The sequence below is a fragment of the Homo sapiens genome, chromosome 7 (genome assembly GCF_000001405.40).
Source record: "Homo sapiens chromosome 7, GRCh38.p14 Primary Assembly".
In the NCBI taxonomy this organism is placed as follows: domain Eukaryota; kingdom Metazoa; phylum Chordata; class Mammalia; order Primates; family Hominidae; genus Homo; species Homo sapiens.
In genome coordinates this window covers 153,493,324-153,565,412 of record NC_000007.14, presented here as the reverse complement: position 1 = coordinate 153,565,412, position 72,089 = coordinate 153,493,324, and the positions used below count along the sequence as shown (strand labels likewise).

General features: G+C 42.2%; 2 long non-coding RNA genes across 2 annotated transcripts; one reads left to right on the top strand and one right to left on the bottom strand.

Annotated features, from left to right (window-relative positions):
- The first annotated feature begins 41,181 nt into the window (after positions 1–41,181).
- On the top strand, positions 41,182–42,176 carry LOC107986750 (uncharacterized). Its single transcript, XR_001745034.2, has 2 exons — positions 41,182–41,404; positions 41,588–42,176. It is a non-coding gene; the product is annotated as an uncharacterized LOC107986750 (long non-coding RNA).
- A 14,899-nt stretch (positions 42,177–57,075) lies between these two features.
- Positions 57,076–58,355, bottom strand: LOC105375579 (uncharacterized). Its single transcript, XR_928189.2, has 2 exons — positions 58,280–58,355; positions 57,076–57,731 (listed from the first exon to the last, which is right to left on the bottom strand). It is a non-coding gene; the product is annotated as an uncharacterized LOC105375579 (long non-coding RNA).
- Between the last annotated feature and the right edge of the window lie 13,734 nt (positions 58,356–72,089).

The window sequence follows — 72,089 nt, the reverse complement described above, 5'->3', positions numbered from 1 at the left end:
TACACAGCAGTGGAATTGCTGGATTATGTGTCAGTTCTACTTATAATTTTTTGAGGAACCACTATACTATTCTCCAGAGTGGCTATACTAAGTATTCATTTTGCTTTTAATTTTGAATTCCTTTTTTAATGGTAGGTTTTATAGTGATTTATATACCTACTATTAAAAGGATAACTGATATAATTTTTAAAAAGCAGTATATTCAAATGCAAATTAAAATATGTTGCTGCTACAGTTCTCACAAAGGAAAAATGTTTCAGAGAATTCAAAAATTAATTTCCTATTTTGCAAATGTTTGGCCAAGGCTGCTCTGAGCCCCGCTGGCTGGCCGACCACCCAGATAGACAGAAGAAGGCTTTCCACTGTATGAGCCTCCTTGAGATTCAAGAGAAATTCCTCTCCACTCAGAAAAATATGTAAAAGAGGAAATCACCACTTTGCCTCTTCTCTCTTTCCCCAACAGACTCTTCCAAGTCCCCGGGCTCTCCTTTTTGCTTAGACTAATGCACTTGCTCTGATTTCAGCAAAAACAAACAATCAAAAAGCAAAGGATGGGCTCCCTTTATTCTATAGACAAATGGCTCACAATCAAACTGCAAGTGAAAGAATGAGGGCAATATTAAAAAACGATTTATTGTGTGTGTCTGCGCACCAAGCATCTTAGGTATTAGCAAATACAATACACCCCTACTCTCCCAAAGCTTATATTCTAGTGAGGAAAGAGACAGTATGAAAACATGAACAAACAGCTACGTTTTATAATGTCAGATAGCGATGATGCTATTCAGAACAAACACAGCAGAAAAGGAGAGTGAGGGTGCTAGACACGGTTGAAATGTGCTGTGCAGGGCTCTGCTGCTCATGTAGCATTGCTAGTAGGCCTGCCTGGAGACAGAAACAGAAGCCGTCTCTCCCCAAGCTCTCTATAGTGAGGTTTTAAAGGGACCTCTCTCTACACAGAGACAAATGGACATCAGAGGAGTGGTGGGAAAGAAAGAAACCTTATTGTAATGTAGCTATTCCCTCCAAGGGGCTGTGTCTCCACTTAGAATCCTGGATCATGTCCATTTCCTTCACGGGAAAACTGGGTCAAAGGGTGGACAAGATGTCCCAGTGCATGATGTGGGTTCCTGGTAGAAGAGCTCCTGTGGTTAGTCTTCTTCCCAAGCTCTTCACAGTTGTGATTATTAACATCCTTAAATGACATCTTGTTCATGCTTTTGTGTAGGACAAGAAAAGATGAAAAAGCTCAAGCATCTTACCCTTGGTGTCAGTGACTTTTGTTAACATTTTGGAACTTCACTGGGTTGCTCTAAAGTTTAATTAATGAGCCAGTGACTCATAGGTTATAATCTCTTGCAAAAGTGACTAACAAAAACAAAACCTTCTGTGATTTGTGTGCACACCTCAGAGAGCACACCCAAAATCAAAGGACTCACATCTCCATTCCTGAAACACAAGTTTCTGGTCCTAAAGGCTTCCTTGCAAAGAGCTTCTGAGTGGTCTTATATCTTAGTCATGTGTCTCACTTAAGCATGTTTGCTTGTCTTAGCCTGTAGACAGATCCTGTGAAAAGGAATGCAGTAAACATCTGGTTAAATCTATCTGCCACCTTAAAATGTATACATAAAATTTTAAAAATGTCAACTTGAAGGTAACAAATTACTTCATGTGTAACCATTCATTTTATTATTCATGTGTAACCATTGCTAATTTTAAACAATTTCAAACTTACAGAATTTGAAACTTAGGAGTTTCCAGAGGGGATAGTCTCTCTATCAAGTTGTGTTTTTACTGCATCTCACATAATGACCCATGCTGTTGGGAGCTTTTGTGCCATTGAAATATTTATCCCTCTTTCCTCCTTAATAATAATGGAAAGTTATTGAGCACCTAATCTCGTTGAGATGCTTCCTAGTCCTTTCGTGAGAAATCTCACGTAACCCTGTGACTTCGTCTTGTTAGTTGTAAGATGGGAACGGAGAAGTGAGGTAACTTGCAAGGTCCCACTACTTGTAAGTGGCAGAGCTGGCCATGCCATTTGGCAGCCCCTTTCTGGAACCCATGATCTCAAAGGTCCTTCACAGTTCTCCAAAGCTAAGCCAGTGGATTAAGTTATGCTTAAGAACATCCCAAAACCCCTCCAAGAGACTGGGGCAATGATAGGGTCATGGCCACAGATACAGAAAGCTTTAGGCACAAACAAACAAAAAGAGAGCTTGTTTTAATAATGTCACCTAAAATTTAATTTGAGCAATGCTCCTTGGACTAAAAGCAACAACAACAAAACAGTGTGGAGTTTGAAATGGCTAAAGACTTGCATTTTCTCTAATGATCCTTGCTTATGCCACCGTCTATGGTGACTACATGCAATTTTAAGTTGTATTAAATTTATCAGTTGAATCGTTACAATTTATGTCCCTGAAAATAAACCACAATAATTATGTCAATGGAAAATGCCATTTTTTCTGTATTGCGCTGTCCTGTGAGACATGATAATTTCTAGTTAGCAATGAGGCTTTACTGGAGATGTTAGACTTCTACTGTTCAAAACCAAAGGCATCTGTGGTATATAGAAATGGGGGCCTGAGTAGGTTGACCTTCTGGTTAAGTGAACATTTTGATTGATCTAGTCTTTAGACAAATATTTTTGTTGACAGTGCTTGAATCTTCTCTTCTGTGTTGGGACATCAAAGCCAAAATCCAGTGACCCTTTGGGATGCTGGCATCACAGCCCTAAACATGGTGGTAGCTGTCACCGGTGGGAATTAGGCTGAATAAATGAAAGGAGGCTAAGCCCCAGGACGTGTCCTGGAACTTAACAGTGCCAGTTTATTCGCTTTATGTAAATGCCTGCTGCTATTCCTTGCCTTATGAAGGCAAGAATTCATCTTTGGGGAAAATAGCCTTTGGCTCAATGGCTGTGTCTGCCAAGTCTTTGCACATGGACTTCATTTCTATTTGTTTTGTGTGTGTGTTTGTTTTGGGCGGTTTTTGTTGTTTATTTGTTTGCTCATCTCTCCCTTCATTGTTCCTGGCCTGGAGCTGACCCACACACTAGGATCAAGAAACAGATTTGGAAGTCGTGTTTGAATTTCATTGCACTCATACCCGCAGAAGCCCACGTCCCTGTTGCATCTTGTACATTAGATCATAAACCAGGTGCCGGGAGCTGATTTCCTCAGCAGCAGATGCCCTCGGTAAGCAGGGGCTGCAGGAGGAAGCCTGAGGGGTACCTGAGAGGGACCCTGCAAATCTCAAAAGAGCCATCCTCCTAGTGGTGGGGTGCTTCAGCTTAAAAGGAGTGTATTTTCCACCTTAACGGAAAATAATGGCTTAAATGATAGAAATTTGGAAGCAGAAATAAGAGAGAAATGTTTAGTTGTGGTGGCCATGCACTATGTGAAGAGGCTGCCCTATCTCTCACAGGAGAGGTTGGTTCCCAGCCAACAGAAACAACCAGGTCCTATCACCAGAGGCTCACACATCTCAGTGTTAACCTCCACTTTAGCCTTCATCTGGCACCCCACACAGTAGGTGCTTGGTTAATGCCTTGTGTTGAATGGGGCTGAAGTCACACTAGGGTTTTCCCACGGTCATTATCTTTTCTTGGTTCAAATCCTTTATCTTAAGAAAAAGTCCTGAAAGAAATGCCAAATATTATTGCCCTTTAATAAACCTGTTAACAAAAGAAATACTGTTCCTTAGATAGAAAGGGGGAAGGTTATTAAGGAAATTATTTCACTTGCTAAGTTTTGCAGGAATATTATCATCCATGACACAATTTAAGAGAAACAAGAAAACAAAAACTACATACTTCTTGGGAATGCTGAGATTACATATGATTTTTCAGAGGATTCTGGTTAATACTAAACAGAGCACTAAACAGGGGGTAGCGTTGGAAAGTGATTTCCTGGCTCTTGTGTTTAACAAGCAAAGGTGGCCACTCTGCTATGAGGGTGCTCTTCCCTGAAAGGAAAATGGATCCAAAGAGAAAATGTGCAGAAGCCGATTTTGAAAATGATCTTCTCTCATGTGGCTCTGAGCAGCCTACTGAGTAGTCTGGTTGTCTTGCCTTTTCTTTTCTTCTTCTTTTTGGGGGGGTTTTATTTTATTAAATATTTGGAAGCACAACAAGGGGTCTGATATGGTTTGACTCTGTGTCCCCACCCAAATCTCATCTTCAATTGTACACCCATAATTTTCATGTGTTGTGGGAGGGATGCGGTGGGAGGTAATTGAATCATGGGAGCCATTTCCCCCATACTGTCCTTGTGATAGTGAATAAGTCTCATGAGAGCTGACGGTTTCATCAGGGATTTCTACCTTTGCATCTTCCTCATTTTTCTCTTGCCACCACCATGTAAGAAGTGTCTTTCACCTCCTGCCATGATTCTGAGGCCTCACCAGCCATGTGAACTGTAAGTCCAATTAAACCTCTTTTTCTTCCCAGTCTCGGGTATGTCATTATCAGCAGTGTGAAAATGAACTAATATAGTAAATTGGTACCAGTAGAGTGGGGTGCTGCTGAAAAGATACCCAAAAATGTGGAAGCAACTTTGGAACTGGGTAACAGGCAGAGATTGGAACAGTTTGGAGGGCTCAGAAGAAGACAGGAACATGTGGGAAAGTCTGGAACTCCCTAGAGACTTGTCGAATGGCTTTGGCCAAAATGCTGATAATGATATGGATGATGAAATCCAGGCTGCGGTGGTCTCAGATGGAGATAAGGAACTTGTTGGGAACTGGAGCAAAGGTGACTCTTGTTATGTTTTAGCAAAGAGACTGGCAGCATTTTGCCCCTGCCCTAGAGATTTGTGGAACTTTGAACTTGAGAGAGATGATTTAGGGCATCCGGTGGAAGAAACTTCTAAGAAGCAAAGCATTCAAGAGGTGGCTTGGGTGCTGTTAAAAGTATTCAGTTTTAAAAGGGAAACAGAGCATAAAAGTTCAGAAATTTTGCAGGCTGACAATGCAGTAGAAAAGAAAAACACATTTTTTGAGGAGAAATTCAAGCTGGCTGCAGAAATTTGCATAAGAAACAAGGAGCCAAGTGTTAATTCCCAAGAAAATGGGAAAAAAGTCTCAAGGGCACGACAGAGGTCTTCACAGCAACCCCTCCCACCACAGACTTGGAAGCCTAGGAGGAAAAAATGGTTTTGTGGGCTGAGCCCAGGGTCCCATGCTGTGTGCAGCCTAGGGACTGGATGCCCTGCATCCCAGCTGCTCCAGCTATTGCTAAAATGGGGCAAGGTACGGTTTGGTCCATGGTTTCAGAGGGTGCAAGGCCTAACACCTTGGCAGCTGTCATGTGGTATTGAGCCTGCAGGTGCACAGAAGTCAAGAATTGAGGTCTGGGAACCTCCACCTAGATTTCAAAAGATGTATGGAAACGTCTGGATGCCCAAGCAAAAGTTTGCTGCTGGGGTGGGGCCCTCATGGAGAACTTCTGCTGGGGCAGTGTGGAAGGGAAATGTGGAGTTGGAGGCTCCACACAGAGTCCCTACTGGGGCACCGCCTAGTGAAGCTGTGAGAATAGGGCCACTGTCCTCCAGACCCCAGAGTAGTAGATCCACCAACAGCTTTCACTGTGCATCTGGAAAAGCCACAGACACTCAATGCCAGCCTGTGAAAGCAACTGGGAGGGGGCTATACCCTGCAAAGCCACAAGGGTAGAGCTTCCCAAGACTATAGGAACCTACCTCTTGCATCAGCGTAACCTGGATGTGAGACATGGAGTCAAAGGAGATCATTTTGGAGCCTTAAAATTTGACTACCCTACTGGATTTCAGACTTGCATGGGCCCTGTAATCCCTTTGTTTTGGCCAATTTCTCCCATTTGGAACAGCCATTTTTACCCAATACCTGTACCCGCATTGTATGTAGAAAGTAACTAGCTTGCTTTCGATTTTACAAGCTCACAGGCAAAAGGTACTCAGATGAGACTTTGGACTGTGGAGTTTTGGGCTAATGCTGAAATGAGTTAAGACTTTGGGGGACTGCTGGGAAGGCATGATTGGTTTTGAAATATGAGGACATGAGATTTGGAGGGGCCAGGGGCAGAATGATATGGTTCTGTGTCCCCACCCAAATCTCATCTTGAATTTTACTCCCATAATTCCCACATGTTGTGGGAGGGACCCTGTGGGAGATAATTTGAATCATGGGGGCAGTTTCCCCCATACTGTTCTTGTGGTAATAAGTCTCATGAGATTGAATGGTTTTATCAGGGCTTTCTACTTTCACATCTTCCTCATTTTTCTCTTGTTGCCGCCATGTAAGAAGTGCCTTTCACCTCCCGCCCTGATTCTGAGGCCTCCCCAGCCATGTGAACTGTAAGTCCAATTAAACTCTTTTTCTTCCCAGTCTTGGATATGTCTTTATCAGCAGTGTGAACACAGACTAATACATCGTCTCATTATGAACTACAGGAGACATCACATGGGCAGTTGTCTTCATTAGCCGTAGGAGAACAGGTTCCATTTGAGCCTCTACTTAGTGATAGTGACTCCGAGGTGTGAGCCGAAGGCTTTCCCTGTGCCTCCCACAGGCCAATGTCAACATCAGCACCTTTTCATATGTTCATCGCAGTACTATTCATAATAGCAAAGACATGAAATCAACACAGATGCCCATCAATAGTGGATTGGATAAAGAAAATATGGTATATATACGCCATGAAATACTATACAGCCATTAAAAAAACATAATCATGTCTTTTGCAGCAACATGAATGTAGCTGGAGGCTGTTATCCTAAGCAAATTAATTCAGAAGCAGAAAATCAGATACTGCATATTCTTACTTATAAGTGGGACCTAAACACTGGGTACACATGAACATAAAGATGGGAGCGATAGACACTGTGGACCACAAAGGTAAGAGAGAGGGAGCAAGGGGGGAAGAGCTGAAAAACTGCCTACTGTATGTTACTATTCACAACCTGGATGACAGAATCATTTGTACCACAAACCTCAGTATCATGCAATATACTCATATAACAAAGCTGCCCATGTCCTCCCTGAATGCAAAGTAAAAGCTGAAATTAAAAAAAAAAACAGTTAAAAGCAAAAATAATCTTGTCTGTGCCTTAATGAATTGTGGGAATGAGCTGTAATACAGTGAAAATGTTTCCAACAGGGTTATAGGTGGCCTGTGACCACCAGCACCTCAGTTTACCCATACACAGAATAGTGACAGTCATGTCTGCATTCCATACTCCTCCATGTGACAATAAGCTGCAAATGAGGTAGACAGTGTTAAAGGGTTTCCACTGCCACACATCTCACCAATATTATGTTACTCTCACAAATAGGCCATGTTGACCCTGGGAGGGTAACACAGAGAGTTGCTTAGGCCTCACTCTGAAGTGGTTACATCAGATATTCTCCTTGTTGACTACTGGATTACAGAAGCAGAAGGTGCTGGTGTCTGGGGTTGGAGGGATATGGGACATGCAGGGAAGCCCATTGGAAAGAGCTTCAAGGAGCTTTGCCCTTCTGGTCAGCTTTGCTCACTTCCCCTGTGACGTGGGCCAGTAACACACCAGGGGCCCACAAAATCAACAAACTACTTAATGTGGAGACTCTACTAGGAAGACACTAGAAAAGGAAACGGGAAAACCAACCTTTGCCCATAGCTCTGTTCTCCTCCCTTCTGGCCTCACCCCCACCTTACTCCTCTGGTTCCCAAATGCCCTAAGAGTTTCCCTTCTTTTCAAGCCATGATTCCTTGACCGGCTGAAGAACACATCCGAGCTCACAACAGAGGGATGGTAGGATGGTGAGCTGGAGGCCTGCCTGCAATTGCACTTGCGTTCATGACTGCAAAGGCTTAGGTGCACAGCAGGTGGAAGAGCTCTTTCCCAGAAGGAATGCAGTGAATTTGTGCCAATGGCTTCCTCATCATTGTCCCCATGGTAGGACAGATATGATGAGGTTTTAAGTGCTTTGTCTTAACGCAGTGACAAGTCTGGTTTTTTGGTGTTTTTTTTTTTTTTGACTGAAGACAGTTTCCCCTGATGTTCAGTCAAAATCAAGAACCCACATTTCATAAGAAAGCACCTCGCCTACTACCTACGATGCATTTTCCATAAATGTTGTTTTAACGTCTTGTTAATAGGGAACAGTTTCATCAGCCACAAAGCCCAGCTCCGACAGACAGAGATGGAGCCACCCACCACCCTCTGATCTGCCATAGCAGAGTCCCCGCAATGGCCACAGCATGTGCTGTCACTCTGTCAAGCAGTTGCAATGTGCACTGAGTTTTCTTGGAGACCCTTCTGACTCTCCAACGTCGTGTGAATTTCCTGAGAGCAGGAGCCATGCGTCTGCTGAAGTCTCTGTTCCTAACTCCCAGCACAGCAGCTGGAGCATCGTGGGGACCAAGGACATATTTTCTGACTTAAAATCAATTGACTAGAATAGTGACTGTTAAAGAATATTTCCAAAATGCTTGAAAGTATATGCTAAAAACCTGTACTTGAAATAAATTATGTAAAACATAAATAACCGATCTAAGGGACCAAGTGCCCTAAGGATGTGCAATTTACCCAACTTGTGAGAATATCTCATGTGGTTTGAAATTATTCTTCCTTTGATATTTCATAGATGTGCCCATTTTAGGTGCCAAGCCCTGGATGGATAGAAATCTCACAAACAGATAACAAATCACTTTGAAATTCCCAAAACAGATACTGAAACAGATATGCTGTAAGGGGGAGTAATGCTCTTGGGAAAAGCATCATTTCTACCAATCTTTTTGAAGTCAGGCATAAGTGCCCCTTTCGCTGCATTTTCAGTGGTCTGAATAAAATGCACAATAAAGAGTCTTGTAAAACATCAGGTCAAGGTTTTGCTAAGTGCTTGCTATCAATCCATGGGCCAGTCACTCAGTCCACATTAATTAAGTGCCTAATGTGGATAAAGCATCAGGTGGCGGGCACAAGTAGGTCACTGTGGTATGAGGCATCGTTTACCACTATTTGCATGTAACAACTATAAATAATTGAAGTCAGAATATAATTAGGTGCTAAATTCTACAACATAGATTAAAGAGATGTAGAGAATTTGAAGGGAGGAAGGGTCAAGGAGGGGCTTCATCTTCTACATAGAGCTAGAGCTGAGTCTTGAAGAAGGAGTCAGGTTTGAAGAGGAAGAAGGGGAGATGAACAAGCACCCTGGGCCAGTGAGGGCAAGGTAGGGGAGGGGAAGACAGTGCGGGGTGGGGGAGGATGCTGGCCAGAGTGCTGGGCCACAGGGAGGAGGAACTTGAGAGAGTTAAGAAGAAGAATCCATGTTCAATGTTTCTCAGAAAGAATCATGATGGGCATATTGATGAATTTAAAAATCGGCATATTGATAAACTAGAAATAAAGTTGGAGATTATATATATATGAAATAAAGTTTCATATATATATATAATAAAGTTTCATATATATATATATATATATATATATATATATATATATATATATATATATATATAAAAAATAAGATTACAGGCTGGGCAAGGTGGCTCACGCCTATAATCCCAGCACTTTGGGAGGCTGAGGCGGGTGGATCACCTGAGGTCAGAAGTTTAAGACCAGCCTGGCCAACATGGAGAAATCCTGTCTGTACTAAAAATAGAAAAATTAGCTGGGCGTGGTGGCAGGTGCCTGTAATCCCAGCTACTGAGGAGGCTGAGGCAGGAGAATCGCTTGAACCCAGGAGATGGAGGTTGCAGTAAGCCGAAATTACACCACCACACTCCAGCCTGGGCGACAAGAGCAAAACTCCATACCCTCTCTACAGGACTTTATGGAGAGAAATTACCTAAGGAAAGTGGTGCCAAAAGAAACCTAAATGTGGAAGCAGAGGTCACAACACAGGAAGCAGAATATTAGCCCTGTTTACATCTGTTTTTAGAGTGAGTTCTCATAGTTTAAACTGCAGTAAGCCACCTCCATCCTTCCCTGGGAGTGTCCTCACTGGAGCTGGCAGATGCTTCTCTGCTTTTTTGTGGACGTCAGCCCTAACAGGTCCACTCAGACCCCCTGCTTGGAAGAGAATGAGTGCCAATCATTCCAGGAGGGCTTGCTATCCCATGCATTGGTGGTGGTACTGCAACGCTTGCCACTAAGCCTGTGTTTGGAGGGTACACTCAGGGAAGTCATCTGGATATGACCATGACCTAGGAGGTGATGAACTTGTGCTACCTGAATAACACTTTGCTGGTCAGAATTCCCAGGAACCATAGAGGAAAACAGCAAAACAAGACTATGCAACTTACTTGTCCTAAAAATTATATATCTACATAGACTGAGTGCAGTTATGTTAATCAAAACCATGCACTCCATTGCGACAAGCTCCAAGCAGTGTGTTTGGAGAGAAATTATGAGAAAGAGAAAGTTATGACTCTGCCCATGACCCCTCTGTCACTCAGTCATTTGCTCTCAGTATCCTTGGCCTGAAGGACAAGGCCAGTCTAACTCGCTTAACAACTGGAGCACCTACTGTGTGCCAACCCTGCACTGGCCAAAATGTAGAGGCATGGGGAGAAAAGTGACAATAACCAGTGCTCCTAAGTGGCAGGCACTGCACTGGAGATCTTCTGGTTGGGTTTTTATTTTTTAATTAATTATTATTATTATTATTGTTATTATTTTATTTTTTAAGATGGAGTTTTGCTCTTTTTCTCCAGGCTGGAGTGCAATGGCATGATCTTGGCTCACTGCAACCTCTGCCTCCTGAGTTCGAGCGATTCTCTTGCCTCAGTCTCCCAAGTAGCTGGGATTATAGGCACATGCCATAATGTCCGACTAATTTTTGTACTTTTAGTAGAGACGGGATTTCACCATATGGGCCAGGCTGGTCTCAAACTCCTGACCTCAAGTGATCTGCCCACCTCGGCCTCCCAAAGTGTTGGGATTACAGGTGTGAGCCACCGTTCCTGGCCTCTGGTTGGGTTTTTAATATTCATCTTTACTCATTTAATCCTGATTTCTTCTTAAAGAAATAGTAAATAGCAAGTATGTTAGCCTTCCTGTGATAAGAGCCCATGAGAATTTTGACTACCTGAGTAATCAGACACCCCAGAGGTGAGTGATCAAGAATCATTATTTTTCTCTGCTCACATGGGGAAAGAAGGCCGCAATTCCTCTCCCTTCCTGGAATGGTCTCCTTGAAAATGTAGTCCTTATTCCAACCCTTTGGTATGTAAAGACACCTTTCCAAGGCCTGAGGATCCCCGGGGTGCTGTGCTTCTTACCTTCTGAAATGTGAATACCTAGGGAGATAGCTCAGTGTCCTGGCACCTGGGAGGTTAACTTGGGGACTGAGTTAAGGCTTTAACCATTTGGTTCTCCTGGGCCATAAAAACAAAACAAAACAAAAGCAGAGGAATGAAATGGCTACAGCCCTCATTCACATGGGAACTAGGGGAATTTTTCTTGTGCAGAGACTCTCAAAAATGTCCAGAGGCCAGGGAGAAACGTATGGAAGTTTTGTTTGCCCACCTGTGTATAAATGATTTCGCTATTCCTAGCATCTCTGTCAGGAAGGTCTTACTTTGCCCCAGCACTGGTGTTGCCTCCTCTGAAGAATATTCCCTGGGTTCCCTAATAGGAACCCAGAAGTGTGAAATACACTCTTAGTCATCACAGTCCAGCTCCAAAAGATCAGAGAGGAAGAGACCAAGAGCCTGTGACTCTCCCGAAATGGCACAGCTAAAGAATGACAGAGCTGGGACCAGACTCCAAACCTGCTGACTTTACACTTAGAGCCATCTCCTTAACACTACACATCTCCAGTGCCCCTGTGGGTGTGTGTAAACAACTGTCACGCAAACGGTTCGGACAGCTGGTTTTTGTGTGTGTGTGTGGAGGTAGGGCGGTGTGGTATTTAACTCTTTTAAAGCTCAATGTGTTTCTCAGCAATTACTGATATGAAAACAACTGAGAAAACACAAGTTATAATTCAAATGGCTTAGTCTTCACAATGGAATTATATCTGACCTTTCTCCACTTCCTTTCTCTGCTCACAGATTTGGACAGAGGCCACTTACAAAACCAATTTTGGCCCCACACGCAAACTGGTCTTGCCCAGGAAAATATTAGATGCTAATTGGTAAGCTTCTCTAATGCACAAAAGACTTAAAAAGCAATGTGTGCAAATATTGTAAACGTCTCCTAAGATGTAAGTACCATGTGAAGATAATTTGCGAACACGATTACTATTTGTGTATTGGAGAAAACGCTCAGCCTACTACCTCAATTCGTTATACTGTGTCCTCTATATACATAAGAACTATCTTAAAGATGGTAGAGTGGAAGTGATTTGTTTGTATCAGGATTTAAAGCATTCCCTACCCAATCAATTAACACACTAGTATTTTAATGAAATAATGACTTAGCCAAAAGCTATGAGTAATTGGTTTACTCTATGGACATAACTGAAGCAGCTGCTATGAGCTGGTGATATAGTTTGGATGCTGTTCCTGCCCAAATCTCACATCAACATATGATCCCCAATGTTGGAGGTGAAGCCTGGTAGGAGGTGATTGAATCATGGCAGGGAATTTGCCATGTGGTGCTGTCCTTACCACAGTAAGTGACTTCTGGCAAGGTCTGGTCATTTAAAAGTGTGTGGCACCTCCCCACCACTTCTCTCTCTTGCTCCCGCTCCTGCCATGTGACGTGCCTGCTCCCCCTGTGCCTTCTGCCGTGATTGGAATCTTCCTGAGGTCTCCGCAGAAGCAGGTGTCACTACGCTTCCTGTACAGCCTGCATAACCATGAGCTAATTAAACCTATTTTCTTTATAAATTACCCAGTTTCAGGTTTTTCTTATAGCAATACAAGAGTGGATTAATATGCCTAAGTACTGACCTACCCATGAGCCAAGTACTAAAGACACAGCTATGAATAAAACTCAAAGCCTGCCCGCAACAGACTTAACCACACAATTGGGGAGATTGGCTAATAAAGCGCTTATTTATTCAACAGTGCGGCAGGTGCTACAAGAAGATAAGCACAAGCTGATCCCTGGAGATGATGGCTGAGGGATAGGAATGATAAGACCTGGGGGTTAACTACTGGATTTGGGAAATGAGAAAAGGAGACACAGAAACATTGTTTGCATTGGGGAGCTGGGTGGTTGGTGCTATTTTACACTAAAAGGAAGTTGTCTTTCTGTGTCTCTATTCCATGTAACTGGTGGTAGGAGAAGTGGGACAAGGTGGGTTTCTGGGAACTGTTTACATCATACTACGAAGGCAGCTTTCACTCTGCCTGTCCTTACACCTGGCCCTAAAGCAAGCCCACATAACTGCCTGCCCTGCCAGTGTCAGCTGATCAAGGCCCCAAATAACCCAGAAGCTAGCAGGGTCTCCCTCTTTTCTACCAAAAAGGTGGGATCATGTCTGATTCTATAGAACGTTCTTAGCAAATAACTAATGGTTCCAGCAATGGACATTTAGACACTGTCACATTATAGCTATCAGTGCTGGGAAGACGCTGGCTCAGGACAGCCTGTAGACTTGCCTGGATGATCACAATGACCTGAGCACACAACGTAAACTAGCGCTGAGCTACAGAAGATCCTTGACCTCTCTCTTCCCTCAAATGATAAATGAAGGGACAATAGACTTGCCACCTATCTCTAAAGAAAATAAAATGTTCAACCTTAACAATAGCAACAAAAGGAGACAATGTAAGTAGACAAAGAATGGGAATGAAAATTTATCAGATGCCTAATATGTGCCAGTGGCTGTGTTCATGGTGTAGATTTCATCTTCCAAATAAGCCTGGTGTTATTCCCACATTTTACTTATAGGAAAACGAAGTCTCAGAGAAATAAATTAGTTATCCATGCATCATACAATTAACTATTCAAGGATTCAAATCTCATTTTGTCTCTCTACAGTCTTTAATTTTCCCCCACAGTATCACAGGTCTTTAAGAATAAATACAGTAAGCAAAGCTTGCAGGCTTGGAATTGGTTTGGGCAAGTTTCTACCTGCATAGAGGAAGTCGTTGGTCCTTTGTTTCATAGATTCCTGGCTGTGCCAGGCTTATAAGGTCAGTATTTAGGGCTGATGTAGAACTGTCCAAATCCCAGCCTTCCTAGTACTGGAAAAATAATCCTTCTGAAAGTAAGATGGAGTCATTCTTATGACTTCTTTGCTTGAAAATGCAGAAGGAGCAGGGAAAAGTCAGGCTATCATCACATGCAACCCTAGAGCACCTATATTGTTTTCACGTTTCATATCCACACTTCTGACACAAAGTAGTCACTAGAATGGCTTTGCTTAGATTATTTCAGTTATGTATAATGTGTGTGTGTCATAATTCATGGAAAAAAATATATTTGCAACATGTGGTAGATTGAAAAGTGGCAGCAATTATTCCTCTTTCTGTACCCACGCCCTGTGCAGTGTGACTTTCTAAGGATTTCATCAGAAGGTGGCATTGATTTTCCAATCCACTGAGTCTGAGATGCCCTTGTGACTTATTTTGCCAATTAGAATGTGACAGAAGAGAGGACGGTGTGACAGTGCCTAGCCAAGGCCTCAGGAACCTTGCATATTTCCACTTTCTTCCCAGTCCCTGGAGAGACAACCTCCTGGCAGAACGGAGCTGATCACAGACACATGAGGAAGCCCAGTTGAGACCAGGAGAGCTGCTCAGCTGAGCTCAGCCCCCAGATTGCCAGCCCATTGGATTGGGAGCTAAATAAATTGCTGGTTTTTGAAGTAGGTGTTTGGGTGGGTTTCTAGGTGGCAAAAGCTGACCAATACGTACATCAAACTAATTATCATCTTTTGTGCTCTTCACAGTTAAACTTGTTGCTTAGGGATATTTGAATAAGGATAGAAGGAGGTAAAAAGCAAAACTGAGCCTTTCCTGAAGTAGATAACATCTAGTTAAAAATAACAATTTACACTCCCAATAAATAATGAATTAAGCAAGACAGTAGATAATTATGAGATAAACTGTGTGTCCTGACAAGCCCAGAGAAGGCAGAGATAAGTAGACAGGATGAGTCAGCTGCCTTTCTTACCTACAAGTTATTCCATTTCTGCCAACTTGGACCATCCCAGCTGCTAACTTTCCCTTTGGGGAAAACTTGGCCAATAAATTACATTACTTGTCATGACCAACTCAGTGATATCCAGTGAGTGATATCCAATGCCCTGTGATAGCTGTTCGGTTTCATTTGCTTAGGTCTGGCAAAAATAGATATACTCAAATTACCTAGGTTAATAAATATTAATATGGAGAAATTTTAACCCATTATTTATTTCTCATCATCTGCATAATATCCTCTCAGGAAATGCTAATAAAAGCTTTATGAGATTTGAAATTCAGCAACATCTCCAAACAGAAATGCAGTGAAAACAGGATGGAGTCTGACTGGAGGAGAAACACTGATTTTTTTTTTTAAGAAAAACTTCAAAAAATGTTTCATGAGGTGTGACTTAGGCATCTGAGTCTCAGAAATCCATCCACTTCCATAATGTGGAAATCCTGAGACATGAGCATGCCATCTTCTGTGAGGTGTCCCTTCTTTCTTACTGCCCGAAAGCAGAGTTGTGGTAAAGGTGTGTTGCTGCCCCCACCCATACCCCCAAACTGATAGAACATTCCAGGAGCACACAACTAGGAATGTAATATAAGACAACAAGCTAGGAACCATTAACTCAGAATGCATTTATCATCTATGGGCCCCAGCAGACCTGTGGCGGTTTTGTTCTAGAGTAAACTTACAGAGAAGGCCAGGGAGCTTGTCTGAGACACCGATGCGTCCATAGTTCCTGAAACAGTACCAGGCACATACTGGGCACCCAGTGAACAAGTGTTCAATAACTGAGCACCAGGAAGGCCACCACACTCTCTGCAGCCACTGGGTGGCTACTTATTTCTCCCTGTGAGCTGGTAGGAGTCCAGAATATTCAGAAGTGGAATCCCAAATGCCTAACTAGATGATACATTATTTTAACAATTGTTTCCATCAAAATTCACCTATAAAAATCTCCTGACACATATTTCTGTTTGGCCCTAGTATGTAAGGGTATTTAGTGTATGGAAAAGTTAGTTTTTTAAGGAATGGGTTAAAAAAAGATGGGTTATTAATAAATACTCTTATAAACTAGCTGGCATTGTCAAAGAAAAACAGAACTCTACCTCTACCGCATTTCTTACATAAAAATAAAGTATTAAAAGATCAAATATCAAAATGTAAAATAAGTGCAGAATACAAAAATCGATGATTTATTTATAAACTTGGTTATTTAATTAAATCTGAACTATGTGATCCAGTTTTTTTCTCATAACAAAAAGTCAGAAAACATTTTCAAGAAGAATTATAAATTTTAACATGAAAAAACTGTAAATGTCTTCACAGAAAACTACAACAAATAAAATTCAAATGCAAAAACCAATCTGTGAGAAAATTTATATTTTACATTTTCTAACATATTGTCTATTGTAATATGTTTTTATATATCAATTACAAAATAAAAGACGAGGCCAGGTGCAGTGGCTCATGTCTGTGATCCCAGCACTTTGGAAGGTCAAGGCAGGAGGATCAGCTGAAGCCAAGAGTTCCAGACCACCCTGGGCAACATAGCTAGACCCTGTCTCTACAAAAATAAAAAATAAAAAATAAATTAGCTGGGCATGGTGGCGTGCACTTGGAGTCCCAGCTATGCAGGAGGCTGAGGCAGGAAGATCAATTGAGTCCAGGAGTTCGAAGTTGCAGTGAGCCACGATCATACCACTGCCCTCCAGCCAGGGTGACAGAGTGAGACCCTGTCTAAATAAATAGAAGATGAAGTTGCAAAGCGCAAAGTGGGTAAAGGGCCAATTTATCATAGAATTACCAATGATTAATAGACACATTTCATTTAGTATTGTCAAGGCTGAAAATTACAGTTACAAAACTCTGTCTATCAGGTTGGCAAACATTTTAAGAACTAACAAAATTTAGAACTGGCGAAGATGTAGGGATGAACACACACCTACACCGGTTTGGGGGGCATTACAAATAATCTTTCTAAGTTATTCAATGGCTAAGAACATTTTATAGCCATACAGTGGTTCATACAAACACATATACCACCCACCTCCCGCACACACACACCTGCATACATATTTCAAACCTCTCAAAGGCAAGCATTAATTATCAGAGATCCATAAAGAGGAAAAAGAAATATCTAAGTGCCTCGCAATTTGCCTAGAGCCCATCGCTCAAAGCCATGTGGCTATTTCACATCTTGCAAAAAGAGTTGGCTTTTTTCCTTCATCCCCTTTTTACAGGTTGTGACCTAAGATCTAGAAGGAATAAGCAAGTAGCCCATTGGTGTTGCACTAATGTGTCCCCTCTCCCCTTAACTACACAAAATTCCAGCCTGAGTTTTGAAATGACCATTTGTAAAGACTCAGTGAATTTTTGACCTTTATTGCATTTCATGTAAGCCAATGGGATGTTCTATTTTTCCCAGTGACCTCTCACTTATACCTTTACATAGATGTTAACAAAGGCACTTAGGCCTAGAGGGATATCTGGGAGGATGCTGACCAAAATGCTAACAAGAGTTTCTTTTTTGTGGTAGAATTTTGGCAATTTTAAATTTATTCTTTATATAATTTCTATTTTATTTTTATTTTATTCGAGATGGAGTCTTGCTTTTTACCTCCTTCTACCCTTGTTCAAATATCCTGAAGCAACAAGTTTAACTCTGAGGGGGACAGAAGAGAGGATGGTGTGACAATGCCTACCTAGCCAAGTCCTCAGGAACTTTGCATATTTCTACTTCCTTCCAAGTTCCTGGAACAACAACCTCCCGGCAGAACGGAGCTGACCACAGACACATGAGGAAGCCTGGCTGAGACCAGGAGAGCTGCTCAGCTGAGCTCAGCCCCCAAATTGCCACCCTATCAGATCAGAGCTAAATAAATTGCTGGTTTTTGAAGTAAGTGTTTTGGTGGATTGCTAGGTGGAAGAGGGTCAGAAAAAAACAAATAATGGGTACTAAGCTAAGCACCTGGGTGACAAAATAATCTGTACAAGAAACCTCCATGACATGAGTTTACCTGTATAAGGCTGTACATGTACCCCTGAACCTAAAATAACAGTTTTTGAAAAATTTTTTAAACTTAAACACAAATAAAGTGCTGTTAGTAAATTTAAAAACTTAAATATTTTTAAAGTAGAATAATAGAATATAGATAAGAAAAAGTAAAAAATAAATAGAAATAAAGGATACAATAAAAATATCAACAAAGCCAAAAGTTATTTCTATTAAAACACGAATAAAACATGGAAATCTGGTGAGACAGAAGGAAGGAGGAAGACAATGGTGAGGAGGGGTAGGCACATGAAAAATAACATTAGGAATGAATAAGGGTCAATGAGTGATTCCTCAGAGATTTTAAAGATATTAAAAGAATACTCTCAACAATGTTAGCTAATAGTTTGAAATTTTAATGTGGAAAATTTCCTCGAAAACATAACTTACCAATGCAAACAGAAGGAGGAAAATTGGAAAGCCTGAATAATACAATAGCTACCAGGGAAATGGAATCAATGGGTAACTATGTTCCCCTAAAAAGTCATATGTGTTTTTATCAGTACCTTCCTCTAACTTTTAAGAAATGTATCTTCCTGACCCTGTTAGTACTCTACAAGAGAACAGAAAAAGTATTTCTACCCCATTCTATGAGACCACTGAAACTCTGGAATCACAGCCAAATAAAGGCAATATGAAAAGAAAAAATGAGGCCGATCTTTTTCTTTTTCATAATCTTAAATGACAAATGCTTCATTTTTTTTTGCAAAATAAAATCCAGTGATGTATTACATATAAAAACCATATAGTTTTTTGCTTTAATTTCAATTAATAAATTTAAGTCCAATTAATACATTAAAGGAAATAAATTATATTAATTTTGGGGAAAAATCCTTTTTGGTCATGATGGATTATTCTAACACTGCCAAGAAGGTAAAATATTTAGCATCCATTCATGATTTCAAAAAGTCTTCTCATAAGGGAAATCAAAGAGAGCAACATCTACCAAAACGTCACATCAGAAATCATAATTAATGATGAAATGTTAGTGGAAAGATCTTGCCATGTTCCTGACCAAAAAAGAAAAAGTATTTCTAGTACTTTTTCTATTAAATATTAAAAGAAGTTTCTAGATAGTGAGATAAGACCAGAAAATAGTTAATGGTAATAAAAAATGATAAGATTTGAAAAGGAATAAAACTGACATAACTGTAATTGTCTTTTTTTAAAACCACAAAGAATCTACAGACAAACTTTATAGATAATCAAAAAGTTAGCAAGTTAGCTTCTAAGAGATCAATATAAAATTATTTACATGCATAATTTTTTTTTCAAACTGGATGCTGCTTAAGTGGGTGTGTTCACTTTGTGAAAATTCACCGAATTATACACTTATAAATTGTTGTCTTTTTTGTATTTAGGTTTATAGTTCAATAAAGGTTTACTTAATTAATTAACTCTCCCCAGACATCATGATTAATGGTGGAAGTTGGCCAATGATTAGAGAAAGATCCCTGCCAATAACACTTCCATTATAATTTTCTTGGAGGACCTACTAGTAAGTATTAAAAGAATCCAAAATGCTCCTATAATGTAGCAAAGAGAATCAACAAACTTCTAGAGCTTATAACAACAGAGTTTAGCAAGTTTACTAGATAAAAGTGGCAGATTTAAAAACAACAACTTACCTACACTGCAACGTGGCAGGAATGGCAATTTGTGTGGTAGCACCGCAGTGCTCTAGCCAGCAGCTGCCCAGCCAGGAACTGTGCATTGTAATATGGGTCCCATTATAGGCAATGAAATGTGAGCAGAAACATGTATTTAGTTTTGTGACCAACATGATGAAGAAGGAGGACTGCCTTCTCCACTCTTTCCTTTCTTTGGCGATCTTAGAAGCCACCTGTTGAAGGTAAAAGAGCCACTGACGTAAGCCACCCGTATATTTGGCCGCACGGACAAACTCTGTCTATGGATTGTTGTGGGAATTGCCAGTATCTTGGAGATGGGGGTGTGTGCAGGAAGTTGGTTGGGAAGTGCTCACAGGAACACCTGTGCAGGAAGCAGGACAGAGCAGAACTTAATTGTAGCTGTTGCAGAGTCCTCAGCTGATCCCAAGGGGATGACTGGAGCTGGAGTGAGCCTCCAGAGCTTTCCTAAATGGAGACAAGAATGGGGTCAGGCCTTTGTTCCTTCATGTCACCAGTCATTGGGTTTGGGTTACCTCCAGCCAGTGGTTAACCTTCTCTGTCCAAGGGCAACTCCTGGGGAAGAGTTGGCTGTGAAAGGTCACCAGGTGATATGAGTTGGCTCTGTGTCCCCACCCAAATCTCATCTTGAATTGCACTCCCATAATTTTACTCCCAGGTCCCCACGAGTTGTGGGATGGACCTTGTGGGAAACAGTAGAGTCATGGGGCGGTTTCCCCCATACTGTTCTCGTGGTAGTGAATAAGTCTCAAATAATCTGTACAACTAACCCCCATGACAAGAGTTCACCTATATAACAAACCTGCACATGGACCCCTGTACCTAAAATAAAAGTTTCTTTTTTAATTTTAAAAAGTAAAAAATAAAAAATGCTATTATTTAATTTAAAAACTTAGGTTTTTAAAGTTCTGATGGTTTCATCAGGGGTTTCCACTTTTGCATCTTCCTCATTCTCTCTTTGCCTGTTGCCATCCATGTAAGATGGGACTTGCCTTCTGCCAGGATTGTGAGGCTCCCCCAGCCACATGGAACTGTAAGTCCAATTAAACCTCTTTCTTTTGTAAATTGCCCAGTTGAGGGCATGTCTTTATCAGCAGCGTGAAAATGGACTAAGACACCAGGCAACAGCCCAGGCATCTCACAGACAGAGTGCCTTGTTTTGAAAGGGTGGGTTGTATGGGGATCTGGGAAGCTCACCATAGGTTAATCATAGCCAGTAATTAAAGTGTTTTCTTCCTGCTTTGAAGCACCCTTGTACACGTCCCTACTTTGTGCTGGAGCTGAAATTCTGGAAACCACATTTTCTCTTTGCCAATTGATTTCTTGTCAGGCTCTACCAACAAGGGTCACTAGAGACAGATTGGGGGACTGGAGGAGGAAGAAAGTCATCGTCTTGCCTGTCTACTTCCTGTTGGTTTCCTCTCCCTGTCAGGAACACTGCACCATGCTCTTTCTCCCTGCCGACAGTTGAGTTCTGTTGTTCCGACATCACCCTCATGGCACCCCTGAGGACACCAGCAGGACAGGACCCCTACTCAGAGATCTGGGTCTCAGCCCATGGAGCACCTCCTCTGAGCCCAGAGCCCCCAACTACAACCAAGCCGTGTCCCTTTCCAGAATTCTTGCTCTCCTGCTGTAACAAATATTTGTATACTGCAATAAGCTTCTCACAGTCTTATTGCTAATTTTCTATATAATTAATGTTCATCTACTAAAATTACTTTTATTTTTTTCAAGACAGGGTCTCACTCTGTCACCCAGACTGGAGTGCAGTGGTGCAATATCGGCTCACTGCAACCTCTGCCTCCTGGGTTCAAGGGATTCTTTTGCCTCAGCCTCCTGAGTAGCTGGGACTAAAGGTGTGCACCACCATGCCTGGTTAATTTTTGTATTTTTTTTTTAGTAGAGACAGGGTTTCACCATGTTGGACAGGATGGTCTCGATCTCCTGACCTCATGATCTGCCCACCTCGGCCTCCCAAAGTGCTGGCGTTACAGGCATGAGCCACTGTGCCTGGCCTAAAATTACTTTTTATAAAACCACTTTGCAAAATGTGCAGTACACTGTGTTAATAACTTAATCTATACTTAAGGCCCCCAGTTGTCATGTTGTTTAGGTTCTGAAATGGTTCCTTGTTGGGAGTTATTAGGTAACTTAGTGCCCTCTTCCTTTGCCTGGATTAGAATGTAACAGGCACGTGAAGCTGAAGTGGATGGTGTGCGCATGCTCTGAGATGTAATGGAGATAGTTACAAGGGTAACTTATAGTTCTTACGATAATAATAACATGAGCTTAGAATTTTTTAAATGTCGGGTCCTCATTAAAAAGTAGATTATATTTTAATAACTGCAGGCAATTACAGTTTGGCTCACATGTCAATTCAAATCTAAAGAGGCAATTTAAATATCTATAGAAAATGCACGTGGAAAACCTATGTTCTTTTGGTGGCATGGATCTTTTATGCAATCTATCTAGATAATAGACAATAAATATCTATTAAGGGCCGCCTACGTACCAGAATGATATTTTAATAAAAGTTTTCAGAGAATTATTCTCCCAACCATTTTTTTCTAACCACTTCATTGAGATATAATGAAGTACAAAGAGCTGTACATGTTTAATGTGTACATCTCAATGAGTTTGGGGTTAAGTATACACCTGTGAAACTGTCACCACCATCAAGGCCATAATCATTTACCTCTCAAAGTTTTCTCCTTCTCCCTTTATTTTTATTATTGAGGTTTTCGTGGTAAGAACGAAACATAAGATCTACCCTCTTAGCAAATTTTAGGTACACAATACGGTATTGTTAGCTATAGGCACATGATGTACAGTAGATCTCCAGAGCTTATTGATGTTGCATAACTAAAACTTCGCATGTTTTAACCATCATCTCCCTGTTTCCCCTTCTCCCCAGGTCCTGGTAACCACTATTCTACTCTTCGCTTCTGTAAGTTTGACAATATTAGATTCCACATATAAGTGAAATCATACAGCATTTGCTTTCTGTTCAATCTTTTCTTAAACATACGACCTCTTGTGATAAATATAAAATTTCCACTTCCATCTCCTCTCCAGGATCTTATTACAGTCTCTGTCTCTTGAGAATAGCTAATCTAAAGCCACGTACTGGCCGGGCACAGTGGCTCATGCCTGTAATCCCAGCACTTTGGGAGGCTAAGGCAGGCAAATCACTTAAGGTCAGCCTGTGTTTGACCTCAACAGGCTGGAGTTTGAGACCAGCCTGACCAACATGGTGAAACCCCGTCTCTACAAAAAATACAAAAATTAGCAAGGCATGCTGGCTTGCATCTGTAATCCCAGTTAATCAGGAGGCTGAGGCAGGAGAATCGCTTGAACCTGGGGGGAAAGGGGTTGCAGTGAGCCAAGATCGAGCTACTGCACTCCAACCTGGGCGACAAAGTGAGACTCCATCTCAAAAAAATAAATAAAAAGTCATGTACACTTGGTAATTTAAAAACAATGGTTGTGTGGTTCACTGAATAAAAGAGTCACTTAGCTATCTTCACAATTTAAGCTTACAAATAAATCCCAGTGGATTCTATTCAAACATTAAAAGCTGATGAAATCATAATATTATTATGTAATATCTGGCACTGGGGACTTAGCATCTGATGGGCAAATGCTTTACATCAACTCTATTATTTAATCCTAACAGCAGCCCTGCAAGATCATTATTATTATTCCCATATTCACAGATAAGAAAATTGAGACTAACAGGATAGTAATTTGTTCAAAATCAAATAATGAGGCTGGTCATTTGCCTTCTATGTCCAGGCAGGGGTGGTGATGGCAGAGTTCCCCACACATAATAATGGGAACAGCACAAATGGACACTCAAAGCCAGAATGTCCAAGAAAATAGTTCCTACTAGTTGATCCCTGCATTTCCACCGCATAACTTCTGCTTCCTACACCACCCCAGTTACTACGGGAAGTGGACACTCTCTTCTACACATAACCTAATTGGATAGTTCACATCACATTTATGACTATGTAAGCCCCAAACCAGCCCTGTTTTCCCCTTGAGTTGCCTCAGCAAAAAAGTGAAATGGCCACTGGAATTTGGAAATAAGAGAAAAAGCCAACCTATTTGAATATTAAAGTCCACACAATAACAGATCAGAATTAGGATATGCTACACAGTCTTCAAGGTACAAATGAGTCTTGGGCTGGCAAGACAATAGAATAATCTATATTAATTAAATATAAATAAATAATCAGTGAATTAGAATGAGAAAATCATTTTAGGTAAAGGTTAGGCCCAGGCATGGTGGCTGACGCCTGTAATCCCAGCACTTTGAGAGGCTGAGGTGGATGGATCACCTGAGGTCAGGGGTTCTAGACCAGCCTGACCAACATGGTGAAACCCCATATCTACTAAAAATAGAAAAGTAGCCAGGCGTGGTGACACACACCTGTAATCCCAGCTACTTGGAAGGCTGAGGCAGGAGAATCACTTGAACCCAGGAGGTGGAGGTTGCAGTGAGCCAAGATCGTGCCATTGCACTGTAGCCTGGGCAATAAGAACTAAACTCTGTCTCAAACAAACAAACAAATAAAAAAGGTTATGTTCCTCATGAAGGCACCAAGCAGATGAGAGGAGATTCATACAGCAGATTATATATTTTGTATACATATGTGTATCTGTAACTGTATGCATAGCTGCATATTGATTATACAATTATGTTGTCATTGATTATCCAACTACCAAGGTTTGCCTACGTGATAAAGATGTCTGAAGTTACTTTAGTTGAAGAACATATTTTAATAAATAATTTTTATTAAAGTAATACTTGAACAAATATTAAAAAACATGTAACACAAGTATTAAAAGTACTACAACAGTCCCTTTCCAGGAGATAACCATTTCTACCTCTTTGCAGCTTTAATTCTTCTGATTGTCATTTCCGCATTGTTAAATAATATGTTGTCACCCTATTTCTTGAATTCTTTTATTCTTTTATTGAATTCTATCTGTAAGAGCAAAGGATTCGGCGCTCTTATCATGATTTCCACCTTCTGTTCATTGCAAGTTGTTACAATTGCTTCACTCTCTTCTAGTTCCTCGAATTGGTCCCATTTAAAACTTAAGTATATTATTTTAAGTCTTTGTCAGACTTCACAAGTATCTTTTGAACCCACACTTTTAGAGAGTGTATTTGTACCTCTCTATTCTCAAATTCTGTGTACTCTATATTTTATCATCAATATTAATAATATTTACACTCTTTTTAGTATCCATAATGAAGCCTTCTAGGCTTTGTTTATATCTTGAAAATTTGAAAAACTAAAAATGTAATCACTTCCTTTCTAGAATTCCAATGTCACGATTCTTAGGACTTAAGACCATTATCTGTAGGCTCGTGGTGAAATGCAGTCTTCATTTTTCTATTTCCAGAGTCAATGGAAGGGTCCTACATTGTGCTTTAGTTTTCTTGATATCTAGACTATAATTTCCTTATACAGTTTTTTTCCTAGAGTTTCAAATGGACTTCATTTGGGGAGGGAGGGGAGCTGAAACTTACGTCGTTTTCATGATATTCCTTATTCTTGTTCTGTACACTGCCTGCATCCCACTCCACTCTCCTGAGATAGGCACTGCCTTTGAAGCTCACTGACTTCCTGCTCTAATTTGGACACATGGTTTGCATACCCTGCGACAAAACGGTCATCCGAGGATGGCTCTTCAGTAAACTCAGGTTAGTTTCTCTGTTTCTGATACCCACATCTTCCCTTTCCTTCACTTTCAGGGGTATTTTGCTAGAGTATGAATTGAAAAGACTTCATCAAGAAGGCTTTAGAAGGTACAATTTTTTTCTCTTTTGGCTGAAAGTGACTTGATTTTGTTCTTAGGCATGATTGAGAGTCTGGTACCGATTCTAAGATCAGAATAATTTTCCTAAAAGGTTCTGAGGGCGCTTCACTGTTTTCTTGCTGACAGGATGTCTGACACCAGCTAAAGCCTCAGTTCTTTGTAGGTTACCTGTTTTATGAGTTCTCTCAAAGCTTTTTATGATATTCTCCTTCACCTGCCATTGTAACATTTCCTAAATGCATATCCAGCTATGGTTATCTTTGCATTCATCCCTCCTGATGCTTGAAGGCTTCTTTCGCTTTGAAGACTCAATTATCACTTGGGGCCGGATAATTTTCTGTAGTATTTATTCGATTATTAGCTGTTTGTATTCCTGTTGGTCTCTCTTTCTGAAAGTTGTGTTAATTAAATGTTAGACCTTCTGGATTAAAATTCTGGCCCCCTTGTCTTTTTCACGTTTTCCCACTCTCTATTTTTGTGCTCTAAATTCTAGACGATTTCCTCAGCCTTCCCTTTGAACCTTTACACTGAATTGTTAATTAACACTCTCTTCCAAAATCTAATCTGATTTTATCTTCCAGTAGCTAATTCTTGCTTTCTAATTGAGTCTTTTTCACACCGTGTTTTGTTTGGTTTTGTAAACTGGTAAGTTTTTCTACATTTTCTAATGGAAGATGCTAATTTTTTCCTTTATTTCCCTGATTGTCTGTTTCTGCTGGTTGCTCTACTTACCCCCATCTTTCTTTTTCATGCCACAGGATTTCTTCAAATAACTAGTTATTCTCTTTTGCTCTCTTCCTTTGTAGAATGAGGCATATAGACGGTCCAAACCAAGGCATGCCAAGCTTATGAAGAAATTGCTAAGTGCAGAAGCAGCAGGAAGGAGAGGTTAGAGCCGTCGATGACAGTCCTGCGTGTGGCCACACGTTTTATGGGAGGGCCACATCTTAGCCCACTTCTGATGAGAGACCAGCAGCCTGATCTGCGTGAACCTATCAGCACGAAATTCCCGGGAGCCCCCAAGGTTACAGTGACATCAACTCTGAGTTTAAGTGAGTCTAAATGCCATCACCTCGTTTCCTGAATCCCTTCTCTAGCTATGATTTCTTCCTTTCCTGCACGCTTCGAAAGAATCATCTTCTCTCCATGAGGATGAGGATCTTGTTTTACTCACCTTTAGTACCCATCCACCCCCAGAATAGTGCTTTGCATAGAGGGGGTCCTCAGTAAATAGATATTGGGTGAAAAAAATGAATGAATAAACAATAAGGCAGGACCAGGAGGAATTCCATGTTTACTAGTCATTTTTCTGGGATAAATACTTTTTTATTCATTATTGCTTTTCACTTGAGAATCACAGCTCGAATGAACATAAAATTGCATATTTTAATTAAGGAGAATGCAGAGAAATTAATGGTTAGAGACATTACTGTTGATGGAAGATAGCCTCTTCAAAAGAAAGAGAAAAAATTAAAATAATTGCCACAAGCATTCCTGTTTTTTTATTTTTTTATTTTAGTTTTTTGAGATGGTGTCTCGCTCTGTTGCCCAGGCTGGAGTACAGTGGCATGATCTTGGCTCACTGCAACCTCTGCCTCCTGGGTTCAAACGACTCTCCTGCCTCAGCCTCCCACGTAGCTGGGACTACAGTTGCCTGCCACCATGCCTGGCTAATTATTGTATTTTTTGATAAAGACAGGGTTTCACTGTGTTGTCCAGGCTGGTCTTGAACTCCTGAGCTCAAGTATTCTGCCCGCCTCGGCCACCCAAAGTGCTGGGATTACTGGCATAAGCCACAACACCCAGCCATTCCTGTTTATTTATTTAAATCAAAATCTGAACTCTGTTTAGATTCCTCATTCAATGATTAAAGTCAGTAAAGGCAGAAGATAAGGAGGTATCAATGAATGACTACAATTTCACTTTGTTTAAAACAATAGAAAGTCTGAAAACAAAATTTAAATACTGTGACAGTCAACCTATTGAGACTCAGCTATCAAGTGTTCTTTAAGTCTGGAGAATATGAAGAATAAATTCAGAAAAAATAGTGCATTTAAAATATTACACCTTTGTGGTAATCTCGTTTTCAAAGCCCATTCTATTGGATCACTTTGAAATCTGGGGAGTAAATGAGACTGAGAATTCAAAGTGAAGAAAGGAAAGCTTTTGTTGAGCTGTCTGTGTTTAAAGTCCTTGCTGTGTTGGTGGCAGGACAAGACGCTGAGCCCCTGCCTGAGTGCGCTAGAGTTCCGGGGCTGTGTGACTGGGAAGGAAGTGACTGGAAGGAGGTCAGACACTCAGACATCACAGGGATCCCGTACTCACTCCTGGCTGTGCTGCTTCTCTGCTCCCCATATGCTCCCAGTGCCCGTGACTCTCATCAGCAGAGGCAGGCTCCGGCGCAGGCTTCGAGGAGCCCTTTCAAAGCCATTCCTGTCTCTTGTCTGCTTTTTAAACAGTAGGACCTGGGGTGGGGCAGAATCCAACCCTTCCCACACACCCCTAAGATTCTGCTGAGTGGAATCACAAAGTTCCCTAAATCATGCTTGAAAAAGCACAGCAAGGGGATGAGTTTTGCCTCCCAATTCCAAAGAGAAGGGAGCATCTGGCGAGGAGGCCGAGGTGGGTGGATCACTTGAGGTCAGGAGTTCAAGACCAGCCTGGCCAACATGGTGAAACCCCGACTCTACTAAAAATACAAAAATTAGCCGGGTGTGCTGGTGGGTGCCTGTAGTCCCAGCTACTCAGAAGTCTGAGGCAGGAGAATAGATTGAACCGGGAGGTGGAGGTTACAGTGAGCCCACTGCACTCCAGCCTGGGAGACAGAGCAATACTCCAGCTGAAAAAAAAAAAAAAAACAAAAAAGAAGACTGCAGTGAAGATATTCAATTAGCAGGAGTGCTGAAAGCAATGCAAGCCCATAGGCAGCCAAGCTCTGTGGGGAGTTGGACGTCGGGCCATGGATGCAAGAATGGCCCAGAGAGTGACCGAGCTCCCGGCTTCTCCCTGGCCAGCTTCCCCACTCATTCCATCTGTGGATCCCACAGCCAAGACCCCTAATCTGTAGAGAAATGAGTACTTCCACAGCCACTTTATCAGAGGCTGGCTGACTCTGATGAGAGTGTTGGTGGCTGGAATCTCATAGGTGCCCTGAGACCCTGGTTCCTGACCCTAGCCCTGCTGGTCTGAGGCCACCAGATCATCCTTGTTCTTGGAAGCACAGATAATAAAATTTCTATCATAGAAGGTTGTTTTTTTTCTCCCTTGTCTTAAAGCACTGTCTCTAGGAGATTCCCTCAATTGCACACCCTCAGCTATGACAGATGACTTCTCAATTGACAACCATCGTAGGAAGTCTACATTTCTCAGTTGGTTATTTACTCAAAAAAGAGAACTTGGCCAGGTGTGGTGGCTTATGCCTGTAATCCTAGCACTTTGGGAACCCAAGGTGGGCAGATCATTTGAAGTCAGGATTTCGAAACCAGCCTGACCAACATGGTGTACTCTACTACACTACAAAACTACAAAAAAAATTTACTCTACTAAAACTACAAAAAAAATAAATTGCTGTGCTTGGTGGCAGGCGCCTGTAATCCCAGCTACTCGGGTGGCTGAGGCAGGGGAATCACTGGAACCTGGGAGGTGGAGGTTGCAGTGAGCTGAGATCGCACCACTGCTCTCCAGTCTGAGCGACAGAGCAAGACTCTGTCAAAAAAAAAAAAAAAAGAGAGAAACCTTGGAGAAGGAGAAGTGCCTGATCTTAGGAGTCACAGGTGGGTACAGATGGGAGTTATGTGGTTAGAAAGGTATTGTATTGGTCAGGGTTCTCTAGACCAACAGGACTAATAGGATACGTGTATATATGAAAGGGAGTGTATTAAGGAGTATTGACTCACATGATCACAAGGTGAAGTCCCACAACAGGCCTTCTGCAAGCTGAGAAGCAAGGAAGCCAGTATAAGTCCCAAAACCTCAAAGGTAGCGAAGTTGACAGTGCAGCCTTCAGTCTGTGGCCAAAAGCCTGAGAACCCCTGGCAAACCACTGCTGTATGTCCAAGAGTCCAGAAGCTGAAGAGCTTGGAGTCCGATGTTGGAGGGCAGGAAGCATCCAGCACAGGAGAAAGATGAAGGCCAGAAGACTCAGCAAGTCTAGTCCTTCCGTGTTCCTCTGCCTGCTTTTATCCTAGCCACGCTGGCAGCTAATTCGATTGTGCCCCCCATCTCAGATTGAGGGTGGATCTGCCTTTCTGGGTCCACTGACTCAAATGTTAATCTCCTTTGGCAACACCCTCACAGATACACCCAGGAAAAATACTTTGCATCCTTCAATCCAATCAAGTTGACACTCAATAACTCAATATTAACCATCACAGGTATGAAGCACAAAATTAACAGGAAGTAAGCAAGCCTCGGTCAGGAATTGCAAGAGAAACTAGTGAGAGCTGGGGGGACGAGGATGGGAGTATTGAACAAACAGGTCTTAACCTAGAAGTTTTGGGACCACCTTAGGTACCCCAACAATCTCTAAATCACTTCTACATAGCCATTGTGGTCACAGGACATCAGAAAAGGTAATGACTCCAAATGGGACCATTTCTTCCTGCCAGGTAATGGCAGAAATCACTTATGATTGGGAGTCAGTCTGTCTTTCCTTTCTGCAGCAATCTGACCATAGTTAAGTAGGCCACTTAATCTCTGCACGGTACAGTTTTATCAAACCTTTATCTCACATGGTGATTGTGAGAAACAAATAAGATAACATACAGTAAAGCACCTTATATACATACAAGTATAAACATTTACTGTGCAAAACTTCATCTGCAATGGCTTTTTATTGCTTTTGTCATCTGGCACCATCTCTCTGTGGGGGACTACTCTTGTATGGTTCTGCTGGGGCCATCAACAAGTGACCCACCTACTGCCTCCTGATGACAGAGTCAGTGATGATATTTTTTCCCCCTGTCTGCAGGGATTGGCCTACAGGGTGGACATGCACCACACAGAGCCAAACATGATCCTTAAATGAGATTAAGTAAATGAAAGCTAAAAGATGGAGAGTTGGGATGGTTAATTTTATGTGTCAACTATGACTAGGACATGGGGTCCCACATGCTTGGTCAAACATAATTCTGAGTGTGTCTGTGAGAATAATTCTGGGTGATAACAGCATTTGAAGTGATGGATTGAGTAAAGCAGGCAGCCATTCCTGATGTAGGTGGACCTCATCCAATCAGTTGGAGGCCTGAATAGAACCAAAATGCCAGCCTTCTCCAGAGGAACAGGAAGGCCTGCTGCCTGACTGTCTGAGCTGGGACTGTCTGAGCCTTTGGACTTGAACTGAACCTTGGCTCTTGGGTATCTAGCCTGCAGGCTTTCAGATTAGAACTTAGACCATGGGCTCTACTGATTCTATGGCCTTTGGACTCAGACTGGAATGACATCATTGGTTCTCCTGGGTCCTCATCTTTCCAATTGCAGGTCTTGGGTCATCTCAGCCTCCAAAATTTCTGAGCAAATTCCTCATAATAAATATCTTAAGATGTAGAATAGCTCACATATATATATATTTGTGTGTGTATATATATACATAAACAGAACATATATATACACACATGCATGTGTATATATATATAAACAGAACACACACACATATATATATACACACAGAATAGGTAGATAGATATAGATAGATAGATAGATGATAGATAGATAGATAGATAGATAGATAGATAGATAGATAGATAGATGATAGATAGGTTCTATTTCCCCAGGAAACCCTAACTCATACAAGGCTCCCTTTTACAGCAGATGGGAGACACCCAACAGCTCATATTGTCAGGTATAAGCAGAAACATCTCTTCTGAAACCCCCAAAGAGGCAAACTTGTCTTTGCTCACTCTTCTCTGAATCAGCAAAGTGCTCGTCACCAACTCTGTCTCCATGAGGCTCCCATGGCCTTGAGCAAAGTCTGTGGCCCAGACTAGCTGGCTTTTCCTGGGAGAAGCTGGCCTCCCCATCTTCCTCAGCCATTCCAGGTATGTCCTACCCCGGGACCCTTGAGCTGGTGACTCCCTCAGCCTAAGATGCTCTACCAGAGATGTCTGTGTGGCTTTCTCTCCCCTTCCTCAAGTGCTTGCTGAAGTAACAGCTTCTGGTGATATCTTCCGCAATGCCCAGTTCCAAATTGAAACCTCCCCTGATCCCCATGCGGGAGCTTCTGATTACCCATTCCCCACCCTAAGTCACTCTCATGTCATTTATCACCTTCTAATATATTACATTTTATATATGTGCACGTACATATATAACTTATGTATGCACACATATATATGCACATATATATATAACCTATGTATGCACACACATATATGCACACACAAATATGTATACCGCTCTGCATACATTATATGTATAATCCTTTTATGTTTATTGCTTATTGCCTGTGTCTCCTGGTAGAACATAAGACCCCTAGAGGCAGCATATTTTGGCTTGTTTTTTACTGCTCCATCCCAGCCCTAATTCTGTGCCTAATGCAGAGTAAGCATTCAATCAATATTTCTTGGCTGAATGATCAAATGTAGCCTTTAGGTATTTAACCATCTATGTCATTAAATGGCACCTCTTAATGTGTATTTCTCCCTTACGAAGCTGCAACATTCCTGTTTCCCATTTTTTGATTAATAGCTCCGAAGAAATGAATGAAATCTTAACACTGATACTGTTTCTGACTCTCGTGACTGCCAAGGCAACTGATCAGAGGGCTATTGTAAACAGTTACAAATTTAAGCTCCTTACCACCAGTCAATCTTTCTGTTATCCATTCACTAATTCCATCTTCATTCATTTAGTCAGAAAACATTTGCATTCCTACTATGTGCTAGGGCTGCACAAAGCATGATTCTTTTATAGAAATTACATGTAACATGGTGTCAAACTGGTGAAACCCTCAAGCTTTATATTAAAACATTTATTGAAAAAAAGAAATATAAAATTATAGTATTAATTCTCCTCTTGGTTTATTCTTTTGCAACCATCTTTGGGAAATGATACATTTTTAAGTCCTCCGCAGACTCTGGCTCAACCATCTGTGCAGAGCCTGGAGTTCAGGAATATTTTCCCAGCTCAATCTCAGGTTCATTGTCCTATTTAGACAAGTCAACTTATAGGGCTTCCAATTCCCCGGTATCTGTTTCCCATCCACCATTTCCCAGTAAGATGTCTTTAAAAAGTAGATGTACTTGAAGTTCTTTGAAAGAATAGTCGAGGTGGATTTATGGCTGGCTGTCAGGTGCAGATGCTAAGTGTGAATGGAGGAAGGAGGATGCTCAGGTTTCTGGCTTGAGCAGTGGGGGTTGGAGGTTCTGTTTACTAAGATGGAGAAGACTTGAGGAGGAGCAGGATTCAGGTGGGTTTTACCAGAGAAGCAATAAATAAGAATCCCCAAAACATATTCCTTTCTTTCTTTTTTCTTTCTTTCTTTCTTTTTTTTTTTTTGAGAGGGAGTCTTGCTCTGTCACCCAGGCTGGAGTGCAGTGGCACCATCTCGGCTCACTGCAACCAATCTCCGTCTCCCGGGTTCAAGCGATTCTCCTGCTTCAACCTCCCGAGTAGCTGGGATTACAGGTACCCGCCACCACGCCCAGCTAATTTTTGTATTTTTAGTAGAGATGAGGTTTCACCATGTTGGCCAGGCTGGTCTTGAACTCCTGACCTCAAGTGATCCACCTGCCTTGGCCTCCCAAAGTGCTGGAATTACAGGCATGAGCCACTGTGCCCAGCCCCGCAAACATACTTCTAATTCAACATATACTCAAATTACCAAATAGACAGCACATTATCAGTATAAGACACCTGCATTCATGCTTCTTCACTGGATTAATATTTTTCCCCAAATATTGGATGGAAATTGTCTTCACATAACCAAAAATCCCATAGGGGAAAGAGAAGTGTGTGTTGGAGGGGGTGGTGTTGATGAGGTCAACTCTGTGCTCATTATATCTGATATCTGTTTTTATTTCCCCAGTGGTACAAAAGAGGAGGAATAACAAGCAACACTCGTACCACCAGAATGTTAATTTTTTTTTGATGGCGTCTTGCTCTGTTGCCCAGGCTGGAGTGCAGTGGTGCAATCTCCTCTCACTGCATCCTCCACCTCCCAGGCTCAAGTAGTACCCCCACCTCAGCCTCCCGAGTAGCTGGGACTACAGGTGTGCACCACCATGCCAGGCTAATTTTTGTATTTTTTGGTAGAGCTGGAGTTTTGCCATGTTGCCCAGGCTGGTCTCGAACTCTTGAGCTCAGGAGATCCACCTGCCTCAGCCTCCCAGAGTGCTGGAATTACAGGAGTGAGCCACCGCACTTGGCACACGCTAAGAACAGTAGACTCAGAATGGCCAGAATGTGAATTTCTATGTGATGTGGGCAAGGATGAAAGAGGGCCGGAGAGCCCAAAACAGCATACAAAGCCCCAGTAGAAATGAAAATAGATAAGAAAATGCTATTGCATATTTAACTTTCAATAACTTATCAGATTAGCTTCAGACACCTGGTAAAGTCCTAAATTACGTGTCTGCTAAGACTGGAAGTGCAGGAAGACGGGCTCTGTGTCAAAGCAACATGAAGGACTACGTGTGCGTGTTGCTCGTGTAGTGTGTATACGATGTGTGTTCAGTGTGTGTAGTGTGTGGGTATAGTGTGTTGTGTGTGTTAGTGTGTGTGTTGTTTGTGAATTATGTTGTATGTGTAGTACGTTCTGTGTGTAGCACATAGTGGACTGTGTGTGTTTTTAGTGTGTCTACTGTGTTATGCCTGTGGAGTGTGTTGTGTGTGTAGTATGTTCTGTGTGTAGTGTACTGAGTATTGTGTTTGGTGTATATCTAGTGTGTGGTGTGTAGTGCATGTTGTATGTTGTGTGCAGTGTGTGTGTGTTGTATGTTGTGTGTGCGTGTGAATGAACATGGCGAGGAGGGTGAGCTGAAAGAGAATGGTGGGAGCAGCTGAAATAGGACCTGCTGCTCCACTTTCTGCCCCGATCTGGCCCCATAGCAGCGCAGCTCCCAGGTGGAGGTTCTCCTGGCTCCAGCCCTTGGCAATAGGCTGCGGCCTGCACTCCTGTTGTGGGGGGGAGCGGGTGACAGAGGCTGCAGGCCTTTGTGGGTACACAGATGGACTCACAGGTGGTAATTAGTACAACACTTTGCAAAACAAGCTTACAAGGAGGCATTGAGCCGAGGCGTGGGCAGTCGGAACAAACCAGTGATGGGAACCTGGAATACCTCCAGCCTCCGTCCCAGGCTCACCAGCTCACAGTGACACCGGGTCTCCACACCCCACCTGGCCTCCAAGGCCCTTGATGTCTGTCCACCCTTCAAGCCTCCCTGTCTTAAGTAACACCCTGAGCTCAGCTCCTTCTGCAGAACATTTGTGTTCATTCTATTTGGGAATTTCTATTATATTGTCCTCTTCCTGCAATCCTTAATCCTTTCCCTTTCCCCCAAATCACCTTTGTTCAAGGCCAAGCCCAGAGTCACCTTGGCGTGAAATATCTCCTAATCCCCCCTGGAAGCCTCTGCGCTTCTAGGGCTTTGTGTGCTGGCAACTGTGAGGTCTTCCTTTTCTAATCAGCTCGCACTTGCATGCTCCCAACATGTCTGCTGTTAGATTCATGCGCCGGGCTCCATCATTAAACAGCAAATGCTTGGGGAAAGGAGCTAAATCTCAAACTGTTTTCGTGGCCCTGTAGCACCTCATAGCCCAATGCGGAGCCCACGGTTTCTGTGAGGAGCATGGAGAGGTGTCGAAGGCCGGTTAAAGTGCATTTCAGCTCTGATGAGCAGGACCAATTCAATCAGAGGGGCCTTGCTGGGCTTCACCGCCAGGGCTGCCATCCCAGTCAGTCTTAAGAGCCCTGGCCCGCAGGTGACCGTCTTCCCAAAGGGGCCTGGGGAGGGTTCTGGGATTGTTTCCACCTCTTGCTGAGAAATGTGCCACGTGAAGGAACAAATGTCTGGAAGGTTCATGTTCTTTGTCCTGAAAAGCTATGTTCAAGGAAACAAAAACATATGGATGGATGAAGGGAGAAATTATGTCCTAGAAGACTGGGAAATGCACACCTCGGTGTGATTTGAGGGGCAATCAGACAGGGGCCCCACTTTCAGCAAGCATCATTTACAGAGAGACTGTCAGGGAAGGGGCTTTAGGAAGCAAAGGGGATGCTTCCTCTGGGTAACATTCGTGACCAGAAGCAAGGCCAGTGCTGGGAAACTGCAGATGTCCTGGAACCATGAAATGTGCTGCCAGGTAGAACTCTTCCCTCGAGGGAAGACATCAGTGGACCCTTTGTAAGGGTTGTTTTAAGAGGACCTCTGGCCTGGGGGTGAGAGGTTGAACTTGGATTAGTGGTTCTGTGGCTGAGCCAGGTGCCACAGTGGGTGCCCTGGGCCACAACAGCCATGGAGACCTGAGGCACCGCCAAGGGGAAGCCTGAGATCAACGAACCTACCTCTCCATTTTGGCCCAGGGCTGCCCCTGATCCCGGGGGTCCCAGACATGCACCCAAGTGCTCGGGGCCTGTGTGAACTCACAGGGGTCCCTCTGGAGGCTTTAAATACTCAAGGGAAACACGACAATCCTGAACCCCTGCCACACACCACGCATGATTTGCTCTGGTAACAGACATCCCAGCGTCAGACAGCACTGCCTTATCTTTGCAAAGCTGGGTTTTGGTGGCTGCTGTGATTAAAAAAAAAAAAAAAAAACGAGCACCACTTGGAAACCAACACAGAAGAGGAAATGCGAACCCAATTTACCTCCACCATGCAGCGCAGCATTGCAAGGGAAAATAACTATGGCAAGCAGTAATACAACAGTACTATTTAGATTTTTAATGTATTCCTGTAACAAGTAAGTACTAAGCTATTAAGGCATAGGTGTTTGCTAAGTTGTTTGGACTGAACTCATTAATAAACTGTTGGTTATTTCTTTTGGCCTAAAAAAAGGGGAAGAGAGGGTGCCTTCTCCCCAGAGTTTGGGAAACACTCCTGTAACAGTTCATGGAGAGTGGCCATGACTCATATTCTTCTAGGCCAGATGATAGATTCTTTCCAACGGTGCCCCTTCTCAGAAAAGGCCCACTGGAGAAGTGGGTGGTGCCTCAGTCAGGTGATATAGTTCGGATTTGTGTCTCCGCCCAAATCTCATATTGCAATATAATCCCCAATGTGGGAGGTGGGGCCTGATGGGAGGTGATTCAGTCATGGGGGCGGTTTCTCATGAATGGTTAAACATCATACCTCTTGGCACCATCCTCTCAATAGTGGGTGAGTTCTTGCAAGATCTGGTCATTTTAAAGTGTGTGGCAGCTCCTCCTCTCTCTCTGGCTCCTATTCCCAGCCTGCTCCCACTTCACCTTCTGCCATGACTGGAAGGTTCCTGAGTGACAGAGCAGGAGCATCACCATTTTGGACAAACACCACCTTTTAAGTTCCCCTTGAATAAAAGAAACTGCCTAAATCCAGCCCCAAAAGATCAGCCTAATGACTAATGTCAGCATAACCAGAAACATTCCAACCCTAAGATAAACCCCACTCCGACCAGAAACATGCCAACCCCACAATAAAATTTTCCTCACATAGAAACATTCCAATCCTGCAATAAGCTCCCCCTTCCTAAACCCTTAAATTCCCTTAGACTGTAAGAGAGAACGTTCCTGACTGAAATTGGCCAGAAGCCCCTCTCAAGTTTATTCTCCAAAATAAACCTGCCTTTGACTGTTAAGCTGCTTTTCGTGTTTCTTTCCTCTTTCTTTAACTCTTATGCTGAGGCCTCCCCAGAAGCAGATGGTGGTGTCATGCTTTCCGCACAGCCTGCAGAACCATGAGTCAATTAAACATCTTTCCTTTGTAAATTACCTGGTCTCAGGTGTTTCTTTATACCAATGCAAGAACGGCCTAAGACAGCATGGGCAGTATGGCTTGACTACAGGAAAAGGAAGGCAAAGTGGTCCCATCCTAAGAGAAACAAAGGTCATCAAGCCACCGACTCCCCAGGCTTCCCCTGAGGCCCCTGCTCCCCTTACAAGTGGGAGCCTCTTTGCCCCTTTCCAGCCCCCACTACCTTAATTCTCTAGCTCCATCCTTCTCTGTCCTTGGATTAATCCAATGAATCGAGTACAGGTTTGAGCATCCCTAGTCCAGAAATCCAAAAATCAAAATGCTCTAAAGCCAAAACTCTTTGAGGACTGACATGATGCCACAATTGGAAAATTCCACATCTGACTTCATGTCATCAGTCTCAGTCAAAATGCAGTCAAAACTTTATGCACAAAATTCTAAAAATATTGTCTAAAGTTCCCTTCAGGTGATGTGCTTGAGGTGCATATGAAGCATTAATGGATTTTCTGTTTAGACTTGGGTCCCATCCTCAAGATATTTCATTAGGTATGACACAGATGTTCCAAAATCCAAAAAGCGTTTTGGATAAGGGAGCGTCAACCTGTTCCTCCATGCTGGATGCGATGAGCTGGATTCTGGGAACACAGGGAACAACCCAGCACATTCACACACAGAGCTGCAGTGAGAAGAGGCGCTGGGTCTACGACAGCAGGAGGGTCACATGCAATTCTGGCCCTGCCATGGCTCCAGGTTGTGCTCCAAGGTCGAATGGGGGCTTATTTGCATCCAGAATTCCCCAGGCAATATTCATCTCCAAGTGAGGTCACACACACAGCAGGCTGCGCTTTCTCCCTGCCAGGCCTTCTGTCAGGGCTTCCACGGTGGACGAGCTCCCACTCCGCCATGTGTCCTGTTTCTGTCCTGCACGAAGCCCCCGCCACTTCTCTATTCCCTCCCACACCCCAGTTGTAGTCCTTGTGGATCCCACCTCCACAGCTTTGCCCATCTGCCCCCACCGCCCTCATCGTGCCATCTCAGTCAGGGGCTCTCATCCTGGGCAGACCCCGCTCATCCTGGAGGAGCCACAGCTCGACCTTCCCCACATCCTGAGATCCCCGACTATGTAGTGGGGGACGGAGAGGTTCTTGGGCATTTAGTACAAGACTTCAGGGTCCTCTTACTGTTTCACTGGTACAAATCTCAGCTACCAACATGATTATAACCCCTATGGTTAATTTAATTTGTTGTTTAAATCCCACAGGAAGAGGCAGATTATGCAGTCGTCTTCAAGGTGATGAATAAATACCCAAATTCAATGGAAAGCAAAAAGAAAACAGTAGTTGATACATAGTAAGCCATATAAAAGTGATTTATGCAAATTAACCTATTTAATCTTCATAATCCTATGGAATATGCACAGATAGGAAAATGACGGCACCAATATGATGGGTTAAGTGGCTAATGTCAGACCACTAGAAAGTGGTAGAGTTGGGATCTGAACTCAAGCAGGATGGCTCCAAAATCTGTATTATTTACCACTATGTTCTACTGCTCTCTTGATTTTTCATCTTGTGTGCAGCCCATATAAATATATATAAGGCAAATGTTGGTTGCTATAGAGTTCAGAACTAAGTATTACTTATAAATGTAGGAACTTTCTTCCGCTAGAATCTCTGGATGTAATGTTCCCTTTCTTTCCCTGGTAAAACTCTTTTTAAATAAATTATTCTGTGTTAACATTATTTTTAAAAGGAGGCCAAATGTGCATATATCTGTGCAATCTGATTTGCAATGAATATATTTGTTTATTCATCTATTCAGCTGTTATGCATTGAACATTTACTACATACGCTCACTCTGCTGGACACTAGGGATATGAGCAAAGTGCTATTTTTTGTTTTTTTGTGAGTTTTTTCTTTAATCTTAAGGATGCCCAATTTAGCCTCAAGGATATTCACAGTAACCACAGGCTGAGCACTTACTGTATTGAATGTTGTGCATGCATTATCTCATTTAATCCTCATAACCACCTTGTGGGAGAGTTACTATTATTCTGTCAACTTAACAAATGAGAAGACCAAAGATCAGAGCAACTAAGGGGCCTGCCCAGTATTGCAGAGATCATAGTTGCAAGGTTGGGATTGGGGCCCACGTGTGACCAACACCAGCACTCATGACCCTCACCCCTGCTCTGGATCCTGAGAGATGGCTCCTGTAGAGAGAGGTCTGTGACTGTCTGCATCGTGCCTGGAGCACACAGTGGGGTGGAGAAAGTGCTCTGAGGACCTGGAGGATGGAGTGAGGCATGCTGCCAGGAAGGCACACGGGTTTCTTTGATTGGGATCAGTACTCTTCTAGGCTCCCGTGTCTCACTGGTGAAATAACAGTGTTATCTCGGACATTCAAACCATCTTCTCACAGGGTCTCGGTTTGCATATGTGATGTGCCTGCCACTGCCAATTCCATCCTTCTGCTCCCAAGTCCAAACCCAGGATGCAAACAGTGGGCATGGAGGACTAACCTTTTAAAAAATATTTCACAAATTGCCGTCTAAATAGGATGATTCTGCCCGAGCTCTGTGCCACTTTCCCCTACAGGAAAACTAGCTAGTTCTTGAAACAATGCCTTATTAAGTTATAGTCTATGCCATTTCATTAAAAAGAAGTCATATCCTACTCCAAGTCACCTTCTGAACCATCAGGGGCTTGTGGACTGAGACCAAGTGCAGTGGGTGACCCTCAGCTCAGTCACAATTTGTGTGGATAGACCAGGGAGCCCACCATGCCTATAGCAGAGCTCCTACACCAGGGCCCAGCTGAGGCGGTGGATGGAGTTGCTGCTCAAGAAGCTCAAGTTGGGAGACACCCCTGCAGCAGCAGGAGCACTGAAAGGAAGGTCCAAAGACTTTCTGAGATGACAGGTCTTCTGCAGGTCTGCAATGCCAGCCATCTTTGTGATTCTTCTTCACTGAATCAGAATGACGGCTTCCTCAGATTCACTGCATGGTTCATTGGAAGGCACTAGAGGGCTTCTCTAGGAAAGAAGTGTTACCCCCAGAAACATGGCCCCTGAGTAAGCACTCTGGGGCCGCCCCTGTAACACCACCCTAGTAGGATTTGAGGAACGAATAAGCCAAAGGGGGAAATCATATATTAGCTGACATTTTATATTTCCTAACTTTGCTTTTTTTGCTATTTGAATGCTTCCTCCTGGGGAGTTTTAATGTGACTTTGTTTAACCTTTGACTACTGTTGAGCTCTGAGCATACTGAGGACCAGGATGGCATCTGCCCACTCCTTTCTCTCATTCTAGGAGGATATGACCTTGTATGATGGGGCTGTGCCAGGGCAGAGGATTCATACACGGAGCTAGTGGACCAGCTACAACTCTCTCCCTCCACCTCCTCCTTGGAGAGGCTCCAAAAAGCTCCCTCCCACCCTGTGAACACCTAGTACACAGGCGGCTGTTCTTTTTCTTTGGAAGTTGCATAAACAGCATCTCCCTAACAGGCAAAGCTCTCATTAGCAGTGTGTTCCTGTCAGCCGCCTGAAGTGAGAACATAAACACAGTCACCAAAACAAACGCCACCCCACTGGCCTCAGCCCCTGGTCTCTGCAGAGGTGGGCGGGGGAGGCCAAGAACAGGCTTAAAAGGAAAGGAATGGTCCTCTGTTTAAAGGCACGGGCCTGCTCTGCATTTGGCGTGCATACCCTGAGGCTGTTCAATTCATTCCTCCCCACTCCCCGTCTGTCTTGCTCCCTGGCTCACACCCTGGATTGGCACAGAGGCGGTGCTGCAGGGAGCTCTACAGAGGGCTCCTGAGGCCATGCCAGGGTCAGAGCAAGCTAGGGAGGGCAGAGACTGGGAGCGCTTGGGTGATCAGCTCTGACTGAGGCGCCGTCAAGGCTCCAGTCACAGGTATGTAAGAAAGCCCACATTATGGGGTGAATGGCGTTCCCCCCAAAACGCATGTGCTGAAGTCCCAGCCCCTGGCACCTCAGAATGGGACTGTCTACGGAGATAGCGTCTTTTAAAAAATAGCTAAATTACAATGAGGCCATAGGGATGGGCCCTCATCCAACCTGACTTGTGTCATTATAGGAAAAGGAGATGAGGACACAGGCACACACAGAGGAACGACCATGTGAAGACTCAGAGAGAAGACGGCCTTCTGCAAACCCAGCAGGGAGGCCCAGGAGAAACTGACATCTCGATTTTGGACTTCCAGCCTCCAGGATTGTGAAAAAATAAACTTCTGTTGTTCAAGCTGTCCGTCTGCAGGAGTTTGTCGTGGCAGCTCCAGGAGGCGTGGGAAGAGAGCTTTCCAGTGCCTCTCCCTCATGGGGAATTCTGCCCACCTCTCCCTCCACTGGCACTCACACTGGCATGTTCCTCCCCATGCCCAGGCTCCCGATGGACCCAAGCCAGCTTGCCTGCCAAGCAAATCAAGCTCCATTCGAAATTCTTAAATTGGCGAAACCAAGTAGACTTTAAGGAGGGCCCAAGACAGTTCTTCTTATTCCCGCAGTCCCAGCACGATGACTACTGCGTTTTTTCACTCCTTAATCCTGTTTTGCATGATAAATTATGTAATCAATTCTGTCTCCATACTTTTACCTATGCCTGCTCCTAAGCATCAGAATACTAAGTAATTAATAAAAGAGAATAAATCATTCTACTCATTTTTGAATACCGACATTCAGTTTCTTTTCAGTGGGTTAGGAAATGTGACATTAATCACAATATGTTGAAATTATTTTTTCAACATGCCATTAGATCTACTGTTGTAGTTCGGTTTCGTGAAACTAAGAAGACAAATCCCTCTTTCCTAGGAGATTCTTGGACAAAAATGAGTCCGTTCCAAGTCTTTCGGTCTTGCCTTAGGTTACACAGCAGCAGAGTCAGAACTAAAATTTTTGTTTACCTCACTTGTGAGCCAGAGTTCAAGATTATTTTTATCTTTTGGGGGGTGTGGGCTGTAGGCAGAGAGGATGAGTATTTTTTCTGTTTGTTCATTTGTTTGATTGGTTGGTTTTGACTGAATACTTGAAAATAAAGATAGCAGATCTCACCCTGATAGGCTCAAGCGTGGAAAGAATACTTCTTTTATAAAAAAAGAAAGGAAAGAAAAAATTTGAGCTGCTCCTGAGCATAAGCCCAGAGACAGGATTTGCCAGTTTTTTTTTCTTTTGCCTTTTTTCTTGCCTCCTGTTTTACTTCATGATGGTATATGGATCATTTGCCTGTGCAGAATCTTGTTGGAGATTTGAAACCCATTAAAAGGTTCTGCACTGTCCTTGTTCTTCTGTTGTTTCAAATTCCAGAGGGAGGAGTGAGGTCAGGCTTATATTAGCTCTGAGTCAGAAAAGCAACTCCGAGTACAAGCATGGAGGCAGGCGCAGGACTCCGATCTCCCTCTGCTTTATAAGGCAGCGAAGGCAAAAGCACGCAGCAGATGTTGCTCCTTGGTGATGGATGGTCCAAGAGTGTGCAGAGACTTGTAGCCAGCTGGCATGAGGGGTGGCCTTGACAAGAGTGGTTAATAATTGCTTGAAGGAAAGCAGTTTTCAGAATGAAGAACATCATGTTCTAATGAGGAATTTAATACCTGTGAACTTTACTAGAAATGGAACAATAAGGCTGTCAGAAATGGGTGCAAAATCTTCAAGAGCAGCTCACAGACTGGGAGAGATAGAACAGGAGAGACAACATGACCATGTTGATGCTGAGTCTATATTATTGCAACAAGATATATTATTTGCAACTTTTTTTTTGTTTGTTTGTTTGAGATGGAGTCTTGCTCTTGTTGCCCAGGCTGGAGTGCAGTGCCGCGATCTTGGCTCACTGCACCTCCACCTCCCGGATTCAAGCAATTCTCCTGCATCAGCCTCCTGAGTAGCTAGGATTACAGATGCCTGCCACCATGCTCAGCTAATTTTTGAATTTTTTGTAGAGATGGGGTTTCACCACGTTGGCCAGGCTGGTCTCAAACTCCTGACCACAGGTGATCCACCTGCCTTGGCTTCCCAAAGTGCTGGGATTGCAGGTGTGAGCCACCATGCCTGACCCCTATTTGTAATTTTTAACAACTGTTTTGGGATGTAATTTAACCCCACTCCACCCACTGTAAGGGCACAATCCAATGACTTTCAGTAAATGTGTGCAGCTAAGCCATCCCTACAATCCAGTTTGCAGCATTTCCATCACCCCAAAAATTTCCCATCACCCTCCTTGCAGTCAATCAATGCTCCCATCGCCAGCCTCAGGCAACCACCAGTCTGCTTTCTGGCTCCGTAAACTTCTATTTAATAAGGATTCTTTGTGTCTGGCTTCCTTCACTTAGCATGTTTTGGAGTTCTGTCCATGGTATAGGAGGTGTCAGTAGTTCCTCTTTTATTGCTGAATAATAATGCGTTGCATGGAGATACCAAATTCTGAATTCACCAGGTGACAGATATGTGGGTTGTTTCCAGTTTGGGCCGCCTTGAAGAATGCTGCCATGAACGTTCACATACAAGTCTTTTTGAGGATGTATGTTTTTATTTATTGCAAGCAGATTCCTAGAAGCGTAATTACAAGGTCTTTGGGAAGTTTATATTTACCTTTTTAAGAAACTGCCACACAATTTTCCAAAGTGGCTGTTCCATTTTACATTGTCACCAGCAATGTATGAGGTTCCTTTTTTTTTTTTTTTTTGAGACGGAGTTTCACTCTGTTACCCAGGCAGGAGTGCAGTGGCCAGCACGATGTGGACTCACTGCAACCTCTGCCTCCCGGGTTCAAGCAATTCTCCTGCTTCAGCCTCCCGAGTAGCTGGGATTACAGGTACCCACCACCACGCCCAGCTAGTTTTTCGTATTTTTAGTAGAGACAGGGTTTCATCATGTTGGCCAGGCTGGTCTCAAACTCCTGACCTCAGGTGATCCATCCACCTCGGCCTCCCAAGCTGGGATTACAAGCGTGAGCCACCGTGCCCGGCCAAGGTTCCAGGTTTTCTAAATGTAGAAGTATCAACTTTGTATTGTGTGTCTTTTTAAAAATTGTAGACATCTTTAGTGGGTGTGAAGTGGTTTTCATTTCATTTCTTTAATGTTTATTGATGTTTAACACCTTTCCAAATGCTTAGTAACCATTTATATGTCTTCTTTGGTGAAATGTCACTCAAGTCTTTTGCCCATTTGTAAGTCGAGTTGCTTGTTGCTATCGTTGTTGTTGTAAGTATTCTTTATATATTTGGCATATCAATCTTTTATCAGAGGTATGATTTGCAGATATTACCTAATAGCCTGTAACTTACCTTCGAATTTTCTTATGGTGTATTTTGAAGTGCAAAATCTCTTACATTTAAGAACTGAAATGTAAGAACAGCTGCCTGCTGTTGCTAATCCCTTCTGTGGCATAAGGTCACCTCTTTGGTTTCTTAGCTTTCCCTTTATCAAAGTAAGCAATTTCCTCCCAGATTTCTTCTGGTTTAAGAACTACAGGTGGTTTCTATTTTCCTTGTTGAACCCTGGCTAATATACCGATAAAGTCCTGATGTTTTATTTCCTTCTGATAATGGATCTTTCTCCATGTAGTCTCTCTCTCCGGAATGGTCTCTCCAATTCCTTACCCCTTCCATCCAGGCATCCCCACACATGTGCCTTTAACCAAGAAAACTTGCATTATTTAGACCTCAGCTGACAAGTCATTTCCCTCACATGTCTTCCTTGACCCCCGGTCTAAGCCAGCTTTCTTCTCTTCCTCAAGTGTTCACTGCGTGAGAGCAGGCACTCTGTCTACTCACTGCCACATTCCCATCACTCAGCACAGTGCCTGGTACATGGCGGGAGCTCAATGAATAGGTCTGAACAAATGAAGGTATGATAATTCAGTGGGTTTTTAAACCTGATGTCTTCTATCCTGAAAAGATTGAAGTAAGGTAAAGAGCTATTGAAACAGGGAGAGCTGAATAGCAATCTTTGACGTTGTAAAAGGTGCCTATGGGGCCAGAAGCCGTTCACATGTTAATTGATTACCAGCCTCTGGAAAGCCTGGGTGACAGAAAGGCCAAAGGACGGGGGCTGGAAACAACGAGACCCTGGATTCTGGAAACAAGAGCAGCTCCTCGAAACAATGAATGTGAGCCTCACTTGCACTGGATTGAGAAGAGAATGAGATACCAGGGGGCCTCCGGCAGCAGGAACCACAAAGAGCCCAATTGGAACAAGGATGTCTGATATGCCCTTTGTTTTTCTTTGAGACAGAGTCTCGCTCTGTCACCCAGGCTGGAGTTCAGTGGCATGATCACAGCTCACCGCAACCTCCACTTCCTGGGTTCAAGCAGTTCTTGTGCCTCAGCCTCCCGAGTAGCTGGGATTATAGGTGTGCACCACCACACCCGGCTAATTGTTTGTATTTTCAGTAGAGATGGGGTTTCAACATGTTAGTCAGGCTGGCCTCAAACTCCTGACCTCGTGATCCATCTGCCTCGGCCTCCCAAAGTGTGGGGATTACAGGCGTGAGTCACTGCGCCCAGCCAATAGGCACTTTTATGTTTATTATTTCTCTTTAAAGTATCTTTGTTATGCACTGGAATATCTGTTTCCCAAGAATTCATGTTAAAGTTCTAACCCCCAGTGTGGCTGTATTTGGAATAAGGAAGTAACTAACATTAAATGGGGTCGTAAGATTGGAGCCCTGATCCGATGGGATTATTGTCTTTACAAGAGGCACCAGAGAGCTTGATCTCTTTCTACAAGACCACCTGAGATGAAAACACAGCAATAAGGTAGCCCCCTGAAAGCCAACAAGAGAGCCCTCACCCGAAATGGAATCAGCTGGGTCCCTGAACTTCTAACCTCCAGAACCGAAAGAAAAGAAATGTTTAAGGCAACTGCCCATGGCATTTTGTTACCGCAGTCAAACTAACTGATACAGCCCTGCCTTTTCTCCAACCTTTAGTAAGTTATATTATATACAATGCCTTGATTCAAGCAGGAAGGGAGTCTTTGTCTTTGCTTGAGTGACAAAGTGAGGAGAAAAAATAGCCCCTTGCAGAATGATGAGAACGGTGCTTACGCTCACAGGGAAGTTACTGAGCCCCGCCAGGACTAAGCACTTCAGAGGCATCCATTGTTTAATTCTCACCACACCCCCAGAGATAGAATCAGGAGCCCAAGGCACAAAATGATTCATCCTGTTATTCGCAGTTGCACAACTAATCTATGGAGCTTCAGTTCAAACCAAGCCTTTCAAGTTCCAGAGCTTATGCCCTACAAGGACTCTCAGAAGCACAGGCCAGAATGAGGCAGGTCAGATGACAGAGGAGAAATGAGGAGCAGGACTTGGGGGCTTAAGGAGGCAAATGGCTGAGTCCATCTAACTTTGATCCCACTGTTTGCTGAGGCAGGCTTGAAAGGAGTAGCAGGGTAAGCATAGAAGTCTTCACAGTGTATTGAAAGTCTGTTCCCTCTGACCCACATGCTTATCCTGCACCCAGCTCATCTCCAGCAGCAGGCTGAGGACAAACACAAAGACCAACCAAACCAGAATAAGAAAGACTGTTTACTCAGCACTTGCTGTAGCAAGGGAGTCAACCAGCATTGCTCGTGTATTGGCAGAGACTCAAAGGTAGGCATGGCAGTGGGAAAGCCTTATGGTGGCAGAAAGGGGTGCCCCTACTTGGGGCTGTTGGTGTGGAGAAGCTGGGGTCGGCTAATTAGAAAAAGGGCATGCTGGGCAGTTGGTTAGGGGACCATATTTGTCCTTCCTTGATTGGTCTTAAGTTAGAAGTGGAACTAAAAATCTGAGACGCTGTCAGATATTAATCAAGCCCTGACCACTTCGACCCAGTTGTTAGAGGGGTTAGGGTTTGGGTTCCTGAACTGATTGCTGGAGAAAGTGGTCTGACTGCCTGTAAGTCTGGCTTGTGGATAGCAGGCTGGCTTCTCCTGGACTGGTTTCTGTAGTCAGGGGTGTCCAATCTTTCGGCTTCCCTGGGACACACTGAAAGAAGAATTGTCTTGGGCTACACATGAAATTGTGAACCCCGAAAATCTGAGACAGGGGTCTCAGTTAATGTAGAAAGTTAATTTTGCCAAGGTTGAGGACACAGCCTCAGGAGGTCCTGATGACATGTGCCTAAGGTGGTCAGAACGCAGTTTGGTTTTATACATTTTAGGGAGATGTGAGACATCAGTTAACCTATGTAAGATGAATGGTGGTTCGGTCTGGAAAAGCAGGACAATTCAAACTGGGGAGGGGACTTCTAGGTTGTAGGTAGATAAGAGACAAACGGTTGCATTCTTTTCAGTTTCAGATGAGCCTCTCTAAAGGAGGCAATCAGAGATGCATTTATCTCAATGAGCGGAGGGTTGACTTTGAACAGAATGGGAGGCAGGTTGGCCCTAAGCAGTTCCCAGCTTGACTTTTGCCTTTAGCTTAGTGATTTCGGGGCTCCAAGATATTTTCCTTTCATAAAATACACAAACACTAACGATAACTGATAAGCTAAAAGAAAAAAATGGCAAAAAAAAAAAAATCTCGTAATGTTTTAAGAAATTTTACGCATTTGTGTCCACAATCAACGTCATCCTTGGCCGCATGCAGCCTGCAGGCTGCAGGTTGGATAAGCTCGCTGTAGAGAATGGGCTGGCCTCCTGGGCTGATTGCTGAGGACTGTGGGTCAGAGTTCTATTTTTTTTTTAATATGGTCTGGTCATATATTCAGTCTGTCAATGCTGAAGGAAAATATATGTCATTGGAGACATCGATTTATTTCAGTGTCTTTTGCCTTAGGTGGGAAAGCTCTTCTTAAATCAGTGATTCAAAGCAAAGACAATTAGAAGCACTTGGGAGTTGAAAGAAAACCACCAATTCCCCGAGCCCACCCCAAGGCCAATGAAGTCAAAATCTCTGGAGCAGGGTTTAGATACCACTGGTTTCTAAAACCTGCTCAGGTGATTCTAATCTACAGCCAGGAACAAGAACCACTCTTATAAAGGCTGGAGACAGGCCTGAGGCTGAGCCAGGAAAGAGTTCCTCAAACGCTAGTGTGCAAACATATCCCTGGGGGATCACGCCTGTAATCCCAGAACTTTGGGAGGCCGAGGGGGGCGGGGGCAGATCACCTGAGGTTGGGAGTTCGAGACCAGCCTGACCAACATGGAGAAACCCCATCTCTACTAAAAATACAAAATTAGCCAGGCGTCGTGGCCCACACCGGTAACCCCAGCTACTCGGGAGGCTGAGGCAGGAGAATTGCTTGAACCCAGGAGACAGAGGTTGCAGTGAGCCAAGATCGCGCCATTGCACTCCAGCCTGGGCAACAAGAGTGAAACTCTATCTCAAAAACAAAACAAAACAAATCCCTGGGGGATTCTGTTTAAAATGCAGATTCTGATGAAGGATGAAGCCTGATACTGCACATTTTTAACAAGCTCCCAGAAGGTGCAGTCGCTGCTGGTGCTCTGGCCACAGTTTTCATAGTAAAGACACAGCATTAGGCCCAGGGAAGGCATAATTAAAGGACTGCTATGGATGGATTTCCCATTCACCAGGATGATTGACCTAGATGCTGTAGAAAAATCAGCAGTGAGGAGGCTAGAGGTCTCAGTTTTATCACTAATGAAATTTAAAAAAAAAACAACAAAAAAAAACCTGTGTGCATGATCTCAGGTAAGTAGCATATACTTTGTAAGCCTCAATTCCCTAACTTACTGTATATGTAGTTTGTTCTAGATCATCTTTATAGAATGAAAACAATGGTAATTAATATTTTAATGCTTACTATACCCACACAATATGTTAGCATTTCATGATGGGAATTATTTAGGATGATAAATGAAACTTTGTTAGGGTTGCCAGATTAAACACAGAACACCCAATTACATTTAAATTTCAAATAAACAACAAATAAATAGTATAATTATGCCCCATGCAATATTTGGGACAGAGCCGTACATAAAAGGATCTGTATCTTATCTACAATAGTAATTTAACAGGTTATCCTGTATTTTTATTTACTAAACCTAGCAAGTCAAAAAGGTCTTATGTTCTTTTTTTTTTTCTAATTTTATTTGAGATTCAGGTGTACATGTACAGATTTGTTATATAAACAAATTGTGTGCTGCAGGGGTTTGGTATACAGATTATTCTGTCACCCAGGTGATCAGCATGGTATCTGATAGGTAGTTTTTTTTTTATCCTCCCCCTTCTCCCCACTCCAAGTGTCTGTTTTTTCCTCCTTTGTGTCCATACGTACTCAGTGTTCAGCTCTCACTTCTAAATGGGAACAGGCAGTATTTGGTTTTCTGCTCCTGTGTTAGTTCACTTGGGATAATGGCCTCCAGCTCCATCCGTGTTGCTGCAAAGAACATAATCTCATTCTTTTTTATGGCTGTATAGTATTCCATGGTGTACCTGTACCACATTTTCTTTACCCAGTCTACTGTTAATGAGCATTTAGGTTGATTTCATGTCTTTGCTATTATGGATAGTGCTGCTATGAACATACATGTGTATGTGTCTTTATAATAGAACAATATATAGTCCTTTGGGTATAACCCAATAATAGGATTGCGAGTCGAATGGTAATTCTGTTTTATGTTCTTTGACAGATCTCCAACTGCTTTCCACAGTGGCTGACCCAATTTACATGCCCCATAGCAGTGTATAAGCATTCCCTTTTCTATGCAACCTTGTCAGCCTCTGTTAATTTTTGACTTTTTAATAATAGCCATACTGACTTGTGTGAGATGGTATCTCATTGTGGTTTTGATTTGCATTCTCTAATAATTAGTAACACCAAGCATTTTTCATATGCTTGTTGCCCGCATGTAAATCTTCTTTTGAAAAGTGTCTTTTTGGCCAGGCACGGTGGCTCACACCTGTAATCCCAGCACTTTGGGAGGCTGAGGCAGGCAGATCACTTGAGGTCAGGAGTTTGAGACCAGCCTGGCCAACATGGTAAAACCCCGTCTCTACTAAAAATACAAAAATTAGCTGGGCGTGGTGGCGGGCACCTATAATCCCAGCTACTTGGGAGGTTGAGGCAGGAGAATCCCTTGAACCTGAGAGGCAGCAGTTGCAGTGAGCTGAGATTGCACGATTGCACTCCAGCCTGGGTGACAGAGTGAGACTCGGTCTCAAAAAAAAAAGAAAAGTGACTTTTCATGTCCTTTGCCCAATTTTTTTATGGGTTGTTTTTTGCTTATATTCATTTTATAGAGGAAGAAATGTTTCTAAGATGTGAAGTAACTTGCCCATAGTGGCCCAGGTAATCAGTGGAGGGGCTGGTAAATGAAGACACACGGTCTCCCTCTAACGCCCAGATTTTTAGATGCTATGATCTCTCTTAAATTGCCAAAACTAGTTGAGGGATGGTCACATTAACAAGACAGGGACGTTAGTAAGTAAGTGAAAACAGGGACGTCGTCACCTGCATGACAGCATCGCATGTAGATTTATTTTGTTCTTGAATTTGTTTATTCTTCTTTCCTTGTGTGCAGTGGAACAACCACAATGTCTTGCTTTCTCAGCAATGGTAAGGACGGACCCGAAGGATGAAGCCTCTTTTCTGTCTAAATCAAGGTCCTCCTATTGCTCCATCTCTCTTCTGTGCTCCATCAGCAGTTTCAGAAGGCGGGCCCTTTCTTCTCCGGAGTTTTGTTGCATGCTGAGTACTGTAAGAGCCTTTGAGCCTGGGAACATTTTTATTCACATGTTGGAATGCAGTTTCTCTTGGATTTATGTCCTCCAGAAGAAAAGTGTCATTTATTGTCTAAAAGAAATGCGAGGATCTGCCTTTCTTTGTGAGCCCATTATACCCATCATCCTTTTCCACTTGCATTCAGTGCCCCATCCCTCACACCAAAATGAACCAAAGTGCATCCTCTCCTTCCAGAATAACTGCTTGGAGAACCTCGTCTCCTCCTTCCTCTTCTCCACACTGCTCAACTGGGCTCCAGCTTAGACTTCTACCTGATGCTCAGGTCTCCAATTTCTTCCTGCTAAAAATAACAGGTATGAGACTCACAGTCTGGGAGTGGGGAGGATCCAACCCCCTTCTGAGAAGCTTCTCTCTTCTCTGAGCTTACTCAAGCTGTTCCCTTCAAATAAACCCCAGGCTGGAACGCCTTCTCCGCTTCTTTACTCAAGAGAGGAGGCTCCCAAGGGAATATGAGTTGCTTTGGGAGTGGTCTTTCTTTCTGATAATCTCAATAAACCATCCTCCAACTATCCCTAAGTCTGTTTGGCCTGGAGTAATATCCTCAATCAGCTTTGGACTAGGAGCCCCGGTCTTGACACCATGGCTGTCTGATTTGACCTTACTTATTGTTCCTAATAAATGCATTGTGCCTTATCCCTTGTATGGGAGGCTTCCACATGTTTATGAATGTGTTTTTTAAACTCTGAAACACCCTTAAATCCAAGTCCTTCTGTTTGCTGGGTCTCTGTCTTATTGGTTTAATCCATTGCCGGGAGCCTGCCATTCATCCTGGGTCCATGAGACTGGGATCCTGCTACAGCTCTAACAATCATGTCAGGAACGAGAGAAACCCCCTTGGTCCTGCCAGCTCGCCAGGTCCCCGTCACAGTGACACTAAGTAACTTTACCTACACTATCACTCAATGACCAGGGGAACTCCCCTAGAGAAAGTCCCTTGCTTCCAGAATTATTTGGCAAAGATTGGAACCCACTTTTCTGGACAGGATATAAAATATCACTTGTGAAGTTAATTGGGAAAGCATTTGTGAAAAGTAGATTTTAAAGGTGACCTATATCCTCAAATACCTCAAATTAATTATTAACAAATTTTTCTCTTGACCACTTCCTCTAACGATGCCAGCTTTTCATTGCATATTAGGTGAGAAGGAAACGGAGATGCTTAGCTTAATGGAATAAGGCTAATGGAGGAGAGAGGCAACACCTCGATTTATCACAGGGTGAGTGAGGGAGACAGATGAGTGCTGGCCAGGAGGCAATTGTATGGTCATCACAGAGAAAGGGGCCTTAGAGGGTTGGTGGTGGTTTAGCAAGGCAAAACGGAGAAGGAAAATCCCGTGAGTGGATGGTATCCCAGCAGGGGAATGGAGAACAATCGCATCAATTCCAACACGCAGATGGGTGGTTTATGTTAGGGGATTTGGAACGGCTAGGAGATCCCAGCTACTGGGTTTCGGATTCAGAGGCAAGATTCCAAACCCTAGCAGGAAGGCAGTGTAGAGCCCCAGTCTCAGAAGTCAGAATAAGGTCACGGACCACATGAAAGCAGGACACAAAGATCTGTGCCCCAAATAATGATTTAACAGTTACAGAAACTATTTTCATTTCATTCTGCAGGGCAGTTTTTATTTTCATCAGAGAACTATTCTTCTAAATTCGTCGTTAATAATTTTCTTCTCCAAATTTGTCTCTCTATCTGTCTGTCTGTCTGTCTCTCTCTCTCTCTCTCTCTCTCTCTCTCTCTCTCTCTCTCTCTCTCTGTGTCTGTGTGTGTGTGTAAGAAAATAGCAAGGAATGACTTAATACTTTGATTCCTTCAACAGCAGTAGAACTTTACAAATAAATGGCAACAGTTTTATATATTTTGTATTTACTTATTAAATGGTTTTGTGGTGGCACTGCAAATTTTGGTAGAGCAGAGTGATGTAAAAACAATATTTTCCTAAATTAGGAAAACTATGGTAACTTCTATTTGGATTGGTAAAATATTACAATTTGTTTAAATGTGTATGTGTGTGTGAATGGAAAGAGTGAGAGAGAGAAACTGAACTACAAAATCTTGTTTAAAAAAAGCTGATGTTGAATCCAATGAAATACATGATCCCAGTGACACCCACATTCTGTCTTTGGGTCTATCATCAGTCCAATAGTAGAAATGCATAAGCCTTTGAAGAACTTCACTATAAATCAACCTCAGGGTCCTGCCATGGCATTAAACTCAGTTTTTAGTAAACTCAGCCTCTAAATTTGGATCACATGATCTTCAAAGTCAGGTTCAAGTCTTCTCAAAAATTTTTATTTTATTTTTAGTTGACAAATAATAGTTGTATGTATTTGTGGGGTACAATGTAATATTTTGATATATGCTTACATTGTGGAATGATTTAAGCAAGCTAATTAACATCTCCATCACCTAATACACTTACCAATTTGGTGGTTTTCAGAGGCAGGAGAGGAGGGTGGATGGGAAAAAGGGAGATGTTGATCCAAGGTTACAAAATTTTGGCTAGCCAGGAAGAATAAGCCTTAGTGATCTATTGCACAGAATGGTGACTATAATTAATAATAATGCATTGTATATTTCAAAATTTCTTAAAGACTAGATTTTAAATGTTCTCAGGTGCAAATCATTTTATTCAAAAATTTTCAACACCCAATATGACAAGAATAACTTTAGATTTTATAGCTTTTAGTAAATTGTAATTGAAAGTAAACCATGCAAGGAGAAGGGGCTGAAGTTTATTCCTTCAAAAGCAAGAAACCTGATAAATAAAATGGAGCAACCTCAAATAGTGTAAAAATATAATTTTGAAATTCCATAATTGTACTTTTTAATATCTCAGCATTTTTAATGGATACATTTATTTTCTGCAGTGGAATAGAATAACATGGAAATGGTCAATGATCTGTAGCATACAAATTTGTTAATTTACCAAAGAATTTTATGTGTTTTATTTTGTAAAAAAAAAAATTAGAAAATCTAGCATAAATTAAGCAAAAATAAAGAAAACTGAGAATATTGTTCACTTAGCAGAATTTGTTCTGCGATCACTAGGACCTCAGTACCCAGAGAAGTGAGCATGTTCCAGACATAATTACTCTGCCCATGTTACTTTTAAAATATGTATAAAAACAATACAAAGGATGTTTAATTAATCTTAATATACATTTACAACTCATTTTAAATTTGGAAGATATTTTTATTTCTGAAAATGGTTTTGGAATTTAGCTAATTTATAGTAAAGTCAATTTGTCAGACAGTAGATATAAACTCAAGCATTGCTCTAATTATAGGCCTTTCCTGTCTCTCCAGAATAAAGTTCAACATTGAGACTTCTCAGAGATAGTTTACTTCTTCGAGATAGTTTACTTCTTCGTAGGAACATCTGAGGAGACAGGATTCCTAGAGCACAGGAAGATGGACAGAGAAAGATTACACAGCAAAAGCCACCCTGGATAAAGGAGGTAGTCACTAGTATCTACAGCCCTGGTTTCTGCGTCAAGTTCATTTCTCAGGACATAAGCAATTGAGAGAAAGAAAGAAAAAAATATTTAAACAAACCACCCCAATAAAGCAGCTTTGTGAGTAATTTTCTTGAGAAGAAATGACCCTCCAATCAGCACCCTTACTATGTGTTCAAAAACTGGCTCTGACTTCTCCCGCGTTCTTGAAAAGTTCTACCCTTCAACAGCGTGAAGGAGAAATGCCTGCCCCCGCCCTGTGGTCTAGGGTTGAGGGGGAGAATAGACAGCATTTTTATCAAAGCCCTAGATTGGTTCTCCTTTCAGAGAAATATATTGGTTGCAATCACTACCATTTTAAAATTCAAAGCCAGTGCAGTTTGAATTAAGCTTCACAGACTCAAATAGATGAAAATTAAATTGTTGTAGTTGGATATACTGAGAGACTTAAATAGACAACAGTCCCAGGAAAATTTATTAGATTGTTCGGCTATGAATTTTATATATTACTCATTCTTGTGATCCACTAATATGCAATTATATTCAGACTGAGTCAGTACAATCAGTAAATAAATTAATGAGAATTTGATGAGCACTTTCCCTTGACTGGACCATGTGTTTGACAGTCTGGATTTCTATGTCCCATAATATGGAGGAGACTATTTTAGTTTGAAAAGTGAGATCTCATTACTTTTAATTCCTGTCCTTCAGATTCCCCTGCAGTTCACTGTGCTAAATTTTAGTCTTACACATCAGAATGACAGCTCTTCCTCATGCATGACTGGTGTGTAACACATAAGACTCCTGTATGTTAATGAGCCACGAAGAATTTCCGTGCTGCAAGCTGAGGCTGGAGAATTCATATATGGATAAATGGCAATCCAGCGCCTGGTGAAGGTCCACTTGAGATATGTGATATTTGAGAGGGGCTATCTAATGCACACATTCACTGACAGTACCATGGATTTTTAATGATTTTTTGCTAGATGAAGCCGGAACATTGGATGACAACAAACACACACTGTATTATAACATAGTAATAATAATTTTGCAGGCAACTAATATAACTGAGAGGTATACACTCATCCATTTGGACAACATGTCTACATGTTTTAAAAATGTGTATTTAAATGCATTGTCCATTATGTTACCTGGTTTTCCTGACTGCATTCTCATTTGAATTCAGTAACAGGATAAAGCTGATAAATAAAGCAGAAAGTTTGTCTTCAGAAAGTAGCAGAAATGTAAGTTAATGCTTTTTCTCTTTTGCCTTGGTAACAAGGAAGCTAAGAAGAAGAAAATCAATAAGCTGAAGTCAAGCAATAGGTTTTTACTTGGCGTTAGAAGGGTTATTATACTTTTAAAAATGTTTTCTTATTCCTAATTGTGCTTAATTTTTAAGACATCTCAAAACTGTATTAGTGCCTGATGGAGGATAAATTCTGGTTGAGATACATGGAATAAACCAAGATAATGGGCTACCTTGTCCTGGTTGTTACATATGGATATTTAAGGATTGGGGGACTGTAAGAAACGTTTGCCTCCTTAAATCTCTTCTCTTCTTTCCAAATTTTCTTTAATGGATCCATTTCTCCATATGTCTATCTGAAGTAAGAATAAGCTTGTAAAACTGAATATTTCTTCAAGATCCATTTCAAGTTTTAGGTCTTCCACAAAAATGCTCAATCAACTTCAGCACACAGTGTTTCTTCTGGCTTAGGACATTACATAGTAGATTTTGTCTATATCTCAAATTATGTCATTTAGCTCTAGTCTGTATTTTATTGCCTATAAGCTATTTCAGAGTATAAATTATACATTATTATTATTTATGTATTTATTGCTCAAGCATTTTCTTTTTTTCTTTATTTTATTTTATTATTTGAGACAGAGTCCCACTCTCTCACCGAGGCTGGAGTGCACTGGGGCAGTCTTCGCTCACTGCAACCTTTGCCTCCCTGTTCAAGCGATTCTCCTGCCTCAGCCTTCTGAGTAGCTGGGATTACAGGCGTGCACCATCGCACCCGGCTAATTTTTGTATTTTTAGTAGAGATGGGGTTTCACCATGTTGGCCAGGCTGGTCTTGAACTCTTGGTCTCAAGTGATCCTCCCTCCTTGGCCTCCCAAAGTGCTGGGATTACTGGTGTAAGCCACGATGCCCAGCCTGCTCAGGCATTTTCTAGAGGACCTAGTAGACTGGATATACCAGTCATAGAGTTTGGAGAGACAGCTTAATGTAAATGAATGATGGTGGTGTGAGTTTCCCTTTAGATAAGAACTGCCTATTCAGATTAGCCCAAGTCTGAGTTAATGGTCATAGATGCTCTAAATCCCATCCTGTGGTTTTCTGAATCTATCCTGGATTGACCAGTTGCAAAGAGGCAAACCTTGAGGTCAAGATTCAGATTTTACCAATGAACTGTCAAATGTAAATGTTTATTTTTATGCCCATTGAGCGAGGCTGGCTCTAGTGCTAGGTGCCAGGAGATAATGAAATACAGAGAAGAATACATTTACCTCCAAAGCCCAATTTCTCTCTGCACCCTCTCATCAGAAGCCAGGTTTGGAAGGAGGAGTTTGTAAGGACACTTTGTAAGGATGAAGCCCCAGCCTCGGGAATGAGAAAGGAGAAGACTTGCAGAGCCTCTGCCTCAGGAGTGCAGGGGCATCTGGGCTGGGAGCCAAGCTTTGGAATCCTTTGCAGCAGGATCCCTGGCAAACAGTGGCCACATCCCGGCTTGGGACCGAGGACAGCACTTGTGAAGTCACACCAGTTGCATCTAATTTTGGACCGGGAATAAAGAAAATAAAGCATAAAGTGCTGGCCTTTCTGACATTTCCACTGAGGGCCTCCCACTCATTACCTCAGGGGAGGTTTGCAGTGAACATAAGCAGCTTTATCTGATTACTCTCACTGAAAGCCAGGTGTTTTCTTTCCTTAAAAATAACTGTCATTTGAAAGAGACCCATATGCACACCATGGCCGCACCACTGGACATGGGCATAGTGCCCACGGGAGTCACTAAGAAAGTGGAAGATGCATTTCTTCACTTCCCCTGGCCCCAGCTTCCTCATCTGCAAAAAGAAAAACATGTCCATGTATTAGATTTCGGTCACTGCATAAAAAATCATCACAAATGTAGCAGCTTAAAACCACACCCATTTAGAAGCTTACAGCTCTGGAGGTCAGAAGTCCAATCGTGTTGTGATTGTGGCCAAAGTCTCTACTCAGGGTCTCACAAAACCAAAATAGGGATGTCCACCAGACAGCATTGTCATCTCGTTTCAAACGGTTGTGACAAAAGTCAGTTCCTGGTGGTTGCAGGACTGCAGTCCCACTTCCTGGCTGATTGTCAGTGGGGGTCACTTTGGCTTGCCACACGGCCCCCTCCTTCTCCAAAGCCAGGAAAGGAGAATTTTTCATGCATCAAATGCCCCTCATACTTTGAATCTCATGCTCCAAAAGAGTCCTTTCCCATTTAAGGTTCACCCAGTTAGGTCAGACCCACCTACTCTTCTTATTTTAAGGTCAACTAATTTGAGACATTAATTACCTCTGCAAAATATTTTCACAACAGCAGATAGGTTAGTGTTTCAGTAAATGGAAGAAGGTGTGTGCTCACCCGAGGCCTGGATTCTTGCGAGCAATCTCAGAATTGCGCTCACCACAGTCCCTCGTAGACCCAACAGTCTATGGCTCTACGAAACAAGAAAAAGAATTCTCCTCCATTGAAAAGCAGAGAGAAAACTGCTCTCCACTGAAGGTTCAAAACTCAGCCGTAGGTTGTCAGAAAGAGAAAGACAGAAGCAAAAAACGGATGGGCTATGTGAGGTCTTATTTTCAGCCATGTGTTTTTAATATGTTGACAATATTTCTCAGTATTTATTACCAGAAACATCTTTCTATTGGTTATTGATAGATACCACACACAAATGCAGCTGCAGTCAGGTAAGTGTAAGAAATGCAGAATAAAAAAGCTAAATGAGAACAAGACTAAATTCCCTGAGAATTCCTGTAACTATGTGCATTACATCTTCTAAAGGGGGGATAATAATAATGCTATAGTAAAGTGTACCGTTCTTTACATTTTAGTATTTCTGAAGCAGTTTCATGTTTAAGCTGATTTATGCATTGCAGATGTGTGTGTGACTTCATTTATCCCCAAAGGCTGTGTGTTAGGGTTCCTTAGAGGTATAGAACTAATAGGATGTGTATGTGTGTGTGTGTGTATATATATAATATATATATATAATATATATCTCATATATTATATATAATATATATAATATATATCTCATATATTATATATAATATATATAAAATATATCTCATATATTATATATAACATATATAAAATATATATCTCATATATTATATATAAAATATATATCATATATTATATATAATATATATAATATATATCTCATATTTTATATATATTATATAAAATGTATATCTCATATATTTTATATATTATATATAAAATATATATCTCCTATATTATATATAAAATATATATCTCCTATATTATATATAAAATATATATCTCCTATATTATATATAAAATATATATCTCATATATTATATATAAAATATATATCTCATATATTATATATAAAATATATATCTCATATATTATATATAAAATATATATCTCATATATTATATATAAAATATATATCTCATATATTATATATAATATATATCTCATATATTATATATAATATATACATTATATAATATATCATATATACATATTATATATGTATAATATATACATAATATATAATATGTATATATTATATATACATAATAGATAATATATACATATAATATGTATATTATCTATAATAGGGTTCCTTAGAGGTATAGAACTAATAGGATGTGTATGTGTGTATATATAATATATATAAAATATATATCATATATGATATATAATATATGCATTATATAATATAATTACATATATAATTATAATATGTATTATATGTATACATATATACATTATATAATATATAATGTATATATATAATATATAAATATATAATGTATAATATATACATATATAATATACATTATACATATTATATATAATGTATTTTATCACTGCATAAAAAATTATCACAAATGTAGCAGTGTAAAATCCCACTCATTTAGAAACTTACAGCTTGTGAAGTCACACCAGTCACGTCTAATTTTATTGATAGATATCACATAAAATGTAGCTGTAGTCAGGTAAGTGTAAGAAATGCAGAAAAAATACATATATATGAGTTTATTAAGTATAAACTTACATGATCACAAGCTCCCACAATAGGCTGTCTGCAAGCTTAAGGAGCAAGGACAGCCAGTCTGAGTATCAAAACTGAAGGACCTGGAGTCTGAGGTTTGAGGGCAGGAAGCATCCAGCATGGGAGAAAGATGGAGGCTGGGAGGCTAGGTCAGTCTCGCTTTCTCATGTTTTTCTGTCTGCTTTATATTCGCTGGCAGCTGATTAGATTGTGCCCACCAGTGGGCTAGAGAACGCAGAGTGGGTCTGCCTTCTCCAGCCCACTGACTCAAATGTTAATCTCTTTTGACAACACCCTCATAGACACACCCAGCATCAATACTTTGCATCCTTCAATCCAATCAAGTTGACACTCAGTATTAACCATCACAAGCTGCTATTAAATTGAGGACACAACTAACAATTAATGAAGTCAGACCCAACAGGACATAGCACAGCAGCCCAGAAATGAGCAATAGCAAGGCCGCAGCCACCCCTGGGCTGTGGGTGCACAGGGAGGAGACCATGATGACACCCCTCAAGCAGAGTGTGCGTGTCTTGGGAGCTGGGACCTTAGTGGGAGGCTTAGTACCTTAACACTGGGGTCATGGAGGGAGGCACTGCCTGGCCGGAGTGGGAACCTGTGGTAGGAGGAGCCACTGCCAGAGACCCTGCCTGTAACAGAGAGATGGGGATGTTCCCTGGCACGAGTCTCCCACTGGCTGAATCAAGCCAGAAACCAGCTGGCAACAAAACCCAGGAAACCGGGGTTTCAAAGGACAGAACCTTCAAACAGAGAAGAGCGGGGACAGAACAAGGAATGCAAACACACCAGAAAGGCCTGGGACACGTCAGGAAAGGAGGGAAAGCATTTCGGAGTGCTCTCTGCTAAACTTTTCTGTGTGACAGAAAGGATGGGGACACGCAGGGCAGAAGGAAAGGCTGCCTTCCCCTTCGCATGAGTCCACTGTGCAGCCACCCTCCCGGAAACCGCAGCGCGGTCCACTCAGTGGATGAGAGCACTGTCCACAAGCGCCACACATCTATCAAACCCAAAAGGTGAAGGGAGATTGGAGGGCAAAGCCATGGACTGATGAATCTACTCCCTACACATGGGGAGTAGATTAGGATGCTAAAGGATGGGTTTTGGGGGCAGTCAGAACAAACCTCAGGGGGACAAAGATAGCCACGCTAAGGCGAGTGTAAAAGCCAGCAGCAGCTTTCCCTGCAGACATGGTTCAGGAAGCAGAAAGAACACCAACCAGGCACGCGGCAGGGATCCACCCGGTAGCAGGAAGGCTTGGGAGGTTCAGAGGACGAATCCAACTGAACAGGCAGTCACACCGAGGACCATCAATTTTGGCTCAGCCATGTGGAGTTAGGTCACCGGGCACTAAAACCAGGCGTGGGCACAGAAAGGGCTTCAGGATGATAAGCAGAGGCCAGGGCAGCCCTGGGTCCTACAGAGTCAGAGCAAGTGGCCAGCCAGTTTCCCAAGCCATTGGCTCTGCAGAGACCTGCCAGGAGTGGGTAGACTAATGCGTAAGAACTTGGGCCAGAGTCAGGAGACAAGGTGAGAATCCAGCACCAGGCCCCTCAAGCAGAAGACGCAGCAGGCCCTGCAAGGCTGACTCAGAGATCAGCTGCAGAAGGCCTGGTGGATCCTGGGTTCCTTACGATGCTCTGTGCTCTGCTCCAGGCCACGATCATAAACTCCAGAGGCCAAGTTTTCAAATAGGCCCAGGGGTAGCAGTTAAGCACGCACTATTGCCAGGGTTAGAGGATACAGACACAAGGGACAGGGCTATGGGACCTTAGGCAAGAGGCCACACATCTCGATCTCATTTGTAAAATGAAGGTGTTGGATATCTGGACTGTTTGGAAAGATTATTTCTAAGATCAGTTCAGCCCCAAGATGGGCATTGTTTTGTAGCAGTAGTGGCTAACTGGAATTATATGCACTGTTAGTGGCCGGTGTTTTTTGTCAGGAGCCAGACTTGTCAAGTGTCGTCATTGCAGTTGTCAAATTCTTCCTCCATTATTCCAACTCAGACTTCAAACGGCACCTTCTGTTGAGTGTAGCTGGCCTCTGCCTTCTTGCTTCACCAAACACGTTATCTGCATGGAGATCTACTCATAAATGTAAATAAGGAAAGAAGCACCAGCTATATCTCTATACATAATTCATTTGCGCAATAATGGAATGAAAAGCACATAATATTTCACCATTAAAGCTTTATGCGATGATGGTGAATAGGCATTTCTGATTTTAAAAAATACATTCTCATAATTTAAATAGCTTTTTAAAATTAATAATTGCTTGAAGCACTTGGAAGGATGCCTGATAAATAATTCTCAATTTTTCTTTTATTTTTAATAAACCCAACTATTCAATTGAAAAATTAATAAGAAGAAACATTAGACTATGTAATGAAGTTTAATTTGGAGATTATTTCTTAATCCCATTGTACTGGAACAACATTATAGGTGGTTCATATCATCAGCAGATTACTTCTTGCAGGGTTTAAGATGAATACCCATAAACATTTTGTAACAACCTTCCAGGAAATTCTCTCTGCTTTCAGCAGAAATGAAACAATGACAAATTAAATATATTAACGTGGAAATGTTTGGCTTCCCAAACAGTGTACAAGCATACTTCAGGGATATTGCAGGTTCAGTTCCTGACCACCACACTACAGTGAATATTGCAATAAGGCAAGTCACGTGCATTTCTTGGTTTCCAATGTATATAAAAGTTATGTTTACATTATACTTTAGTCTATTAAGTTTGCAATAGCATTATGTCTAAAACACAATGTGTACACCTTAATTTTAAAATAATTTCTTGCTAAAAATGCTATTAGCTGAGACTTCAGAGAGTTGTAATCTTTTTTCTGGTGGAGGGTCTTGCTCAATGTTGATGGCTGCTGACTGATCAGGGTGGTGGGGTGGGGTGACCGTGGCAATTTTAAAAAATAAGACAAAAGTCCAGGCATGGTGGCTCACGCCTGTAATCCCAGCATTTTGGGAGGCTGAGACAGGTGGATCAGTTGAAGTCAGGAATTCGAGACCAGCCTGGCCAACATGGTGAAACCCCATCTCAACTAAAAATACAAAAATTAGCCGGATGTGGTGGTGGGTGCCTGTAATCCCAGCTATGCAGGAGGCTGAGGCACGAGAGTCACTTGAACCCTGGGAGGCAGAGGTTGCAGTGAGCCAAGATCGTACCACTGCACTCCAGCCTGGGTGACAGAGCAAGACTCAGCCTCAAAAAAAAAAAAAAAAAAAAAAAAAAGACAGCAACGTAGCTTGCCACATTGATTGATTTTTACACTTTCGTGAAAGATTTCTCTGCAGCACGTGATGCTGTCTGATAGCATTTTACTCACAGTAGAACTTATTTTGAAATTGAAGTCAATCCTCTCAAACCCTGCCACTGCTTTATCAACTAAGTTAATATAATATTCTAAATCCCGTGTTGTCATTTCCACAATGTTCCCAGAATCTTCACCAGGAGTAGATTCCATCTCAGGGAGCCACTTTCTTTGCTTCTTCCTAAGAAGCAACTTCTCATCCATTCAAGTTTTATCATGACATTGCAACAATTCAATCACATCTTCAGGCTCCACTTCTCATTCTAATTCTCTTGCCATTTCCATCACATCTGCAGTTATTTCCTTTACCGACGTCTTGAACCCCTCAAACATGAGTGTTGGACCACTCATACATGAGTGTTGGAATCAACTTCTTCCAAGCTCCTGGTAATGCTGGGTTTTTTTAAACCTCTTCCCATGAATTACAAATGTTCCTAATTGCACCTAGAAATCTTTTCCAGAAGGTTTCCAATTTACTTTGCCCAACCAGATCCATGGAGGAATCACTATCTATGGCAGCTATAGCCTTATGAAATATACTTCTCAAATAATAAGACTTGAAAGTCAAAATCAGTACCATGCTGTTTTGGTTATTGTAGCCTTATAAGTATAGTTTGAAGTCCAGTAGTGTGATGCCTCCAACTTTGTTCTTTTTCTTTAGGATTGTCTGTGCTACACGGGCTCTTTCTTGTTTCATATGAATTTTAAAACAGGCTTTTTCTAATTCTGTGAAAAATGTCAATGGTAGTTTAATGGGAATAGCATTGAATCTATTACTTTGGGTAGTATGGCCATTTTCATGATATTAATTCTTCCTCTCCATGAGCATGGAATATTTTTCCATTTGTTTATGTCCTCTTTGGTTTCCCTGAGCAGTGGTTTACAGTTCTCCTTAAAGAGGTCATTTACGTCCCTTGTTAGCTGTATTCCTAGACATTTTATTATCTTTGTAGCAATTGTGAATGGCAGTTCATTCATGATTTGGCTCTCTGCTTGCCTGTTGTTGGTGTGTAGAAATTCTTGTGTCTTCTGCACATTGATTTTGTATCCTGAGACTTTGCTGAAGTTGCTTATCAGCTTAAGAAGCTTTGGGGGCCAGAACAATGGTGTTTTCCAGACATATAATCATGTCATCTGCAAACAAAGACATTTTGACTTCCTTCCTTACTATTTGAACACTCTTTATTTAGTTCTCTTCCCTGATTGCCTTGGCCAGAACTTCCAATATTACATTGAATAGGAGAGGTGAGAGAATCCTTGTCTTGTGCCAGTTTTCAAGGGGAATGCTTCCAGCTTTTGCCCATTCAGTATGATAATGGCTGTGGGTTTGTCATAAATGGCTCTTATTATTTGAGGCATGTTCCTGGTATGAAAAAAGACACATATACCAATGGAACAGAATAGAAATTAGATCATACATCTACAACCATCTGATCTTTGACAAACCTGACAAAAACAAGCAATGGGTAAATGATTTCCTATTTGATACACAGTGCTCTGAGAACTGGTTATCCATTTGCAGAAAATTAAAACTGGACCCCTTCCTCACACCTTATACAAAAATGAAGTCAAGATAGATCACAGACTTAAATGTAAAAGCCAAAACTATAAAAACCTTAGAAGAAAATCTAGGTAATAGCATTCAAGACATAGGCATGGGCAAAGATTTAATGATGAAACCACCAAAAGCAATTGCAACAAAAGTAAAAATTGATAAGTGGTATCTAATTAAACTAAAGAGCTTCTACACAGCAAAACAAACTATTGTCAGAGTGAACAGGCAATCTGCAGAGTGGGAGAACATTTTTGCAACCTATTCCATCTGACAAAGAACTGATATCCAGAATCTGCAAGGAAATAAAACAAATTTACAAGAAACAAACAACCCCACCAAAAAGTGGGCAAAGGATATGAACAGACACTTCTGAAAAGAACACATTCATGCAGCCTACAAACATATGAAGAAAAACCTCAACATCATTGATCATTAGAGAAATGCAAATCAAAACCACAATGAGATACCATTTTACACCAGTCAGGATAGCGATTATTAAAAAGTCAAGAAACAACAGATCCTGGCAAGGTTGTGGAGAAATAGGAACACTTTTACACTGTTGATGGGAATGTAAATTAGTTCAACCATTGTGGAAGACAGTGTGGTGATTTCTCAAAGACCTAAAACCAGAAATACCATTTGACCCAGCAATCCCATTACTGGGTATATACCCAAAGGAATATAAGTCATTTTATTACAAAGATACATGCACACGTATGTTCATTGCAGCACTATTTACAATAGCAAGGACATGGAATCAACCCAAATGCCCATCAACTATAGACTGGATAAAGAAAATGTGGCACATATACACCATGGAATACTATGCAGCCATGAAAATAAATGAGATCATTTCCTTTGCAGGGACATGGATGGAGCTGGAAGCCATTATCCTCAGAAATCTAAGGCAGGAACAGAAAATCAAACACTGAATATTCTCACTTATAAGTGACAGGTGAACAATGAGAACACATGGGCACAGAGAGGGGAACAAAACACACTGATGCCAGTCTGGGGGTGGACAGGGGGAGGGAGAGTATTGGGAAAAATAACTAATGCATGCTGGGCTTAATACCTAGGTGATGGGTTGATAGGTACAGCAAACCACCATGGCACACGTCTACCTATGTAACAAACCTGCACATCCTGTATATGTACCCCAGAACTAAAGATTTAAAAAAAAAAGAAAGTCAAAAATCACTCTGTGATCCATGGACTGCAGAGTAGATGTTGTGTTAGCAGGCATGAAAACAATATTCATCTCCAGCGGAGTTCTTGGCTGACTAGGTCTATCGTCAATGAGCAGTATATTTTTAAAGGAAACTTTTCTTCTAAGCAGTAGGTCTCACCAGTGGGCTTAAAATATTCAGTAAATTATGTTGTAAACGAATGTGCTCTCATTTAGGTTTTGTTGTTTCATTTCTAGAGCACAGGCAGTGTTAATTTAGCATAATTTTAAGGGTCCTAGGATTCTTGAAATAGCACATGAGCATTGGCTTTAACTTAAAGTAACCAGCTACATTATCTCCTGACAAGAGAGTCCGCCTGCCTTTTAAAGCTTTGAAGCCAGGCCTTGACTTCTCTCTAGCTAGGAAAGTTCTAGACAGCATATTTTTCCAGTAGAAGGCTGTTTTATTGACATTCAAAATGTATTGTTTAGTGCAGCCACCTTCATCAGTGATTGTAGCTAGATCTTCTGGATAACTTGCTGCAGCTGCTCCATCAGCACTTGCTGCCTCACCTTCCACTTTTATGTTCTGGAGATGGCTTTTTTCCTTAAACCTCATGAACCAACCCTATGTTACCTTCCAACTTTTCTTCTACACCCCCCTCACCTCTCTCAGCCTCCACAGAATTGAAGAGAGTTAGGGATTTGTTCTAGATTAAGTTTTGGCTTAAGAGGATGTTATGGCTAGTTTGATCTTTTATCTAGACACTAAAATTGTCTCCCTATCAGCAAGAAAGCTATTTCACTTTCTCATCACTCGTGTGTTCACTGGAGTAGCACTTTTTAAATTCCCTTCAAGACATATTCCTTTGCATTCACAACTTGGCTAGCTGTTTGCTGCAAGAGATCTAGCTTTTGGTCCATCTCAGCTTTCTACATGCCTTCCTCACTAAGCTTTATCATCCTAGCTTTTGGTCCATCTCAGCTTTCTACTTGCCTTCCTCACTAAGCTTTATCATCCTAGCTTTTGATTTAAAGTGAGATATGTGACTCTTCCTTTTACTTGGAACACTTAGTGACCACTGGAGGGTTATTAATTGCCCTAATTTCAATATTATTGTGTCTCAGGGAACAGGGAGGCCCAAGGAGAGGAAGAGAGACAGGAAATGGCTGGTCAGTGGAGCAGTGAGAACATACACAGCATTTATGGATTACGTTTGCCATCATATATTGGCACGGCATGTGAAGCCTCAAAAGAATCACAATAGTAACTTCAAGAGTGACTGATTGCAGATCCCCATAACAGATATAATAATAATGAAAAGGTCTGAAATATTGTGAGAATTACCTAATTGTGACACACAGACATGAAATGAGCACACACTGTTGGAAAAGTGGCTCCAGTAGACTTGCTCCATGCAGCGTTGCCACAAACCTCCAATGTGTAAAATTGCAGCATTTGTGAAGTGCAGTACAGCGAGGCTCAATACAGTGAGGTGTGCCCATGTGCCTCCTCATCTACACCACTTAAAATCCCTGGGAAGTAGGAAAGAACATCTCACCATTTATAGCACAGACCCCTTTCATCTACCCACTATTCACCTCACAGTCGAAGAAGCTGAATATTCAAAAGATCTTTTCAGTGCCTTCTGCAGGGTTCTGTTATGGGGTAAGGACGGAGGTTGTTCTGGAGTTCAGTCTAGTGAGCCTCATCACACTTACTGTTGTCTGAATACGGGTGTCCCCCTGAAATTCATATGTTGAAATCCGAAGCCCTCGGGTGATGAGGTTAGATGGGGCCTTCAGGAGGTGCTTAGGCCATGAGGGTGGAGTCCTTGTGAATGAGATTGGTGCCCTGATAAAAGAGACGTGGGAGAGCTGTTTGCCCTTTCAATTGAGTGAGGATGTAGTGAGAAGGCACCATCTATGAACCAGAAAGTGGGCCCTCACCACACACCAAATATGCCTGATCTTGGACTTCCCAGCCTCCAGAAATTTAAGAAATAAATTTCTGTTGTTTATTAGCCATGCAGTCTATGGTATTTTGTGATAGCAGCCCCAATGAACTGAGGCAACACCTTACACCTCTTCTGGTGCCTTTAGAAACTTGCACCCTTTAGAGATCTCCATCAAATTCATGAGACTAAGCCATCTTCAAGGTCCCTAGCTTGTCCCCTGGAGAATGGATTCAATTAGCCCCATTCAGAGTCAGTCATGTCAACTTAAGGACACCCTCTAACTGACTGCTGCTTTTTCCCTGACCTGAAGCTTAACATGCAAAGGAATCCACAGAAAACACACTCTGACTCCAGATGATCGCCAGTGGGGTCCAACATCTGTACCAATTTTTTTTAAAGCAGCCTGATTCTACTTTGGACAAGCCATTTAAATGAGGGTCTGGTCCCCTGGCAAAGACATGATCTGAGCTACATGGAGTGTTTCTAGGAGAGTGAAGTATGCCTACCTGTGCCCCTCCACAGCTCCTCTGCTCTCCAAGGTCACCAGCCCATCACTTGCCACCAATGCTGATCAGCTCACCCCAGAAATATAAATTCCCTCTGATTTCTATGGAATGAAGGAGCAGTGGTGATTTCAGAAACGATTCTTTTTATTGCCTTTTGATATTCATTTTTTGTCTGAAATCACTCAAAAGCCCATGGTTATAATTAGCCAAGGTCAAGGAGCATCAGATATACAAGCAAGGTCCAAGCTACTAATCACTCTAGCAGTTTTCAGTGCAAGGGCCTCTGCCCAATAATTCTTGGTTTCCTCTGCTTCCTGGCATGTCCTTTGGCACCAGAAGATATTTTAAAAAGCTGGACTGCAACTTTCTATCAGTTTCTAGATCTGTTCCTGCTGCTGGTGAAGCTGCTTCCAATTAACCAGTGTTTCAATTCTTAGAAACACAGAGATGAGGCAGATGCAGGGCGCCAGAAATGAGAGTGCTTGGAAATGGAAGGAATGTTGATGTGGTGAACTCAGAGACGCACAGGGCAGATTCTCATACAATATGTCCTAGCATGGCCCCTCACAGTGCCTGGAAGGAATACCATTTGCATTTTAAAAATTATGAATGATTTCAAGCATGCTGAGTGTATTAGTACATTCTCACACTGCTAATAAAGACATACCTGAGATTAGATAATTTATAAAGGAAAGAGTTTTAATTGACTCATAGTTCCACAGGGCTGGGGTGGCCTCAGGAGACTTATGAACATGGCAGAAAGGAAAGCAAACACGTCCCTCTTGTGTGAAGGGCAGCAGCAAGGAGAAGTTCAGAGCAAAGTGGGGAAAACCCCTTATAAAACCATTAGATCTCATGAGAACTTACTATCATGAGAACAGCATGGGGGGACTGCCCCCGTGATCTAATCACCTCCCAGGAGGTCACTTCCCCAACACATGGGATTATAATTAGTATTACAATTCAAGATGAGATTGGGTTGGGACACAGAGCCAGACCACATCATTCTGCTCCTGGCCCTGCCCTAATCTCATATTTCTCATATTTCAAAACACAACTATGACTTCCCAACAGTTCCCTAAAGTCTTAACTCATTTCAGCATTAACCCAAATTCCAAGTCCATAGTCTTATCTGAGACAAGGCAAGTCCTTTCTGCCTATGAGCCTGTAAAATCAAAAGCAAGTTAGTTACTTCCTAGATACAATCGTGGTTCAGGAATGGGGTAAATACACCCATTCCAAATGGAAGAAATTGGTCAAAACAAAGGGGCTATATGCCCCATGAAAGTCCAAAATACAATAGGGCAGTCATTAAACCTTAAAACTCCAAAGTGATCTCCTTTGGCTCCATGTCTCACATCCAGGTCATGCTGATGTAAGAAGTGGGCTCCCATGGCTTTGGGCCGCTCCATCCTTGTGGCTTTTCAGGGGACAGCACCCCTCCCAGCTGCTTTCATGGGCTGGCATTGAGTGTCTGTGGCTTTTCCAGGTGCACGGTGCAAGCTGTCAGTGGATCTACCATTCTGGGGTCTGGAGGATGATGGCCCTCTTCTCACAGTTCTACTAGGCAGTGCCCCAGTGGGGACTCTGTTTGGGGGCTCCCATGCTGCATTTTCCTTCCACACTGCCCTAACAGAGGTTCTCCATGCAGGCTCCACCCCTGCAGCAGGCGTCTGCCTGGATATCCAGGCATTTGCATACATCCTCTGAAATCTAGGTGGAGGTTCCCCAACCTCAGTTCTTGAATTCTGTGCACCCACAGGCCCAACACCACATTTAAGCCACCAAGGGTTGGGGCTTGCACCCTCCAAAGTAATGGCCTCAGCTGTACCATGGCCCTTTTTAACCATGGTTGGAGCTGAAGCATCTGGGACACAGGGCACCATGTCCTGAGGCTGCATAGAGCAGGGGGACCCTGATCCCAGCCCATGAAACCATTTTTCCCTCAGCCCTCTGTGCCTGTGATAGGAGGGGCTGCTGTGTAGGTCTCTGACATGCCCTGGAGGCATTTTCCTCATTGTTTAGGTGATTAATATTAGGCTTTTGGTTACTTATGCAAATTTCTACAGCAGGCTTGACTTTCTCCCCAGAAAACGGGTTCTTCTTTTCTATTGCATAGTCAGGCTGCAAATTTTCTTCTCTTTTTTTCTGTCTTTTTTTTTTTTTATCAGATGGAGACTTGCTCTTTGACCTTGCTGGAGTGCAGTGGTGTGATCTTGCCTCACTGCAACATCTGACTCCCTAGTTTAAATGATTCTCCTTCCTCAGCCTCCTGAGTAGCTGGGATTACAGGCATGCACCACCACACCCAGCTAATTTTTGTATTTTTAGTAGAGACACGGTTTCACCGTGTTGGCCAGGATGGTCTTGATCTCCTGACCTCATGATCCGCCTCCCTTGGCCTCCCAAAGTGCTGGGATTACAGGCGTGAGCTACCGCACCTGGCCCAGGCTGCAAATTTTCTAAACATTTATGCTCTGCTTCCTCTTGAACACTTTGCCACTTAGAAATTTCTTTCACCAGATACCCTAAATCTTCTCTCTCAAGTTCAAAGTCCTACAGATCTCTAGGGCAGGGGCAAAATGCCACCAGTCCCTTTGCTAAAGCATAGCAAGAGTCACCTTCATTTCCATTCCCAACAAGTTCCTCATCTCCATCTGAGACCAACTCAGCCTGGACTTCATTGTCCATATCATGATCAGCATTTTGGTCAAAGCCATTCAGTAAGTCTCTAGGGAATATCAAATTTTTCCACATCTTCCTGTCTTCTCCTGAGCCCTCCAAACTGTTCCAACCTCTTCCTGTTACCCAGTTCCAAAGTCACTTTCACATTTTTGGCTATCTTTACAGCTGCACACCACTACCTGGTACCAATTTACTGTATTAGTCCATTCTCATACTGCTAATAAGGAATTACCCAAGACTGGGTAATTTATAAAGGAAAGAGGTTTAACTGACTCACAGTTCTGCAGGGCTGGGGAGGCCTCAGGAAACTTTACAATCATGGCAGAAGGGAAAGCAAACATATTCTTCTTCACAGGGCAGCAGGAAGGAGAAATGCACAGTGAAGGGGAGAAAACCCCTTATAAAACCATCAGATCTCATGAGAACTCACTCACTATCACTAGAACAGCATGGGGGGACCCCCCATAGTGATCTAATCACCTCCTGCAAGTTCCTTCCCACAACACGTGGGGATTACAATTCGGATCACAATTCAAGATGATATTTGGATGGGGACATAGAGCCAGACCCTATCACTGAGGATAATCGAAGAAGTTTCCATCCTGTGCCTACGCTGTACTATGATGTGGTGGACACTTCTGCAAGACTTGGCCCACAGCTCCGGCAACCATCACAGTTATGCTGAGAGAAGGGATTTACCATATGACTTTTAAACATGCGACAACACAGTCAACTCAGCCTTTGGGTTACTACTTAAAGATTCCTCTGATTTTAACTGATTTTAATTACTTGAAATGGATATAACTAATTAAACACATTAACTAAACATCCTCAAATAGCAGTTAGGGAGGGAAGAAAATACATACATATATACATATGCCTATTGACCTGAGTAAAGATATGCATTTTATACT